The following is a 72,089-nucleotide window of genomic DNA, read 5'->3' as shown; positions in this document are numbered from 1 at the left end:
CTAACCTTCCAACATTCATATCTGACTTTCTTCTTGCAGATCTAACCTTCCAACACTCAGATCTAACTTTCTTCTTGCAGATATGACCTTCTAGTATAAACCTAACTTTCCAACACTTAGATATGAATTTCTTCTTGCTATTATAACTCCTCTAAGGAATATTTATAGCTAGGTCCTTTGGCCTCCCTCTCTACAGAAGTGAAAGTATTTCTCCACTTGTGTGCTTTACCTCTCCATAGGCTCTTCATTTATACTTTTGTGTGAGTGATCTTATGGGTTTTCATTATCCATCAAGAAACCCTTATTTAACACACAAGGGCTTCACTGGGGGACAAATATCATACCACGTGGGTTCATATTGGGGGTTATATATTGATGAAAAAATGACATAATATATTGGGGGATATATAGGGGGTTAAGGGTTTTTATATTGGAAAATATAAAAATGGACCTTAAAGTTAATGAAAAAATATAAAGGGGTATAAAAAATGTTAATGAAAAAAGGATACCTACAATATATAGTGACAATAGGGGTTTTATAAATTGGGAAGCCTTATTAGGTTCATATTGGTACGGGGTTAAATAATGTGATTTTTAGAGGTATTTTCCAGTATGTAGTCAAATTAAGGGTATTGTTTAATATGCCACGAATGCACGTGATATGTCAGAGGTTCACTGAGTGAATCCCCCATGATTTAACAAATAAACACAAATTAGAATAAACAATTAATTAACTTGGGTCTCAAGCCCACAACTTTGGGTGAAAACCTAAACCACTTGGGTAATTTTCCCAACCAACTATCTTTTGGTGGGTTTTCACTAGTTAGAAATACCTTCTGAGCTACGTAATTTCCGACACTCCCTCTTAGTGAGGAAAGTATTTCCTTCATACCTTGAAATCTCCAACTCCATGAATTTCATTGCATACCCATGACTGTCCTTACATGAGTCATTACTTTCCTTTTGTAACCATATCTATCCTCGCATGTGCCACATATTCTTTCATAACTGATCAAGATTTAAATTGCATGGTGCATGAATGTCCTCGCATGTAACATGAATTTTCCTTGCACCACCATGAGTTTCCTCACATGGTTCATGACTGTCCTTGCATGGGATGAAAACTCCACTCTCTCTCTTGAACCTAAAGATTCAAACTTCCACTAGGTAGTTGATGTTCCTTTGCAGTCTCCCTCTAAATCTATACTCCCCCTGAGCCTACACAACCTCCACTGTCTCATTTTTCTTTCTCTCTTGGAAAGTGCTTCCAATGAACTTGTGTCCTTCCAAATTTAGTCCTGAGTTGTTCTTGAACAATGGGTCTAATATGCTCTAGACCACTGCAACTCAACTCTGCAAATGTACTCACCCTCCTGGGTCAAATACCTCATTTGCACAAGGCTCCCCTTCTGGATGTGAAACTCCACAACCCTATGTATATACAAAATCACCATAATCCTGCCATCCACATGAACCTACCTTGTGACTCCAATAAAAAACACCTTCTTTGATGAATGTTCTGCTCCATGTCTTAGGCAATACTGATGTTTCCTAGGAACCCCTCTTAGACCGCTTCATGTGCACATTCTGATCCATGTGCTCTTCAAAGTATCCATAATACTATTCTGAAGTTTCCCATGCCCCCTATATCTAGTATGTTCCCTAGCTAGGAATAAAACACACTAGAGAAGCCCAACATAAAAGTACTATGGTGAAATCAATGACCCCTCAAAATTCCGATACAGCTAGTATACATAGTATACAATTAAGGCTTGAGATGTTCTCAACAAAATACAAAGACAAGTCTTGACTTAATTTCTGAAGGCAATCATTCGTCCTTAGTCCTTTCCCTCCAAGATCACACAAAGAAGAACTCCTTTTGTCGTCTGTCTACATGTTGCTACAAACTCTCGATCTACTATATGTGGTTCTTCATATCACACATTTGGCTTTCTTCTTGTAGATATGACCTTCCAACACTCAAATCTGACTTTATTCTTCTAAATATAACCTTCTAGCACTTGGATTTGACTTTCTTCTTGCTAATGTAGCTCCTCTAAGGAAGATCTACAACTAGATCCTTTAGTCTTTGTCTCTCCACAAGTGAAAGTCCTTCTCCATTTGTGTGCCTTGCCTCTCCATAGCCTCTCTATTTATACTTTTGTGTGAGTGATCTTGGGGTTTTTTTTTTTCCATCAAGAAATTGTCATTTAACAACTCAAACGAAAATTAGAATAAACAATTAATTAACTTGGGTCTCATGCCCACAAATTTGGGTCAAAACACTCACCACTTGGGTTATTTTCCCAACCAACTAAACTTTAGGGGTTTCCACCACTCATAAATACCTCCCGATCTACCCAATTTCCATTAGAGACCTCAATCTAAACTATCTAACCAAAAATCATTGAAGAAAAATTCATATTAGAAGTACAAACAATCTTTATAACGAATATTAAGCAGTTGCAAAATCAAGAAATTACAATGAACATCATCAAATGAAAAAACCAAAGAGTGGAGGAGATATCATAATAAGATAAGTTATTCTTTCATAAACACCCTCACGTAATCAAGTGTTGAGGAAAATATATGTTTGAAGAGAAGGGGCAAGCTAAGTGAAAAATTGTTTATTAAGCCCTATATATTGAGTTATTGCATTTCTATTACTATATTACAAGGTTGGTCAAAACCTTTCATTCTACCTTTTCATTATAATTCTACCCTTTATCTCTTGTATCATGACAAGATAATTTATTCTTGCATAAAAAACCTTACATAGTTAAGTGTTGAGGAAAACATATGTTTCAATGGGAGGCACAATCTAAGTGAAAAATTGCTTTTAAGCCCCAGATACTGAGTTATTGCATTTATATTGATATATTAGTAGGTTGGTCAGAATATTTCATTCTACCTTTTCATTATAATTCTGCCCTTTATCTCTTTTGTGTGTGTATATATATAGAGAGAGAAAGACCTAGTCTTAGGATCACATGATATTTTCTTGTGCATTGTATTTGTTCTAAAATGAGATTTCCTCTTTATTGTAATCAAATTTTAAATGTTTTAAAAGAACTTATGAATAAAATTTATGATTAAATTAAATTATAATGGATTAAAATTATTATAACCATTGATTATTAATATTAATGTGTGAGAGATATCTTATTTTAAACCCCAATAATCTTGGATAAAAATATAGGTTTGATCCTATTTTTTAAATCATAAGAATTAATGGCATGAAACAAAGGTAGTTGAATGCACCATGGTTGAATGATCATAGAGGTCTTGTTTCTACGGATTGAAAACAACTGATTCTTTCATAATAAGGAGTCCTCAATATTTAACTAATAAGTTTTATAATGGGACTACCAAAAATTGGAAATATGCTTGTTGATCATGATTAGATGGTGCAGATCAAACCTTGATCAATAATAAGGATTATCCCTAGGTCTTTGACGGGACTAAAATTCTTGAAAAGTGGAAACTAATTTGAGGACATGTGTCTTGATGTAGTCACTCTTAGACCAATTCAATCATCTTTGAAGCCTCCCAAAAAATTCCTAAAACCATTTTAGTTGGTAGGTCACATCGAAAATGTTGTCAATTGTAGTTGGTAAGGTTAATTAATACATACATGTTTATGGGTTTATTTCAAGGCCCAATGATAAAATGATGGTTGTATACGAGTGAATGGTTTTATGGTGGCTAAGTTCTAGTTTTCCAAAACAAATAATTTCACAATCTTACTAACCTATAATAGTTTATGGTAAGAATTCTATGAAACAAATTAGTGTCAAATTGTTCAGTTGCATTTTCATGGGGGAATATACTATTATTTCGTACATAAAATCAAGCATTCTCAAGAAATTCTAAAACCCAGATTCATAATTAAGTTAGTAAATAGGAGAAAAGAGATAGAATAATCAATATATGGCCCCTAGTAAGACGACCAAGCCCATCAAAGAACCCGCTAATAAAAAATTCTATATTGAAGGATTTTTATTGATAAAGATAGGGATATTTTCAAGCCTTTCTTAACTAGTAAATCATATAGTTACAAAATGGCTTCCTATTGCTGTTTAATGAAAACCTAGAGGAAATTCCCTTATGGACAAGTTGTTTTCTTGAATCTATCATTCCCAAGACTTACCTTTTCCTAGAGGTTTTCCAGATGTGTTGTAAATTATACAATTTTATTGAAAGAGTTGTAGGCGATGAAATAAGATAGAATTGTATTGTTCATAGTTAGGGAGGACAATATTGAAAATTTGTTGGCTATACTAAAATGGTTAGAAACAATAAATGAGGATGAGTTAGAAGATCATTTTGAACTATTACCTCAGAACCAAAAATAAATATTTTATTGAAACTTATGGAAGACATGGTTCTTATTCCTAAATAAAAGCCCATATTAATACTAATTTGTTAAAAAAATATGCTAAAGATGCTATAGTAATGATATTCATTGTTCCAAGGTATGATACTAAGTGGTTGGTTGGTATCCCTAAATTAGGTTTTATATACACAATATTTCATTATGTCAAATTCAATATTGTTGCATATCTAACTAGCGAAAAAATGAAAACCTTAGGAATAATAGTAAAACTATGTTCATCATGTAGATTATGACAGTAGAAAACACGCATAACTTTATCTTCACTATTGATGATAGATGTAGAGAAATTAGACAATCCGTTCAATATACTAGGAAAATGTTTTTAAAGGTGCTTGAATTTGGATTTCCCCCTCTATGGGGTAACCAAGGTAGTTTTTCCCGAAAGAAAATTATATAGAAACTCTATAAAAACACATAAAAAATAATGAACAATTTTAAGGCATTACAGTCGAGACTTGAGTATCATTAATTCATGAAAAAAAGATCATTGATTTATTGATATTTGTTACCATAACTAAAATCTAGAAGTCCCTTCCACCTATTAATTATAATATGTACATTGAACTAGAAATTTCAGTAAGAAGAATGCTAAAGTATAATATCATAGAATAAGCCAAGTGGTAGACAGTCATAAGGATTAAGAATAAAGGAGCGTTGTTAATTATATCTCATAGTGCAAGAACTTCCTCCATGGAAATATTTATGATAGTCACCACTAAATCAATCATGTTATCATTTTTGGTGGCTTTATCATGCCAATTCAACAATTAGGTAGATTAAGGCAATATCAAAGACAACTAGAAAATAAATATTTGTAAGGTGATAATTAATAATAACCTTAAATAATTAGTGATCATAACTACCTTGTAAATGCAATATTAACACAGAAAGAAGGAAGACATTAGGTATAATTTTTCGATGGAAGAATGGACCCTGCTTGACTTTGTCTTATGTCTATCATTATAAATATGAGGGATTGTCACTAGAAATCATTTCATTATATTTTGGAGGATTTATCCCCTATTCTAAAAGCTTTATGTATTTGTTTTCTTGTGTTCAAAACAATTCAACCTTTGAAATTTAAAAGTATTTCAAAAACCTAAGGTTGTAATTATTCAAAGATTGACTACATTTAAGTTCTTTTGTCTCCATGGAATTGATAAATATCTTCTCATCTTGGACATAACCATGATAGTATTTAGTATTAATAGTGATGGTATAAGTAATGGTAGTTGATGCCATTGGATATGTTTTAAGTGCTATCTCAATTTTAATCCATATATTTTCTCTTTTCAATATATATATTTGTTACGAACTCCACACCTTAAAAGTGATAATAAGTCAATGAATAAAATCCACTTCGAGGAAGGAACCTCCTTTTACAGTGAATATAATATAAGGAAATATATGTTAATCCTAATACTAGGTCTCCCTAGTACATATATACGATATAAAGGTTACAATTATAATGAAAGGGTACAATGAAAGTTTATGCCCTACATAAAAATATAACAATAGAAATGCAATAACTCAACATGTAGGGCTTAAGATAATGGTTTTAGGGTTAACATGGGGAGACTTTTCTAGGGATTAGAATGCCCCTCCCCTTCCAATAATCATTTTCTTCAACCCTTGAATAATTGTAGGTGTTTCTACATGAATAACTCATCTTCCCATATTTCCTCTTCCACTGGAAAGTTCTTCATTTTGACAAGGTACTTAGTGATTACTCAATGTATAAACTACTTAATCCTTGTTTCGAAGATTGTTTCTAGTTCTAGAATGATTTTCTATTCTTCATTAATCTCTAGTATAATAGTTTGGAATGGGATCTTATAACCAATTACCTTATTTTTACACATAATGATGGAGGAAACTCCAATTTGTAGGTCATTATACTCCCAATTCCCTACAACACCTCATTGAGACCATAATACCTCAATGTTATTTTATTTGGACAAATGCATCATGAAATATATATTTTTATAAACATTGTCATTGGTGAATAGAAAGAGCATTGGATATGTTTAATGATGCCTTCCTATAACAATTATTGAATCAAATGCTCAATCTCACTCTTCTGTGCATATGGATACCTATAAGGCCAAATTTTAGTCGTGGCTATGTTGAATGGTGTCTGCCTCTAACATTTCTTGAATAAAATGCTCAATCTCACTTTCTATGCATATGGATACCTATAAGGCCTGATTTTAGGTTGCAAACAAATATAACAATTATGATATTGAGTAGGTGGAAGACTCTTAAGCATATTTTCTAATACCTTGGAATGATGGAGATCCACCATAGTAGAGGATATAAATGTTTGAAAATATTATGAGAGTAATTCTGCAAGTATACCATGGTGTCCATTTTTTTGTTCTTTTGTCATACTATTAGAGATTATCACTTTAGAGGGTATGCATGGATACCACTAAGCTTAATTTATTTTCCTTATGATGAACATATTATAAAAGGATCTTGAAAATTAATGTACAATGCTCCCAATGATTGTAAACTATTGGACCCATAATACAACATTATCACCACCCATTTGGATTCCAATCAGGGTACTATCCAATAAATACTACCCAATATTTAACTTATTGCTATGATACTTCCCTGAACAATTTATAGTACGTCCATCTATAATCACTAATTGAAATTATGGTGTTGGAAATACAACATAATTGAGAGGTTTATGGGTAATTACTATAATCACTCAATAATATTACCTTCATTTTTTTTTATATATCCCTCTATCTTGAGGGATTTTGGAGTACTAACTATAGCTAAGGCATGACACGATATTCTTGGAGTAGTCTTTTCTATATCTAGATATTATGGCAACTCCAATTCATGATCTTCCTCTTCACAATCTATATAAAATAATTTATCCTCGTTTCATTTATGCCCCATTCTATACTTGATGTCACAATTGAAACATATCTTTTTCTACTCTTTCATCCATTTGTTGAGGTGTCAACATTGTCAATTAAGGGAGGTTAAGAGAGGGAGCATGATGTTCTCTATGGTTGTTAGTGACCACTTTTCTAGTAGTCATATTTTTACTCTCAACTTTCCTTGCTAGTATTCTCTAGTGATTTAGGTTCAAAATTATGCACCTCATGTTGTATGAATTCCATTAAAGTTTCCATAAATAAGTCTAACAAATTTTCCTCTGAAATATTCTATACCATGTTGGACATGTTGCGTGTGCTTTGTAATTGGAACTTTTTGTCGAAGATTTATCAATTTCCTAAAGAATATATTAATTTTAATATCTCCATAATTTGGTATCAATTCCTTTGTGAAAATGGACCAAGATATAATAGAATAACTTTTTCTTTCACAAATCCATTGATACCAAACAATTTGATCTTGTTCTAAATACAAGGATGCAATATTTACTTCTTGTAAGACTATTAATTGGGGCCGATCAAATAATTGCTCCATCTAGAATACCCATCTTGCTTCGTCAACTAATCTTTGAATTGAAGTAGTTCCTTGGTGCAACATTTAATCCCTAATGATGTAGATCTTGAGGTAATGAGAAATCATGATTTTGGGATTCAATACTTGTGCTCTCCATTCGTGTTAAATTACTTCTGGTATGTGATTGGTCCAATGCAATTATTCTCCTTCTTTTCTTGATTTCTCTTGAATCTCCATATCCTTTTAGGCATATTATGAACATGATAAATCCACCTATTTCAACATATTACTATTCATTACATCAACTTGGTTGTAAAACCATTTTCTATATGTGAAAATAATTTTACTCCTATTTATCACAAATTTTTGGTCACCCAAAAATATATCTTCCAAAACAATGCTATTGTTGAAAATAGCAACAAGAAATGCTAAAAATAGAAGTGCTAAAAATAGCACTGCTATAAATAGCAGTTGGGTACTAGTGCTGGATTGGGCAATAGGGAATGAAAAATGGAAGTGCTAAAAATAGCATTCTATTTTTAGCAGTTCAGGATGGATTCCTATTTTAGTCAGTCCCTGGACTAAAAATAGGAAGTAAGCTGTTTGAAAATAGATTAATTAATTCACCATGAGTTAATTAGTTATGAAAAATCAAACATGAAGTCTATGTGAGGACATGCAACAATTTCTCTATTAATTGAGGAATTTATCCATCAGTTAAAGAGATAAGGATGAGTTCTAATTTGAGTAGTAATTAGTTGGCTCAGTTAACTGAGTCAAGTCTAGTTATAATTGATTTAAATAGTTTGTTTAAATTAAGTAAGTTCAGTTAGTTAATGCATGCTTGCATATAACTACTGCACTTCAGATAAATGAAGATTCTCTCATGAATAACTCATGCATGTTAGTTCAGATAGAGACCCAGTTGAGATCAGAGAAGGGACAAGTACTATTAGTTGGATGAATATTTTTCCTATAAATGAAGCTCATCCATGATGAGGATTTATCTCCTTCAGGAATGCGTAGTTGGATCAGAGGTTAGTGAGTGTGTGAAGAGGCCAATTCATACAAGTGGCTGCACTGGACCCCAATCAAAATTGTGCAAAGAAATATGAGGCTTGGAGGGCAGACCAGAGGTTAGATAGAGGCCTTTGACTATCTATAAGCAGCAGAGGTGTTGCAAAGAGAGCAGGATAGCTTTTGAGCTGATTCTTTTTGTAGTACTGGCTATATTTCCACTTGTATGATAATAAAGAGTTGGGGTTTTAGGCTGAGGATTTACTCGGGTTATATCTTCTGTGTTATGTGTGATTGATTCCTTCTTATTAGTTATATGTGTTCTTATTGATGTTGCTCATGTTCGATTAAGCTTCTGCTAAATTGTTTGTAGAAGTAGATCAAGTGTTTTGCTTTAGTATATTGCATTATTAGGTGATCTATAGGTGGGTTTCTACAACTATTGCACTTGTAAGTTATGTACCTTAGAAAACCATAATTTGTAAATTATCTAGATTGCTAAAATCTTTCTTCATATATCATTGAAGTTTGAGCCCTTATGATTATAATATTTTGGCCTATAGTACTTTGATATGTCTTTTTGCAATTTCATTAGTCTAATAGAAATTCGACGTGCCAAGAGAAAATTATGGTGACATTCCAAAAACTTGTCAAGTTTTGGCCTTTTTGGAAGACAAAACTTGTATAGTGTGCCAGATATCTTACTTTTCAAATTTGATTATGAATTTTTTTCGAAAGTTACTATTGGAAACAATTTTAATACTAATAGGGTGGCGGGGGGGTGAATTAGTATTAAGACTAATTTAAACCTTTGTTCCAATTTATATACAACATTAAATCTTGGAAACAATCCATATAATCATCAACAACATATCGTGTGGAAATAATATAAAATCAACACATAAATACATGCACCATGAGTAGTGAGCACATTAGACACAAAGGTTTAACATGGATACCCTTATGGGAGAAAAAACACCAAAGTTTGTTTATTATTTGATGTAAATAAAAGCACCTACTCTATTGCATCAATGATTTTTTGTGAGCCACCACTCATAGGAAGCACCAACTCCCTTCTTCTGAAGACACCAAATAAACTTACTTGAAGCACTAAATTCAAGTATTTGTTGCAAGCAACAACTTACAACTTCTTGGATTCATGCAAGCACCAACTTGCAGGAGGCACCAACCTCCAAGATTTACTCAGAAATTCACTGAAATACTCCCTATATGTAGGTGATGAGCCCCATCAATAGGTATATTTTTAAGATCATCATGCCATCCTCCAACCTTAAAACTATCATTTTCTCAGATTAATTCACATTTTTTGTTATATTATGCTTAGTAAGAGGAGTAAAAGGTGTTTGTCATAGTATGTGGCCTAATGTGGTATAATTGTAGGAAAAAGAAGCATTTTTGAGCCAATTACTATGTAGGGGCTTGATGGAGGCAATCAAGAGAATTTAGGGGTTTGTCCACCTCCTTAACTCCCTAACCTGGCTTGGGATCACAACATCATCTCTTACTAGTTTGAATTCATTGACAACCTGGTAACTCCTAGTACAAGTGAAGCTCAAGAGTGACAAGATCCGCCATTTCCGAGATCAAGGAGGGAATCACTCCTATTTTCAAGGGAGCTTCTATCAGTTGCCCTTTTGTATAAATAAGAAAGATGAACTTCTCATTAAGATTCATAGTTTTGATTTAGCTAGGTGCAACTATTGAGCTTAGAGTTTGAGATTGTCATTTTGAACTTTTATGTGATGTATGAGACCTTTACTTTTTGATAATGATAAGTTGGTTATTAAGTTGCATCTGAGTTAGTTTCATAGGGTTGAGACCCTTGGGTTTGGGCCCAACCCAGAGGCTTTGGTCCCTCTTTTCTACTTGTATTTTGTTCTTGATTCCAAGAAGTTCATAGTTTCTTTCATTTCAGTAGAGGTTAATTTATAAAAACCTATGGTTGCAAGCTTCTACATCACCTCTATTACGGGAGAATGGGTGGAAGGATTCACAATCTTGGTCCAAAAATATTGTGTTTATGGTTTCTTGGAAATAGATGAATGTTATTTGTTCTGCTTTACATTTTCTTTATGTAGCTTAGAAGTTAGTTTACTGATTATAGTAGTGTTATGGCATAAAATTAATATTTTTTTTCAATTCAACTCATCTTTCCCATCATGGGTTATATCACTTTGTTAATGATCAATGGATGTATGCATGTGGCTAGTTGCAGGGTTGTGTTGATCTGCAGGGAAGGGCACCTCTTCCACTTCCATATTGGACTCCTCCATATTCTCTTTCCACCCCTCAATTTTGTCCCAAAACTCTATTTCCATAAGTCACTTTGCCTAGTAAACTTAGGACACCGTGAGCATTCATCCTAGTGCAAGACAAACCTCTGAGAGGTCTTGGGGTTGGCTAGGGGGCTAAACCCAATGTTCCTTTATTCTATTTAATCTCCATCCACCTCTCCATACACTCAAGGCATCATTTTCACCCTAAAAATCCTCTAAGAACCCCTCCTGTAGCATTACAGGACCTCCTGTAGCAATATAGGACCTCACGTAGCAACACCTGTAGCAAGCCTGCAACACCACTTTTCTTCACCAATTTTGATCCCCACTTCAACTTTAGCTCAGTCAAGATGAATAATGACCCCATGTTGTGATTAGATGATCAGGGGAAGTTCCCAGGCCACTCCAACCATTCTTTTTCTTCACTGCAAAACATTGTAGAATTGGTTTTTTAATCACAAGTATGATGAAAATTAGGTTTCTGATTTTCAAGAAAGTGTGAACTAGGTAGATGATACATGCAATTATGTTGGTAGTTTGATGAATTATGCAAGATAAAGTAGATTTCTTTCTGCAAGTAGATTAGCCCTTGTCCTTTCATGAATTGATTAATTAGCATCTACAAGTTGAGCAAATGGCATTTCCACTTTCATAGCTAGAATTAGCTTTCAATTGTACTATCATTATCAAGATTTCACTATATTTTAGTAGGAGGAATGATATATGAGCAATTTGATCTAATGTCATGACTGAGGGTGGCATGAGTATAATCCAATCCACTGTGCATATAGCACTATCACCTCTAAGTTTGTACAAACCTTGGGTTGATAATTTGAGTTGAGGAACTCTTGGGAGTTGCAACATTTTTGTTGCAATACCAGGGCTCACCACTTTTTGGAGCCATTGCCAGGGAGGTGTCTAAGTAGATGTTGTTTCTTATTGAGCATTGTTTTTTTTTTTCATATTGTTAAAAAAAAAATCTTTCATGCCTCGTAGGATTAGGGATAATCAAGGACAATTCTTACCAAAAACCCCCACACCCTCAAGCAGTTAACCTTCACTCTTCTTCAATGACAGGGATCTTCCCTCTCTTGCTATAGGGGAGTTAGAAGACCCTCAAGGCGAGCAACCTAAAATATTGAAGAACCTATTGGGGAAGAAAAATAACCCACTTCACCTAACCAAACTATGGTTGAAAATAGGGACAATGAGGTTTTCCCTATCAGAGAGACCAATGGAGAGACTAGAATGAAGAATATAAGCCATACTGCCCTTCCACACTTCCATGTCTTAAACTCTGAGGATCATGACACCTTAATGTTTGAATTTGATGTTGTTTGTATGGCCTATGACTATGCCTTTGATGAGCAAAAGTTGAAGTTATTCCCCTCTACCCTTAAAGATGCAATCTTGCGTTGGTTTATGGGTATGCCTAAGGGCAACATCAATACCTAGGCCCAAATGCAATAGGCCTTCAATAGAAAGTACAAGGACTACTGTAGGTCCAAACAAACCAAGGAAGAATCTTTAGGATGACTCTTGTTATCACCAAAAAATGATCACCTAGCCATTTCTAACTAGGCGGATCGAAATACACCATGTGGATTTAATTTTACGATAGTAAAATCACTTTCACTGTGGAAAATACTTTAGTAAACCACTTTTATTAAATTATTTTTTGATTTAAATTAAAAAAAACCCCATGAGAATAATTAGATAAATCATTATTTATTTAATTTCTCCAGGAATTATTTATTAAATCATTATTTAATAATTATTTCTCGTCCCATTTGACTAAATCCCTTAGGAATATTTAAATAAATCATTATTTATTTGAATTTCCTTATTTCTGTTATTAGAATAATTATTAAATCACTATTTAATAATTATTTTGATTTCACAACTTTCTTGTTTCTCGCAAAATAATTAATAAATCATTTTATTTGTTAATTATATCTAAATAAAGGAATTTAACCATTTTAAATTCATTTTCCCTATTCAATAAATATAATAAAGTATTCCAAGTAGTTAGATCTGAATTTGGTCAATAATATTTTATTATTCTCCATTTTCGAGATTAACTCCATATTTGCTATATAAAGGAGGGTTTTTCATTCATTCCTCACCATGATCATTATCATTGTCAACATTATCGTCATTTTCTTGAGCTCCCATTTGAGTTCTTCACTTTGTTTGGGTTTTTCACACGATTGAGAGAGGGAATTCTATTTCTGAAGCATCAAGGATATTAAAGGACCCATCCCATGGAGGGGGACTTAGAGACCAATCTGTAGATCTCGTTGACGAGTTGTTATCAATAAAGATTTATTCATTTAAAATTGTCTTTCCAATAGGGTTATTATTTTGGAGACATTATTTTGCTGCTACTTGTTTTGGATCTTGTTTTTTTACTGCAAATTTTCCATTTGTGTTGCAGATCTAGAATGACAGCAGCCATCAACTTGTCTGTTAGGGTCACTTTTCACCTAGTGGCTTAAGTGAGGGTTTTTGGTACATCTTCTGGGATTTTTCACACTAACAAATGGTGATTCCATTGGTTTAATAACCACGCTCTTCTGTGACTGAAGTTTTAGAAATTTCGGAGCTTCTTCAGCCATTTTTTAGGCCTCTCAATTTTTATTTCCATTTTTAAACCCTATTTGGAAAATTTTCAGATTCTATCGGGTTTTTGGTATTTTTCCACTAGTACAAAATGACCAATTAGTTACTAAAAAAACAACTAAAATTTGCATATAAACGACCATTTTTCAGTTGGTGACCAATAGTAGCTAATTTACAGTATCTTATAACACAACCAACTTTTATTCATTTTTAGCTTAGTCATTAATTAGTTTCCTCAATTTTAACATCTAGTAGTATATTTAGTCATAAATTTTTCATTGGTTTAGTCATTAATTGTCGCAATTAATGACCAAATATACAACAAAATATATTACTATATGAATCCTCGAGAAAATCAATTAATGACCAAATATATGACCAAAATGTTGGTCGTGTTATAAGATACTGTAAATTAGCTACTAATAGTCACATATATGCAAATTTTAGTCATCATTTAAAACCAATTAATGACCAAGAAATATGACTAAATTTTAGTTGTGTTATAAGATACTGTAAATTAGCTACTAATAGTCGTATATATGCAAAATTTAGTGATCATTTTAATAAAAAAATTATCATTTGCAGTAGTCATTTATCTTTTTTTGGTATTTTCATATTCATTATATAAACGACTAATTTAGTAGTTTCTATTCATTTCATTTAATTTCATTCATAATCATTATAAACGACTAATTCAACCATATATTCATTTTATTTTTGTTCATCATTAATTAATATAAACTACTAATTTAGTAGTTTTAGATTGATTTTATGATTTTATTATTAATCAACATAAATTAATTAGTATGATTTTGTGACTAATTTTTTAAAAAATGTCATACAATGTGCATGCTTATTTAATATGATAACGCAAAGTTACATATGTTAATTACGAGACTAAATAATATCAAGTGCAAATAAAAATAATTTCAACCATATAAATTTTATTATATAAAATATCAAGTATTACAATATGAGTTTCCAACTTAATATTAGTTGGACTATAATTTACACATGAAATATTGTTTTTTCATTTCAAAACATTATCACTGTGTTGCCAAAGCATTGCAAGTGAATTCACTAACTTTGAAGGCTTGACCATCAATATCTATGAGTGTGTCTTATGCAAGATATTGGCTCTAAGGGTATCACTAGACAAACTCTCTTCTCTCTCTCATTTTTCATTTGTTTCTCTAGTGTTATTGTTCTCTTCTTTCTTCAATTGTTGCTTCTTACCATCAATATTGAGTTCCTCTCCTGAAACTAAAAGAAGATACAATGCAGAGTATAAGACATGAAAGACGATTATACTTGAATATAAAATAAAGTATAATATAAAGAATTTATACAACATATACTTCAACATTCAATAGTGGCCACGATGCGGCTAGATGACTCGTATAAACAAAACAAATTAAACGTCATTATAGAAAATAAAACTTTAGGAACTTAGTATTCAACCTTCAACAAAACCTTAGGCACAATCATACCAACTAAGTTACATGTTAAAAATATCACACAATAGATAACTTGTGAAAACAAATGGAAAAAAAAGATCAATGTAAAAAATATCCTTATTGCTTATTCTAAAAGAGTCATGTTCCTTAAATTTGGATATTCTTTTGCCCACAATAAAAGTTCCTCGCTATTATGACCTATGTTTTTAGGATCATGAGATTGATCCAACATCATATTGGATTGTGGAGACAAAATGATTCAAATTTCCAAGATGAGTACCTCACTTGGTTGAATGAAGGTGCTAGCTGTGAGTAGTGTCAAAACCTTAGGGAAGCAGAACACTAAGGCCTAAGAAAATATATCACCACTTTTCCACTGAAAGAAAAAATTTCAATCCCACAATGGCCTCTGGGAGTACATTTCGTTGGATGGATATCACACTCTGAGAGATGATTTTCTAATACAATGAGAAGTGTACATATATTGTCACAATGCCCCTCACAGTCGGACCCTATAGTTTTGTCCAATAATATTAATCATATTATACTATTTGATTATAATTTATGACTATTAGATAATTATTAGTTTTAATAATTAGTTTGAAATTGCATTTTTAGTAATTATGTATACATGAAAATATTTGGAAAAAGGTACTTTTTGTGACCAGTTAATTTCGATTGAATCTAAATACATAAGAAATTATGGTGCCTTGGTGTTTCTCTAGTGTTTCTCTAGCGTTATCCACTCATTGTACCAATTGCCCCCATGTCCTCTACTTATTTTGGTGAATTCCTCTTTGATGATGTCCAATGCCAATGCAGTGGACATTTATCCTTGATGTTTTTCTGAGCCAAAGGGAAGCTCCACAAGTAACAACCAAAATGTAGCCTTAAATATATTATTGGGGGCAAAAATGCATTAATTATATGACAAGCGAAGAAACATTGCACATTAATCATCTTCCCTTTAATATTGATTAATAATTTCTTTGCATTATCATGTAATACCAAAGTTTCAAGTAGGGTCATTTAAAGTCAGTGCTCCATCAATATCACCTTTGAAAGTGTTTAGTATTTAATGCTTCCTATTACACACATAGTAGATCACCAACTTCAAGGATAGCAATATAAACACAACAAAAATGAAATTAAAAGAAATGCTAGGAACTCAATTGTGACTAATATTGAGTCAAGAAAATACCAAGCCATTCACATTGGCAAGGAATTCTTAGGCACTAAAATAGAAAATCCTTCCATTGCATCATTTTCACCTTTTCTTTAATTTCTTTAATTGATAACATAACTTTCAGAAGAAAAGAAATTCATTGAAAAAGGTCTCAAAATCCTAAAAAATTGTCGAGTGATTGTCGTATCAATTAAACATAAAGGTAATCATTCGATATGATTTTAACTTGCGAAATATATTGAAGAATATGAAGCTTTCTCATCCCTTACTCCTAATCAAATTGTAATTTGTGGGTTCCAGTCAAGTAATCAATTTCCTTCCAAGATATTTAAGAGATCACTTTGGAGAAGGACTTCTAGAATAATTGGGATAGTAGAAATGGGATTAACTAGGAGTAAATTGAAGCACTTTAGTGGGTGCTCCAAAATATTTGAATGCAACTGAAAATGATTTTATACTCCCTCCACACATTTTAAAACAGAAACCATTTAGTTGCATCTCATTTATTTTCCACCTTTCTGTAATATGTAATTCTTTGCGCAAGAATACATCATTCATAAATATTGTCATGAAAGACGACTCTTCATGATCCTAATAATTTGGGCCCTAAAAAATAAACAATTTCATGTAGTCATTAAATTTTACATGGTATATTTCAGTGATTAAAATGACAACTTTATTCTTAATTTGATTACAACAAAAATAAATTCAACCCTAACTAGTTGGGATCTAACAAATCAAGAATTCCATGTAGTAAAGTAAACTTACATGGTAGATCCCAATTATTTGCAATGACAACTTTATTCTTGATCTTATTACAACATAATTCAAGACTACATACATATTTCTGTATTGAACACATTATGAGATTTCATAGAAACTTATAAATCCCATGTCTGCACTCCTCATCCACGACATACCAATTATTTATAGTGGAGTACTTTATTGTGCTCCCTCGGTGCAATAGAGATCCACTACTGTGGTTGGAGATGATTGGTGTCATAAAATGGTGTAGCGCATGATTCAATATATGTACAGAACCCCTCTCACCTCTTAGAACTCCTCTCATCTACAACAATAAGAGTCCTATCAAACTGCCTAGTCTCCATCTCATTCATCCTAAAATAAGTGGATATTTCCATGGGTGACAAAGTGTGTTTGGGGATTTAATAGAAGTAACTATCACTTAAAAAATACAATGCAACATAATAGTTATCAGCAGGAGGAAAAAGCCTGCCAAGCTACTTCCTAACTACATAAAGGTACTCTCAAATTACGTCTTATAACAAACAAAAGTTAACACCAACTACCTATAGAGTCTACCTATGCACGGTAGCAATGAAAACACTGTCAAAAACAACATCTACAACAACTTTGGTCAATCTCTTCTTCTAGTCAATGGAATTCCCAACTTTTGAAAAGTATCAAGCAGGTCAGGGTCCACCTCATCCAGGCTCCTCTTATTCTTCTACTCTCTCTGTTTAGGTTCAAAATAATAGGAAAGATCTTGGAAATTGATGGGTGGGTAAAAGTTATCATACCATTTGGGTTCTTCCATTTTTAATCATTGTCTGTAAGCATTGAATCTAAATTGCAAAATCCATTCAAGTTCATTCTTTTTAGCTGAAATTAACCTAAGCTTTGGAGAGTTGTAAGGTTTAATGGATCTAAGTATATTCTACTTAAAATATATTAACATGGTTTATAACTGTAGGCATTGAGATCATAATCTAAGGATGAAACATAAAATATTTTATGTTCATGAATACAGGAAATCTTAATTTTATGTAAAAAAGTTTGAGGAAGGTCTAGCATTTGCATAAAATTCATGCATTTTGATCCTAGAAAAGTTAGGGACGAGCGAACTGATCTGTACAATAAGGAGGTGAAAAATGCTTACTTGTCCATTGTCCTTTGATGAATTGTTGGCCGCAATCAAGATCTATATTATCATAATAATTAAACCCTTTGTACAATAAGGACATGCAAAATGGTTACGTGTGCATTGTCTTTTGATGAATTGTTGGCCGCAGTCAAGATCTGCATTATCATAATCATTAAACCTTCAACTCTAGATAAAATTTATGCTTTAATCATATAAACTCTCAAAATTGTTTACCCATAAGAAAAAAAATCATCTTTAGTAAAAAGGAAGAACTCTCCATAGTCCATATTCATACCCATGTAAAGATTACCAAAATCTCAATAAGGACATGGAAAATGCTTACTTGTGCATTGTCTTTCCATGAATTCTTCAGTGCAATCAAGATTTTCTTTATCATAATCATTAAACCCTCAACTCTAGATAGAATTTATGCTTTGATCATATAAACCCTCTTGTTTATATCATCTTTATTAAAAAGGAAGAACTCTCCAGAGTCCAAATTCATACCCATGTAAAAATGACCAAAATCTTCAAGATCTGCATTATTATAATCATTAAACCCTCAACTCTAGATAAAATTTATGCTTTGATCATATAAACCCTCTTGTTTACCCATAAGAACAAAAATCACCTTTAGTAAAAAGGAAGAACTCTTCAGAGTCCAAATTCATACCCATCACCTTTAGTAAAAAGGAAGAACTCTTCAGAGTCCAAATTCATACCCATGTAAAAATTATCTAAATCTTCAAGATCTGCATTATGATAATCATTAAACCCTCAACTCTAGATAAAATTTATGCTTTGATGGTATAAACCCTATTGTTTACCCATAAGAACAAAAATCATCTTTATTAAAAAGGAAGAACTCTCCAAAGTCCAAATTCAAACCCATGTAAAAATTACCAAAATCTTCAAGATCTGCATTATCATAATCATTAAACCCTCAACTCTAGATAAAATTTATGCTTTGATCATATAAACCCTCGAAATTGTTTACCCATAAGAACAAAAATCATCTTTAGTAAAAAGGAAGAACTCTACAGAGTCCAAATTCATACCCATGTAAAAATTACCAAAATCTTCAAGATCTGCATTATCATAATTATTAAACCCATTATTAAACCCTCAACTCTAGATACAATTTATGCTTTAATCATATAAACCCTCGAAATTGTTTACCCATAAGAACAAAAATCATCTTTAGTAAAATGGAAGAACTCTCCAGAGTCCAAATTCATACCCATGTAAAAATTACCAAAATCTTCAAGATCCGCATTATCATAATCATTAAACCCTCAAATCTAGATACAATTTATGCTTTGATCATATAAACCCTAGAAATTGTTGTTTACCCATAAGAACAAAAATCATCTTTAGTAAAAAGGAAGAACTCTCACGAGTCCAAATTCATACCGATGTACAAATTACCGAAATTTTCAAGATCTGCATTATCATAATCATTAAACCCTCAACTCTACCTAAAATTTATGCTTTGATAATATAAAACATCGAAATTGTTTACTCATAAGAACAAAAATCATCTTTAGTAAAAAGGAAGAACTATCCAGAGTCCAAACTCATACCCATGTAAAAATTACCAAAATCTCCATGCCTAATGACCTTGCCCTTCCTCCATCTAATCGTTGATGCTCTCCTCAGGTGTCCCATGCATACTCCATCTCATACCCATGTAAAAATGACTAAAATCTCCATGCCAAATGACCATGCCCTTCCTCCATCTAATCGTTGATGCTCTCCTTAGGTGTTTCCCATGCAATGCCCTTCCTCCATCTAATCGTTGATGCTCTCCTTAGGTGTTTCCCATGAAGACTCCATCTAGGGTTCGAATCCCATGAAATCCATAAATCACGTTGATGATATTCCTTCTTCTAGCATTTCCACAGTGGACAAGGCAAAGAAAAATGCAGTGCTACACTGTGATGTTGTAATCTGTGAATATTTTATTTGAACCCAAAGCTAAACTGGAAATGAAAAAGAAAATAAATATTTATAATGGAAAAAATAAAAGAAATACCTATAATATAAAATAAAATATATAAATTGAAATTGGGTTAAATGATTTATTTTTGATAAGAATTTGTTATTTTTGTGTAACACGCTAAGTTAAAAAGAAGAAGAAGAAGTTAAAAATGATATTGGGATGAGTGTAAACATTTAAATATGACCTCAATTAATAATAAAAAGTTAAATTAATAAAAATAACACAATTCAATTTGTTATATTTTGATTTTGTTATTAACTTATGAATAGGCTTTGTTACAATACCATGATCCAATACCATGACTTATCAATATTACAAGTCCAAAAGCCATAACTTATTTCAGAACCAAAATATTTTATAACAATATGACAAGATTCTTAACCGTGGATATTCACCCCCACATTACGGTAGATATTATTAACTTGTAAAAACTAGCATTTGTTACAATGCCATGGGCGAATACCATGGATTATCAATACCACAGGCCCAAAAAACATAAATTATTTCACAATCAAAATAATTTATAACAATATTACAAGATTGTTAACCATGGATAATCACCCTCACTTTCCCATGGATACTAATTTGTAAATAGGCTTTGTTACTATACCATGGGGCAATACCATGGCTTATCAATACGACATGCCAAAAAACCATAAATTATTTCATAGTAAAAATATTTTATTTTAATTTAATTTTACAACATTTTTTTAATTGAATCTAAAAGGGAACAATATTACAAGATTGTTAACCATGGATATTCACCCTCACTTTATCATGGATATTAATTTGTAAATAGGCTTTGTTACAATACCATGGGCCAATACCATGGCTTATCAATACCACATTCCAAGAAACCATAAATTATTTCATAGTAAAAATATTTTATTTAAATTTAAATTTACAACATTTTTTTAATTGAATCTAAAAGTGAAAATGCTACAATTTGAGATATATCTAAACACTCTTTCCTATGACTACTAAAAATATTACCATAGAAATTAAATTAAGGTTTTAATAAAATTAAGCTAAGATGGATCTATGCGGGTTCCTTATATATAAAGAACCGGCATAGATCCATCTTAGCTAAGGATACAAGGGATGAGAGCAAGAAAATTGACTAATTATAATAGATTAAATATGGTGCATGACTTTTTAAAGTTTTTCATTATCCATCTTAGCTAAGGATACAAGGGATGAGAGCAAGCAAATTGACTAATTATAATAGATTAAATATGGTGCATGACTTTTTAAAGTTTTTCATTATTTTATTTTCTTTGACATGATTGATCCAAAATATAGGTTTAATATTTTACAACCAATTAAGTTTTTTTAATTTAGATAATTTCTTAAACACAATACAATGTGATCAAATTTAAGAGAGAGTTGGGGAGGGGGTGGAGAGAGGGAGGGAGATAGTGAAAAAGTTGGAGGACAGAGAGAGAGAGAAAGAGAGAGTGATGGGGGGGAGAGAGGGAGTGAGAGGAAAGAAGAGAGAGGAGAGAGAGAGAGAAATGGAGTTGGAGTGGGGGAGAGAGGGAGGAAAGAAAAAAGACATAGAGAGATAGAGGTGGAGAGAGAGAGGAGTGAGAAGGGAGAGATGGAGAGAGAGTGAGGGAGAGAGGAGAGGAGGGAAGAGAAAGAAGAGGATATAGATAGGGAGAGAATGAGAAGGGAGAGAGATGGAGACATAGAGATGGAGAAGGACAGGGAGGGGGGGAGATAGTGATAGAGTTGGAAGGAAGAGAGAGAGAGAGAGGGAGAGTGATTTGGGGGGAGAGATAGAGGGAGGTGAGAGATAAGGGATAGAGAGGAAGGAAGATAGAGATGAGGAGAGATAGATGGAATTAGAGGGGGTGGGAGAGGGAGGGAATAAGAAAAACATAGAGGGAGAAAGGTGGAGAGAGAGGGGGTGAAAAGGGAGTCATGAAGAGAGAGTGAGGGAGAGAGGAGAGCAGGAGGGAATAGAGACAAGGATATAGATAGAGAGGGAGAGAAGGGGAAGAGAGGGAGAGAGAATGTGTGTATGCTTGGGGGGTGAGATAGAAAGAGGGAATAACAAAGAGACACAAATACAAATATGGATATTATATAGTATTATATAACCAGCCTAGATCCATATTAACCCTATAACTATCAAGTGCCGAGAGAGATCCAATGTCTCGAGGTGCATACATTTCCTCAAGTTTTGCACAAAACAAAAAAGTTTGCACCTCGAGAGATTGGACCCCTCTCCGCACTTGATAGATCTGAGGTTAAGATGGATCTAAGTCGGTTAATATGAAAGTAAAGTAGTTTTTATTTGATATTATAGCCTTAAAAATTAAAATTTCCCTTCAAATTAATTTCAAATTGGAACTAGATCCAATTAGATTCAATGAATAGATTTTTAAAAAATACATAAAATATTTTTTTATTAAAAAATATATTTTTAAAATTACAAATTATTAGAGATAAATAATTCAAAGTTGGCTCACCTATACACCATGTGAGGATGAAGAAGTGTTTAAGGAAGGATAACCTTTCAACCAATCTTTAACAACCTTTCAATCCCCTATCACTTGTAAGTTTAGATTGCTTGACACAATTAATATGACTAACATAAAAAGCTGATTCATATTATTGTAGTACTTGTTAGGAAGTTGTATTTTTGTTCTTAGACTAAATTAGTCATTCATGCTAGTCTTTTTTAGTTGTATTACTTATTATTTAGTCACATATTTTAACCTGCGACTAAATTAGTGATTTATGTTAGTCATTTTTAGTTCAGTCACTTAAGATTGCTCATTTTTTGTAGCATTTCACTTGGAAAAGTTGTGGTGACTAACTTTCTTAGTCACCTAGTCACTAATTGCTCATTTTCTACTAGTGTTCGCATGTCACAAGTACTAGCTGAGCAGGAGATGGAAACATCTATTCGAGATCTATTGACCGAGACTCCCAGGAACAAAGCACACTTTTTATCCCCTTAAGTTCTTTCTAGAGCGCACTTTTTGGCTCCAAAACTATGTTTTCCTCAATTTCAGGTCAGTACATGCATTTTGGAATTTTTTTTTATTTTTTATTTTTTTTATTTTATTTTTATTTTTTTAATTTTGATACTCGGAGTGTTGTTTGTAGACTGGTTGTATTTCACTTATATTTTCAGTCTCCCTTAGGCCTGAATCCACTTGATTTTTCTCTTTGAGGAAGGAAATATCCCCCTAGGGTTTAGAGTTCTACTCCACATTGTTAGGAAGACATTTGCTAAGTGAGAAGTCTAGGGTTTTCAACATTTTTAGCCTTTGTTTTTCAGATCTGATCCATTAATTTTCAGATCCATTGGATAGGTTTATTTTACATTTTCTCACTTTATAGTTTGGGTTTTCCTTTTCCCCCTTAGGATCCCCTTGAGTATATTAGGTCTTAGAGCTTCATACCTGTCCTTTACAACAATTTTCATTTTTGATTTTGTTGTTTGTCTGCATCATTCCCAGCAGCTAAGGGCCTTTAGATCCTAGTCCCTTTACATTAGATCTCTTTGGCCTATTTATGTGTCTTTGAGTAGCTTGTTTTCCTTCTCTTGCTTAGCTGCTTAGTATCCCTTGTGGGTGTGGTTGTGTATTATTGATTGACTGTTTTATGTCATTTCAGATTCATTTACAATATTTTAGCAGCATATGGCATCATGAAACATGCTTAATTAACTCATCCACTTGACACATATTTTACACACACTCACACCTTAAGCAAATGAGAGCTTGGTTAACACCGCCAAGCCAAGACATTAAACACTACACCTTAATAAATCAACACACATAGATTAAGCCCACTTGGGCATTAAGGCCAAACAATATTTGTAGTGTAGGTGTAGGGTTGGTGGGATAGGATTCCAATAACACCCATCGGTCACTTTTCATTGAGACATAGAAGTTGTCATATTAGGGAGCTTAAAATCCTTCACCATCCCACAATCAAAGTTGAAGTGCATCAGAAACCTGATTCAGAGGGGGTTAGGTTAGGTCATCGTGCGAGTAGTTCTCCTCGGGGCTACCCAACCCATGGCAGGGAATTCCATGTAGTGGATGACTACCAAGAAGCCCAAGACTTGACCACACCCATGGGACTGAGGTAACCGTAGTGACCAATATTAGGAAAACACCTTATAGGACTGGCTGTGGGAAACAATTGGTCCTCTACCCCACCTTTCTCTGGACATCTCTTCTTGCGAGGATGACATTCTGTCAAATAAGAAGTTATTTGGAAGGCCATTTGAGACAGTAGATTTATGATTGTTTGAGGATTCATATCACCTATAGGGTAGAGGTATTTTTTATTTGATAGGACATGTTTTCTTGCATTAGAGTAACATCATTAAAATAGTTAGTTTACACTTGGCACCACTACACTAGGTGTTTGCTTGTTGTTTGTTTCTCTTTTCTTCCTATCATTATCACTTAGCCTAGACATCACAACGCCTCCAAGGTGTTTGTCACTTCAAATTCAAGGGATTCACCCTCAGTTCCTATTAGGCCATATCACTCCTCCCTGTCGGGAGTGATTTCAACCTCCCACTCCTCCATCGAGTCTTCATTCTGATTCTGATTCTGTTGATCCATCCTTTGATTTCGTGCCCCCTCATCCTCATATTGCCATCATGTCAGGCACCAATGGAGGTGTAGGAACCCAGGGAGGTAACCCAGATGCCAACTAGGGTACCCCCCTTAGCGGAACCTCAACCCGGTGTGGTCACTCCGACTCCTTTACTTCCTTTTGTCTCTAGTCTAGGTCTCCTAGATTTTAACCAACTTGTCAATGATCCCCTTCTCCACGATCCCACATGGCCAAAAATGCCTACAAAACTCCCCTCAAACATCCTGAAGTTTGAGGGTAATCCTATAGAAGACCCAACCAATCATGTTTGCTCCTTTCATATGTGGTGTTCATCCAATTCTATTACCGATGACTCCATTCATCTTTGGTTATTCCAACACACACTTACTAGAGCTGTTGCGAAGTGGTATGTAGACTAGCCCAAGGCAACCCATTCCACTTTAGTGACTCTTGCCACAACCTTTCTTTCATATTTCCAATTACCTCTCTATTATGATACTGGTACTGAACTTTTGACTTCATTCTGTCAAACTTTTGCCACTTGCCTTTCCGACCATGTTCAGGAATGGCGTAGAAGGAGGAGCGTCTGTCAAGCTCCTGACTTTGAAGACCGAGTCTATATGGATTGGTTTCTTAGATCACTGTTGGCCCCCATTGCAAAATATGTCGCTTCTCACTTTCCTCAATCTGAGGAAGAAGCTCTCCAGATAGCTCTTAAATTTGACCTGATTTACACCTAGTTAGGTTACGTTTACACTGTCATCCCCGATCTGCCTCGGCCTGGTGCTGCTAATGCGTCAGGGGCATCTCATGCCACGGATGGCATTGTTGGAACTCTTTCACACCCCCAACCATATGCTCCTCCTCAGATGAGTTATGGTCAACCTTAGGGAGGGACTAGTCCCATGTATAATTATCCCTCCCCCAATCCTTATCAGGGCACTCCTTATCTAGGTCCCAACACACCATATGCATATCCACGTCTACATCAATCAATTCCAGGGCCAGCTGTTGCACTGCCTACTTATACCAATGTTTCCCCATCACCATATTATTTGTACACGTAGCCTAGCGCTCCATCTCCTTCAACACCAATGCCCTAGCCCCCCATGCCTACTCCCCCTTAGCTACAACAAGCACCTCCTCCACAAGGATAAGTGTATGCTCATCAAAGTGATCCCAATCCCCTGAATCCCAAGAAAAGGAACAAGGGGAAGGGTAATAAGAACCAACAACCTCAAGGTAATTAAGAAAACTAGGGTGCTCCACCTAGTGCCCCTCAAGGTCCTCCACCTAAGCCCGCAACCTAGCAACAGGGCAGTCAGCCCAAGAAGAACAAGGGTCTTCATACAAACAAACCTTATGCTTGTTGTGGAGTTTATGGTCATTATAATCATGAGTTTATCATATTACCTCAGATGCGCTAAGCATGGGAAGCTCAAGCAACTTCTTGAGGATCGTAACCCTCCATTGCTCCTCCCCCTCCTACTTCACCTCAACCTGTTGTGCTTACCAACCCTTTTCCTCACCGAGTGTATATAGCTTCCCAACCTTTGGAAGGTTAGGCTACTCAACCAGCTCCTAAATATGGTCACCATAATTATTAGATTCTCATGATGATTTTTGATGAGGTAAACACCAAACAAGTCAATCTCTAGACTTGATCGCGTCAATATGACACGAAACCTGCTAAGTCTGTGACTGAGTCCCAACCCAAAGTGTCTACTAAGACTATATCGTCACCCAACGGTACCTTATAGATCCCTCAAACTAAGGTTGAGGTCATACCCAAGATCCCCAAAGGACCTTTATGTCAAAATGTTTCTTATGCCAAAGCCGCCAATACATATAACATAGTACATGACTTGGCGCAATCTCCTACTACCATGTCAATGCTGAAAGTCCTCCAGACATTCCCATCACAACGAAAAGCTCTACTATCTTCTCTAGGGGTCATAGATCCTCAAGATGATCAGATGATTGTTTTCCATGTTGACAAGTTAAATAACCCTCGTTTACCTTCATCCATTGCTTTCAAAATTCTCTTCTCCATTCGAAACACCACTGTCCAGCAATGTATCATTGTTGAAGGCACATCCACCTGTGTGATGGCCACCAGTGTTTGGAAACAATTTGGTTTCCCTGATCTATATCCATCCACCATCACTTTACATGCATGGGATGGTTACCCCTCATAGCTCCTTGGCTTATATCACAGCTTCCTAGTCACAGTTGCTGGCAAGAGAGTTTGTATTGACATAAATGTCATTGATGCTCCCCTTGACTATAATATCCTTTTGGGTTGTAGTTATACTTACTCCATGTCAGCTATCGCATCTGCGGTTCACCATAAGATGTGCTTTCCCCATAATGGAAAGATCGTCACTGTCAATCAGTTGACATATTACGATCCAAAAGCCCAAACTTTTCCTTAGACCAACATTTCTTTCATGGCTAACAATAACACTGTCTCATCTGTTTCTCCAGGAGTCTATAAATATTACTCTTTACTTTGCTTACTATGGACCACCACCTACTCCTTCTAAGCCTATCTCATTGAGTGTTTGCATGCTCCAAGCATTGGGGGATGCCCTCAAACGATCCGCTATGTTCGCACAACAATTTGTACCTTCTCAACTTGTTGTTCCCGACTCAACCACGTCTAATGGTACAACTCCACAAGGACCACCTCCTTTTGCTATTGTCTCCCCTAATCCTTTTCCACCCGATTCTATTCCTTCAGCCCTTAACCATGCGGGAGTTGTTCCTCTAGGTCATTACCCTTTTGGTCAGATACCATTCTTGTTTCCACTTCCAAGAGTTTATTCTACACATATCATGGCTACATTGAGTCTGCCTAATATCACCATAGGGATCCCAGTCTGGTACATTGATCCCCTTACAAACACTCCACCTCATCAGTTGAAACCTTACACTTCCTTGACCCCAGTCCAACCGGTCATTCCTACCCTTGCCTTTGCTTCAGTTCCAAAAAAATCTCAACAAGGGCCTACTAATATTACGAAAGAATCTCGCGAGGGGAAAAATATAGAAAAAAGGGATCTCAAGACAAGGCTCCCCCAGCAACTCTAGCCGCCCCTAAGCCCCCAAAGACTCTTCCTCCTTGCATTTTGTGTGATGTTGTCGGTCATGTCACCAATAACCATCCTGAACTCCCTCACATTAAAGAGGTTGTCACTCATACCTTTCCCAGTCCTAACATCCCCGAGGTCCAAGAAACCTTTTATGAATCGGCTAATAGAATCCAATCGTTACGCACAAACCACCCTTATGACTTGTGCGATAATGTTATGAAACCAGCTCAAGAAAAGATAGAAAAGATAGATCAACGCCTTAGAATTCAGCCTCTTTGAGGGGGCAACCTCCTTTACATTACATAAATGAACAATTCTTGGATGATTCAAATGACAAAACCTCCTTTCTATATATCGGAGTCTAAGGAGTCACAATATAATCCAACCGACCTAAAAATAATAATATAAAACCACAAAAATAACAATATAAAACCACAAAAATAACAATATAGGGATTCTATGGGCACATTAATAACAATATGGGGGCAATGGGGGCACAACAATATAAATAAGGGGTATAACTACAATAGTAATGGGGTAATCACTAGTATTATAGGGACCCAACATGCCCCTCTCCTTCAAAAAAGTGTTGTCCTCAACGCTTGAGTAGTTCTGGATACTTCTGCATAAAATTCTCATCCTCCCATGTGGAATCTTCAGCGGATAAGTTCTTCTACTTGATAAGGTACTCTGAAATTGATCGATTTCATAGCTGTCGAGTTCTTGTTTCTATAACTGCTTCCGGTTCCAATATAATTTTTCCTTCCTCGTCAAGTTCTGGCAATATTGTTTGAACTGGGAGCTTGTCGCCTATAACCTTCTTTAAGCATGAAACATGGAAAACTGGGTGCAATCGAGAAGCTGTAGGAAGCTCCAATTTGTATGCCATAGTACCAATCTTTTGCAACACCTTGTACGGACCATAATACTTTGGTGATAATTTATTATCCTTCTTAGCTTGCTTGAGGGACATTTGCTTATATGGTTGTAGCTGTAGGAATACCCAATCACCTACATCAAAACTTCTTTCACTGCGATGTTGATCTTCCTGTTGTTTCATTCTATTCTGTGCCAACATGAGGTTATCCTTTACGAGTTGGAGGACTTGTTGTTGATGTTCGATGTGATGTTCCACTGCCTGAACCTTAGAGTTTTCTCTTAAATATGATGTGATGGATGGTGGTTGATACCCATAAAGTGCCATAAATGGGGTCATTTTTGTTTCTGTATGAAAGGAAGTGTTATACCACCATTCAGCCAGAGGCAACCATTTGACCCATTGTGTCTGTTTATCAGATACAAAGCAACGAAGATATCCTTCCAAACATTTGTTTACTATCTCAGTTTGCCCATCAAATTGAGGATGATAAGATAAGCTATGAGCTAACTGAGTACCAAGACAAGAAAATAATTTTGTCCAAAAATTTCTAGTGAAAATGGGATCTCTGTCACTTACGATAATCTTTGGGTTTCCATGTAGCTTTTGAATTGTTTCCATAAATGCAGTAGAAACTGTATTGGCTTTAAATGGATGTGATAATGCACAAAAGTGTGCATACTTGGTAAGTCTTTCAACTACCACCATGATGACACTCTTTCCCTTAGACTTGGGTAAACATGTGATAAAATCCATTGATACCTCCTCCCAACGTTGGCTTGGAATGGATAAAGGTTGTAATAGACCCGGTGTCTTAATTGTTTCAACCTTATTTTGTTGGCAAACCAAACATTCTGCCACAAACTTTTGAATATCTGATTTAAGGCCATCCCAAAAAAATTCCTTCTTAACCCTGTGGTAAGTTTTTAAAAATCCAGAGTACCCTCCTAAGGGAGAAGTGTGCAATTCCATAAGAATCTTTTGTTTTAGCTGGGAATTCTTACAGAGGTATAAGCGATCTTTGTACCATAACGAATCATTTTTCCAGCTAAATGTATCAGACGTACTGGAATCTTGTTGTAGCTTTCGAATAAGTGCCCACACTTCTTCGTCATTCTTCCATTCCTCCCTTGCTTCATTTATCCAATCTGGTTGGATGATAGAAATAGCGCACAACAATGCTTCCACATCCTCATCCTTCCTTGAGAGTGCATCTGCCACCACATTTTTCTTCCCTTTTTTGTAGATGATTTCAAAGTCATAACCCAACATCTTTGTGACCCACTTTTGTTGCTCTTCAGAGGATAATCTTTGTTCTAAAAAGTATTTAAGGCTATCATGATCCATTTTTACCTTGATGTGTCTTCCCATTAGGTAGGGTCGCCATTTCTTAAGTGCATGGAGTATTGCCAACATTTCCTTCTCATAAATAGCTTTGCTTAGAAACTTTCCCTTGATTGGACGACTTTCAAAAGCAATGGGTCTTTCATATTGCATTAGAACAACACCAATTCCATTTCCTGAAGCATCACATTCCACAATAAAGGTTTTTGTGAAGTTCGGTGTAGCTAAGACCGGTGCTTGGCACATTGCATCTTTAAGATGTTCAAAGGCCTTTGTTGCTTCCGGAGTCCATGAAAATGCATCTTTCTTTAATAATGTCATTAGAGGTGCTGTTATTCTCCCATAATTCTTCACAAACTTGCGATAATACCCTGTCAACCCAAGAAATCCGCGCAAATGCTTTATGGATGTGGGGATTTTCCATTCCTTAATGGCTTTAATTTTGGTAGGGTCTACCTTAACTCCTTCATGAGATACAATATGACCCAAATATTCCACCTCCTGGACTCCAAAGAAACATTTGGATCTTTTGGCATATAATTGTTTCTCCTCCAATAGTTGTAGCACCCTGTCAACATGTTCAACATGATCCTTCCAAGACTTGCTGTAGATAAGTATATCATTAAAAAATACTAACAAAAATTTTCTAAGGAATGGTTTGAAAATTGAATTCATCAAACCTTGAAATGTTGAAGGTGCATTGGTAAGGCCAAAAGGCATGACCAAAAATTCATAATGACCCTCATGAGTTCTAAATGCCGTTTTCGGAATGTCTTCAATCTTCATTCTGATTTGACGATATCCTGAACGAAGATCCAACTTGGTGAAGTAAATTGATCCATGCAATTCATCCAGTAATTCATCAATGACAGGAATGGGGAACTTATCTTTAATAGTGAGCTTGTTGAGCTCCCTATAATTCGGACACATGCGCCATGATCCATCCTTCTTGTGCACCAATACTACTGGAGCAGAGAAAGAACTTTGACTCGGTTGAATTATACCAGCCTCTAGCATTTCTGCAACCATACGTTCAATTTCACTTTTTTGGACATAGGGATATCTGTATGGCCTAATATTTGGAGGAACACTTCCTGGAATCAGATGAATAGCATGATCATGATCACGCATAGGTGGGAGACCTTTGGGAGTCTCAAATACCTTGGAATGATTTTCCAAGACTTTTTGGAGATCTGGAGAAATAGATGATTCTAATGTGGAAACATCTAGCGAACATAATTGTGCAATTACACCCCTTTGCTCCTTTTTTAGAAGCTTTGTCATACCATTAGAGCTGATTATCTTTCCTGGTTTCCCTGCAATACCCCTTAATTCAACTTCCTTTCCTTCCGTATAAAATTTGATGAAAAGTTCTTGAAAATTAAAAGCTATTGTACCCAAGGATTGTAGCCATTGGACTCCTAGTACAACATCAGCACCTCCCATTGGAATGGAAAGCATTGGGCTAGTCAATACATATTCTCCCATGGATAGCTTGATATTATGGCACTTTCTAGAGCAATTTATTGTTCCTCCATTTGTAATCATCACTTGACACTCTGGTGCTGGATATAGGAAGCAATTCAATTCTTTTGCTACCCTACAATGAATAAAATTGTGGCTGCTTCCTGAATCAATCAACACTATCACCTTTTTCTTCTTGATTTGCCCTTCTATCTTGATGGTTTGAGGAGTGGTAATTCCCGCCAATGCATTACAAGATATGGTCGGATTTATTTGTTCTTCATCTAAGCTTTGTTCCTGGAGCATATCCTGTTCTTTTGACCTTTCTTGCTCCTTTTCTTCTTCCTCTTCACAATCTATGTAGAATAATTTCTTCTCAGCACACTTATGACCTTTAGTGTATTTGCTATCACAACTATAACAAAGCCTTTTCGCTCTTTTTTCTTCCAATTGTTGTGGTGTCAACCTTATAGGTTGTGGAAGACTAGGGGCAACTGCACTTCCGTCTTCATAGTTGTGAGTGGTATGCTTCCTGGTTGCCATAATTTTGCTTTCCATTTTTCTTGCTAACCTAAATGCCTTCTCTAATGAATCAGGTTCCCAAAGTCGAACATCTTGTTGGATATTATCCTTTAAAGATCCTATGAACACATCAATCCTATGCTGCTCTGGAATATCTTTTACCCTTATGTTCAATTTTTGGAACTCCTCAATGTGCTCCATTATTGAACCCTTTTGTTTGAGACTTATCAATTGGCTAAAAAAAGTGTTGCTTTTTGTATCCTCATAATGTGCTATCAATTCTTTCGTAAAAATTGCCCAAGTGATAAATTGTTTACGAGAGCAAAGCCATTGATACCATACAAACTGATTTGGTTCCAAATATAAAGTTGCCATACATACCTTTTGTGTGTTTTTCACATTATTGAGATCGAAGAACTGCTCCATCTGTAATATCCATGTGGCAGGATCTGGTGGGCTCCAGTATTGTAGCAATAATGCTACAACTCCTGGGACTCCCTTCTTTAATTTTATCAACCCGGTAGTTCGTAACAAACTTGGAAGCGACGGTGCTATATGCACAAGTACTAGCTCTTGCCGCAGCTGTCACTTGGTCAACTGGCACAAGTCTGCTAGGAGCTTAAGCCAACTTCTATGAGCTCTTAGAAGAAGCTTTTTAATTGATGGATGAAAGCTAACTCGAAGGAAGCTAATCTAATTGCAAAAAGAAACTGAAAGCCAAGAAGAAACACAAACCCTAGCAAACCCTAATTCTACCAGCTAGTCCTACTGACGCAAAGGAGAGCATGCAAACTATTGAAAGAGATGCCATTACTTCTATGAAGGTAAAATACATGTGTCTAGACTACCTCTATCTGAAGAAAACATCTTTTTGTATTTTTGATTAAGTTGTTGGAATTATCATGCATGTGCTTCTAACTATTTTTGACTGTGCAGAGGTGGATCAAGGAGGAGAAATGCTTGGAAGAGGTCGGGAAGGTTAGGTGAGGGCCTAAGGGGTCCCTAACACCTTTCTAGAGAGTTTCACAAAGTTTGGCTGCCAAGAAACCGCGTTTATGAGGTTCTACAGGAAGTCTGCAGGGGTTCTACAGGATGTTTCAGAATTTCTACAGGATGTTCAGAAATTTCTACAGGATGCTCTACAATTGGATTTTGGATGATGGGTGAGTGAAAGAGGATGCATGAATGGATAGGGAGGTAGGATAGGAGTTTATAATGACTTAGTGACAAAGAGATGAAGTGATGAGAGGGTGTGGAAAGCTAGCTTGTCTTAAAGAGGGCAGAGGAAATGGAAGGCCAAGAAGGTAGGGTGACGTGGGCAAAAGAGTAGTTGTGAGACAAGGGATCTAACTTGGAGATGAGCAGTTGGCCTGGACGAAGCTTAGATGGACGAGAGAGTGATGGAGATGCACCGCACAGTGTAAACTTAACCAAATCAACCACGTCCTGCACATAATCAAAATATTAACTAATCTATTCTAACTGTTAATGGAACCAATGAACAACACATTATTTCTAAAGAGAACCACGTACAGTACTGAAACAAAGAAACATCCCAAGAGGTCTGAACGCATGGATAACTCTTACAAATGAAAACATTGCACCAAAGATTGCATGAGTAAGCAAACTAGTGTTTTTGTTAGGTAGCACTGTCTACAATTCCAGCCCCTAGAAAGAGGTGAAAATGAGAGTGCAGGCAACCCTTTTCTGGAACTCTTATCAATTCTTATCTCATTACTCTATTCTAGACATCTGAAGCAACTCTATTTTTCAACAATGACCTACTTAACCACACAACGAAATCTAACTCAACAAACTGCGTTTCAAATGCATACAAGGAAAATCATAATGTTGAAAGGAAAGATATCAATACAAAGAAGGAGGCCCTAGGCTCTCAGGTTGGGCCCAACCCCGAGAGCTATGGCTCCTCTAGAAACTCAGAGCTGAAATCAAATCTGACTGCTTCCCATTAAAAAATAATGATCATAAGTCAAGAGTCATGCCAATAATGGCTACAAAAGAACAAAACAGAGCTGGCAGCTTATAGTGCAGAATGTGCAAAAGTTTTTCAAAAGTCCTTTTCGAAGGCTGAAGCCTTATCATTTATACACCACGAGGCCCAAGCTGGCCTCCTAAATCCATGGGACTTGTCTAACCAAACTAGGAGTGAACAACTGCTTCCACAAAATCTATTTGGCTGCCTTCTAGATCCGATTTTGGTGGCCTTTGGAGCTCGGAGTTGGGGGTGAAGATCCCGAGGGAGGCTATTTAATGCCATAGACAACCCCCCCTATGAGTCCTCAACCCAAGCTTGGCTGTCTCCTAGCCCTTGTCTGCTCGGTTTTGCTCCACCATGTGTCAAAAAATCCTGAAATGAGCACGTGTTAGCCACCTAGGAATAGTGACTACCCTTATTCGTACAAATGACATAAACATACTAAAAAAATGATGCATAAGTTATGGAAAATGAAGGATTGAGAAAGGGTAGTTAGGCCCAATGAGCCCAAAATGTTACCAAATTTGGGGCTCATCATCATCCCCCAGCTAAAATGATTGCTCATCCTTGAGCAACTAATCCAGCTCCTCGTCCTTCATTGCTTTCACCGCCACTCTCACATCCCAGGCTTCTGAAGTAGTATCCTCCTCACTGGCATGGAACCCAGCCTTCCTTTCCATCTCTTCCCACTGCTTATGCTCTTCTTTCTCTGTGCTGCCTTCCACCAATCCTAAAAGGAAAGGTGGGCTTAGCTTGAGGCCAATCCAGCTGGCTTGGAGGTTCTGTATGGACTTCTTGTAGAGGGGCACCCGTACTAGAGCTTCCCTCATCCGAGTTGGAGTGTGATATTCCCTAATTTTGAGGCTGTGGGACAAGGTGTTCCACCGGCGGGTGCAAGCATGAACACAATTGTCCCCTAATAATCGCTCCATGTCCTCGAAATGTGCTATGGCTTGAGCCTGCTGATCCATGTATTTCAATAAAGCCTGAGAGTCGGTTGCTAAGTGTTGGTGGGCTGATATCAATGCAGTGGGGTCCCCTGGCTCTGCTCTAATCAGCAGTGGTTCATGTAACTCTCGGTTCATGACCTCTTTGACCTCTGTTGCTCTCTTTTCTTCATGGTTCAACCATGAGGCAAATGCCATCAACTGCATATCTCCCACGACTGTGTTGGGATCCCATGAAGTCACATTAGGAAGTGCCAAATTATGGAGATGGAACTCCGATAGCTTGGCCTTGTCCTCTGATGAACTGCTATTGCATAACTCTGTGAACTGCTAGGGGTCTTGGATTTGGGAGATACACCTCTGTGCTAATGCATTAATTTGGAATTGCAGCCACTGTTCCCGTAGGTATAGGCCATAAGATTTGGCCGGTTGTCTACATTGTATAGCATCCATGGCCCAACTAGCCATGCAGGCCAGTTGTGCCTCTTTTTGTTGTAACTGCTGTTTGAGAGCTTGTATCTCGATTTGTTCTTGCAATTCCCTTTCTTGTAGGTGCTGGTTTAGCTCCCCAAGACCAACTTGCAGTCCTTCTTTGCCTTGAGGTTCTATTGTAGTGTCCCCTAATGCTGTGCCCCTTTCTTTTCTCTGTTCTTGTAGCTGCAGTTTGAGTTTCTCATTCTCTTCCTGTAGGAATACCTGCTGGTAGTTTCCCACGTGTTTGGCCATAGCTAGTTCTCTTCGTGCCTCCTTGAGTTGTTCGTCCAAGGGGCCTATATCTGCCACTCCTTTATATTTAGCTATCCTCATCCACGTGTGGGTTCTCACTCTTTCTTCCTCCAACGCAAAGAAAAGCGGCACTGTGAATTTCTGTGGAATAATTTTTCTAGTCTCCAAAAAGTTATAATATGAGCTCAAGCTTGGCTGGGGACTAGGTTCCGGAATATGCTCTACCTCTTCTTCCCTCGGTGGCTCTACTCCATCTTCCCTTGGTGGTGATGTGGCTGCCTCTCCCTCCATTCTTTCGGTCTCCTTGAGCCTGGCCAATGTTTCCTGTAGAATGGCCTCAGCATCCTGTAGAGGGGTTTTTGAAGCCAACCTTTCCATCCTCTCCTTCCAGGCAGTCGTCTTCGGGCTCCCCCGCTCATAAGTGACTGATATTTTTGAGGGGGACCTCTCCCTTGGCGAGGTAGGGGTGTCTTCTATGGTAATTGGGTCGCTAGATGGAGGTTGGGGCCTGCCTGTTTTGATTCTGACACTTCTCCTTGCTTTGAAATACAGAGGGGTCTCCCTCTTTCGTTTTTCCTTTGGCTTGGGAGGGGTACTTAGGGTGGCCAGCACAGCTACTGCCTCCCTAGCAAGGATTTCGACCGTCTTCCCCTTCTGCGTTCCTTTCTCAGGGCTTCCTGTAGAAAGCCTTGTAGCGGCGGATTTCTGGCTTCCTGTAGAAGCCGTTTTTGATTTTCCTGTAGAAACAGGTGGCACTATTTTAGCCTGCTTGGCTGAGGGTGCTTTGTCTTTTGACTTTGCTGAGGCTGCCTTAGAAGTGCCTTCACTGACGTGGACTTGTTCAGTCCTTCCCACCCTGCTCTGTAACCTTTTCTCCCTGGGTGTTAATGTGGGTTTGTCATCCTCTGTTTTGGCAGCCTGGTGTTTCTCTTGTTTCCCCTTGTGTTCTTTCTTTGGTGCTTTGGCCATGGTTTCTTGGCCTTTTCCTTTCTTCTTTGTTTGAATTGGCTCCTTCTCCTCGCTGCTGGAGGAGGTGAGCTCCTCAGCCAAAATTTTGATGTCATCATCCTTAGTCAAGTTTCGAAAGGCTTCCCACGAGAGAGGAACGATGTATGTGTGGAGTGCATCCTCCACGAGGAGCTTAATGAGCCCATGATGGGCTACCTGGTCTGGTGTTCCCTCTCGTAACTTGGTTGCACATTCAGTCATGGACTGCAGGAGGAAGTAAGGAATACTCAACTTGTTTTCTGAGGGTAGGTCCATTTGGTGCCTAAGTTCTGTGAGCAGCCGGAAATGGTATCCATACACGATGCTGAATCGCCCCTCGCACGTGATATACTTCATAATTTGGAGGCTGACCTCACTCCAGAGCGGCTGTAGGCTGGCTCTTCGAACTCTGTTCTTGTCCTCTGAGAATTGCTCCTCCGGCAGAAAGAACTCCTTCTTAGCCTTCTGGCCCAGTTTTCTTTCCTCCTTATCCCAAGGTACCCCCATCGGGAGATTAGTGACTCTGCTGATGAACTGCGGGGTGAGTCTGAGGTTCAAACCTATGAAATTGACAACGGCCAACATTTTTGATTTTGGCTTCAAAGCTCGTAGGAATTCCTCTGCCACCTCGTCATCGTAACCTTGAAGCTTGTCGTAGAACGACATCCACCGTGCACGAGAAAACAGGTCTACCACCTCAGGGTTTTCCCGTAGCTTCTTTGGGTCTGTCGGTTCTTTCCTAATGAACCCACCCGGCATGGTGAAAGCTTGCTGTGTTAGCCGGAGCTGGCTGGCGTGTATCAAAAGATGGACCTTTGGGATTTCCTTAGACAGAGCGCAGAATTACGCCTCTGTCAAGCACACAGTTTGTGAATTCACGACTATCTACAGGTGAGCCTTGACAGTGGCTCAATTATGAACCAAATCCTGTAGAAAACCCCGCATATACACTACGACGACAATTCTCATGCAGAAGTAAGACGGCGCTTGCAAATTCATGCGCAGACTGTAGTTCTACTTTCTTAGGACGTCGACTTTGCCACCCTTCGAACCAATTGCATGGGAGGACTAGGTTCAGGCTTACCTCATTTCAACTTGCCACCTTTGACGTGAATAGATTAATTTCCTCCATAGTGGTGAGCTTCCTGTAGAAGTCGTGCACGGGTTCTGGAGAGCGCGTCAGTGGTTCTGGGCCTTCTGTGCAACCACCGGATGTTTGAACAGGCCGAGGACTCGGAGTAACAGTCTTCAGGAAATTTCAGATGCTTACTCGACTGCAAAGCGGTTGAGGATAAATGAGTGGAGTGCCATACGCGATCTAGCCGGTGGATTTGAATCCCTGCGGAACTCGTGGCGCGGGGGTGAGCTGTCCCTGCCAGACCGTTGGACGATGTCACCTGTTATCATTCCACTGTAAGTCCGCCTGACCACCAAATCACTCCCTGCATATCTACCGCCGCCATTTCTGTTAGATCGCCGCTTCTCCCCCGACTGGACGCTTCCCACGTGTCCATTTCCTGTTTTTTTTGACACAACCAACGCTTTCCGAATCGGACGAGACCATCAGACTGGTCGTGGTGGCCAGTTGAATGGCTACCCGACTTGCTCAACCCATTCATTTGCATACTCGCACACATTTTAGAGCATTGTTCATGTAATTTGACGAAAAAGGGTGAGGCACTTACCTATGTGGCCGCGACGTTATTTTCATGCTTTAGGACGAGGGTGACGGATCCGCTTGCTATTGCTTCATGCACAGGCACGGGAGTTCCTTCTTGCCGACTGCTGCTGGTTACGAGACCGGTTACCTGGCTGCGGATGGTGCATGTGCCCGCTCTATGAGTTGTAGGTGCCTTCATGGTGTATGCTCTAGCCGGATCAACTGCTACAGGATTCCTGTAGGATATCCTGTAGCCGTTTCTCCTCCTCGGGTGCATGCCGAAACGGTGGAATCACGGTCACGATTGCAGGGTCCTCGAATTTCTTTGATAAGTAGCGCATTGGGCCTCTGCATACTTTATTCCATTTGAGAATTGTTCTTCTGAGAATCCAACGTTCTGATTTGACTGTGCAGGTATTTCCATTGCATGGCAGCAGGGGTGGTAGAAGGAGGTGACAACAGTGGGTGATGGAGAAAAACATTGGTTTGCATGCCTCCGTATTGGACTTCGGGCTTCAAATTCTTCCACACAGTCGGTCCTGGGCCATCCAAAGATTCTACAGGAAGTTTCCTGTAGAAATACAGAACTTCCTGTAGAAAGTCCTGTAGCTTCCTGTAGAAGGCTAAACTGTGATCAAATCGTGCCCAGACCTTGGAAGAGATGAGTGTTTCTGGAGGGAGTGCTAGTGAGGTCACCTGGTAGCATAGTAGGGACCCTTGTCCTTGAGTTGAGAGACCTCTTTTTCTGCATGGAATACCTGCAACCTGCATGAATTGTCAAATCTTGAGCCTGTTTTCCTGTTTCTTTGTTTGTTTTTTCTTTCTTCCTTTCCATTTTTTTTTTTTTTTGAAAGACAGCAGGGGCGCCTCCGTGAGGTTTTCACCCTTACCATCTGCCTTGAGCGCCTCAGAGAGGTTTTCACCCAAGGGTCTTTTTTTATTCAAAAATTTTCAGAAAGACAGCAGGGGTGCCTCAATGAGGTTTTCACCCCTACCATCTGCCTTGGGAGCCTCAAAAAGGTTTTCACCCAAGGATCTTTTTTTTTTTTTTTTGAGATGTTCAGGGTATGCCCAAAACAGAGGCAGAACCCTTCTCTATGACCAGCACTGATTTTTCCACAGTTTTGATGAATTCTTGCCTTGAAAGAGGTTTCCTATAGATCTTTAGTCGATGCCCATTGACGAGCATGGGGATGGCTTCCTCATCAATGGTCCGAACAAGAACGGACTCATTGTCATTACACTTCTCCACTGCATATGGTCCCAACCATCTTGTTCTCAGCTTCCCCTTAAAATCCTTATGTCTGGAATCGTACAATAGTGCCCAATCTCCCGGTTGGAATTGCTTGTCATTGAGGTGTCGGTCATGCCATACCTTCCTCTGAAGTTGAACCACCTCTGAGTGGAGAAGGGCCTGCATTCGGTGTTCATCCAGCCCATTCAGCTGCAATAACCTTTCTTGTTGGGCATGGCTGAGATCTAGGTCCAGCTGAGCTGCCATCCTCAAGGTGTTGTACTTGAACTCAATTGACAACAAGGCTCTCTTCCCATAGACCAGCTCATAAGGTGTGAAGCTGGTTGTGGTCTTCCAAGTGGTGTTGTAAGCCCAAGTGGCCTCAACCAGGCGATCTGCCCAATATTTTCTACTACTGCTCACCACCTTAGTCAAGATCCCTTCCAATGCTCTATTGGTGACTTCCACCTGCCCATTTGCTTGAGGATGATAGGGGGTGGAAGTCCTATGCTTGATTTTTTGATGAGCAAGTAGGTCTTCAATTAAGTTGGAGGTGAACTGGCTTCCTTGATCGGTGACTAGCTCTCTTGGGTAGCCAAATTTGTAGAAGATGTTTTCTCTTAAGAACTCGGCCACCTTTTCTTCTATCGCTACTTTGATTGCCTTGGTTTCTGCCCACTTTGTCAGGTAGTCTGTGCACACAATGATGTAAGACCTTTGCCTTGAAGGAGGATTGATTGGACCCACAAAATCCATACCCCACTTCTCAAATGGCTCAAGAGTCACTTGAGGTTGGAGAGGCATTTCGTCCCTTGGAGTCGGTTTCCCCATCCTTTGGCAGCGGTCACATTGGCTGATATATCTTCTGACATCTTGATGAAGCGTGGGCCAATAGTAGCCTGCCTGTAGGATTTTGAAGGCAGTTCTTTTGGCTGCAAAATGTCCTCCACAAGGCCCGTCATGACAGGTTAGGAGGATATCAAAGACTTCCTCCTCCCTTACACAACGCCTTAAGATCTGATCGGGGCCAAGCTTGAACAGGTTGCCCCCGATCCAAGTGAATGAGGCACTCTTCCTTACGATTCTGCTCTTCTCTCTTGAGGATAGGTGCGGAGGGAACTGTGCTGAGACAAGGTAGTTTGCTATATCATCAAACCATGGAGAGAGTACTGAGATAGAAAACAGATGTTCATCTGGCATCTGGTCATCCACTGTTCCTTCCTCACCTGCAGGTAAATCCAATCTAGATAAGAAGTCAGCAACAACATTTTCTTTACCTGGTTTGTCAACGATAGTCAAATCAAACTGCTGCAACAAAAGTAATCATCTAATAATACGAGCATTCACATATGGTTTATTCATTAAATATCTAATCGCAGCATGATCAATATGTACAAAGGTTTGATAGCCAGTGACATAATGTCGGAACTTGTTCAGTGCATGGACCACGGCCAAGAATTCTTTCTCAGTTACAGTATAATTCAGTTCTGCCTTGGATAAGTTTTTGCTGACAAAGTATATGGTGTATGGAAGTTTTTGTTCAACTTGTCCTAAGGCTGCCCCTATGGCTTTGTTTGAGGCATCAGTGTGGATGTGGAAAGGTAGGGCCAAATTTGGACCTCTCAAAATTGGGGCAGACACCAACTTATCCTTTAATTCATTCAGAGCCTTCTGACAATTGTCAGTCCATTTAAACTCAACATCTTTTGCCAAGAGGCCAAATAATGGCGAGGCTAGCTTACTGAAGTCTTTAATGAATATCCTATAATACCCTGCTAAACCTAAGAAACTTCGAACATCTCTTACCTTCTGAGGAGGTGGAACCTTTTTGATGAGAGCAATTTTGTTAGGATCCACCTGTAACCCTTGGCGAGAAATGGTATGTCCTAGCACGGTTCCTTCAGTCATCAAGAACTCACATTTTTTAGGACTAAGGGACAGGTTCATCTCAATGCACTTGGTTAGGACTTTTCCCAGATTGGACAATGCTTCCTGGAAGTTGGACCCATAAGGAGTGAAGTCATCCATATAGATTTCCACCGAGTCATGGACCAGCTCAGAAAAGATGCTCAAGACGACTCTCTGGAAGGTGGCAGGAGCGTTGCATAGTCCAAAGGGAAGAACTCGGTAAGCAAAGGTACCCCAAGGACAAGTGAAGGTGGTCTTATCTTGGTCTTCCGGGCTGATTTGGATTTGATTATACCCGCTAAACCCATCTAGGAAAGAGAAAAACTTCTTTCCCGCCAGTCCATCCAACACTTGATCTATGAAGGGTAGAGGAAAGTGGTCTTTCTTGGTGGCTTTGTTTAGTTCTCGATAGTTCTCCCCTTCCCATTTTTCTTGGGAACCAACACCAAAGGGGACACCCACTCGCTATCCGAGATGGGGTAAATGAATCCTGCATCCAACAGTTTTTGCAATTCTTCCTTGACAATGTCCTTAAGGGCTGGATTCATTCTCCTTTGGGGTTGCCTGACCGGTTTACAATATTCTTTGATGTAGATGTGATGGGTACAGACCGAAGGATGGACTCCTTTCATCTCCTTATAGCTCCAAGCAAAAGCATCTAGATGACTGGCCAACAGACTACACAGCTCCTTTTCCTGGGAAGGAGATAGGGAGGAACAGATATTTAACGTTCTCTCGGGGCCAAACTCCACATTTTTGACTCTGGGAGTGGTTGGATTGGTCACAAAAAGGTCCTCTAAGGTGCTGGCTCAGGTATCCTTCACCAATTTCTCTAAGGACGATGCACTGGGAGGTGGATTCTGAATCAAGGTCTCAATCAAATCATCCTTGGTTTGAGGACCTCCCCTGGTGGTTTCTAAGGTGCACAAGGGTGCAGATTACACCTCATCCTCTTCCCCTTCTTCCAACCAAAGTGGCAAGTCATGCTCTAATAGAGGTTAGGCAGGAGGATATAGGACTAGCTTCTTGGACATAGGACCATTTTTGATGGTCATGTTTCTTGCACGGCAGCTTATGTAAGCATCCGCAGTGGCTAACCAAGGCCTTCCCAAAATAAGGGGGTATCCAGTAAGCTTTGCCTTTGGTTGAAGAACCAAGAAGTCTGCAGGGTACTCCCAAGAGTCAACAGAGACCAAGACATCCTCTACAATCCCTTCGGGAGTCACGGTGGAGCGATCTGCTAGTTGCAGGACTGTCGAGGTCTTTCTCAAGGAACCCTGAAGGTTGAGTTTGAGCATGGTATCTCTGGTCATCACATTAATGGCAGCCCCTAGATCAATCAACGTGTGGGGTATGATGGTGCCATTGATGTGGACATCAACTACAGGACTCCCAAGATCCAAATACTTTGGGCAGATTACTTGCCCCAACATAAGATCAGACAATTGTCCTATGATGTTGATGGTTGAGGCTTCTCTTTTTCGCCTGCCTGGGTGTCTGAAACACTTTTCCTTAACCAGCTTGTTGTATATCGGTACATCTTTGATGGCTTGGAGAAGTGGTATTCTCACACACAACTGTTTGAGTTCTCCCAGAAGCTCATCCTCCTCTGGGTTGGGTTGTGTGGTTGCTGTTAGTCTCTCAGGAAAGGGTGGAATGGCTTTTGGTTCACTTTCTTGTTTATCTTCCTCGTCCTCTGGGGGAGGAGGTTGGCGATCCAGAAGAGTCTTTCTAGATCGCAGGTTGATCTCCTGGATCTCCACAGCCTAGGTAGGGCATGATGTTTCCCCAGTATATACCTGCTGGGCCTGTCGTTTGTTGGGGTTCGGGTTCAGTTGAGCAGGCATTTGGGGTTGTCTTGGAGGAGCAGGAGGTAATGGTTGTGGTTGAGCTGGTGGTGGAGGCAAAATGGCAGGAGGAGTGTTGTACTAGGGCCTCCACCCCGGTTGAGGTGCATTCCACTGAGGCTGTGGCTGGACATGTGAGTGAAATGAATGAGTAGTGGGCTGAGTATGGTATTGAGGTGGGTAAGACCATGGAGGAGGCACAGACCAGGAAGGATGAGCAGGGGGACCCCAGGAAGGCATAGGAGCAGATTGGTTGGGGCTATAATAAGCTTGGGATGTCCCTTGCATCCCCTGTTGGTAAGGTCTAGGTCCATGTGGCCTCCTTTGGTTGAGGAAGTAGAGAGGTTCAGTGGGTGCCTACGTTCCTTGGTACATGGCTTTAAGCCCAGGTAAGGTTGGGCATTGGTTTATGGGGTGGTCCTCCTCACAAACGAAACATACCTCAACTAAATGTAATGGGCACTCGTTCTTAGGGTGCTTCCTTGTACACCTAGGGCAGAAGATAGCCAAGGCCCTCTTAGCTTCCTCTTTCTTCTGCTGGATTTGGAATGTATCAAGTTGCATGGCAATGGTCTATCTCACCTCACTCTTGAGGTCCTCTAATTGATTTGCAAACTCATGTTTGGAGAAAGGAATACTAGCTGAGAGGGGGTTTCCTCTACCTCTTTTCCGGGCTGCCCTAGAGTGGTTTCTAAACACAGTCTTTATATCCTCATAAGGTAGTTGGTAAATATCTCCTCCAGCTAGCATGTGAAGGGTATCTAAAAGGTCTTCAGGGACTCCTCGGAGCAGGACCAACTTGAGAGATTCAGGGTCAAGTGTGCACCTGGCCCGTTTATAGCTAAGTTGGAACCTTTCCTCGTAATCTTCTAAAGACTCATCATTTCCCATGGTCATCCGAAAGATTTCTCCCTTGGCCTCCTTGGACCTACAGTAGTCCCGGTATTTGGTATTGAAAGCTTGCTGCATCTGAGCCCAAGTGGTGATACTGTTCCCAGGTAAACCCATGAACTAGCGTAATGCTGCATCCTTGAGGGTAGAGGGAAAGAGTTTTAGTTTTTTCTCATCTTCGATGTAGTCATAGGTTCGACAAAGGACAACAAACTCAAATAGGAAGGTATCAGGGTCTTCAGTAGTCAGTCCATGGAAGTGAGGTAAAGCGGAGGGGCTTATGTTTTTCATTTTCATGTCTCCATTGGTCTCTCAGATGGGAAAGGCACCTTCTATTCTCTCATCTTCTCTTCTATTGTCAGCTATGGCTTCAGATGGAGTGTTCTCTAACTCTTCTTCTGTTATAGGATCTTCGTATATCTCAGGAGGCTCGCCTATAGGTTCTTCTGGATCACTGTCACCAAAGAAGAGAGAAGGGTGACTCAGTGACGTGGTGGGGGTGTTGGGTAAGAATTTGCCTGTTTTATCTCGATTTCTACGAGGCATGAAATGGAAAGACTTTTGATTGCTTTTGTTATTTTTTCTGGTACCTGCAAAACTAAAATAGATTGAACTGCAACTAACTATCTTGCTGAAATGGAAATGCGGAATTGAAATGAAAGCATGAAAGAACTAATCTATTTTGCTCAAATGAAATTGCAGGAATGAAATGCTAGGCTATGCTTGCGGAATTGAAATGCTAATCTACACTTGTAGAAATGAAACTGCGGAATTGAAATTCTAATCTATGAAAGCAGGAAATGTCTATGCTACTTTTTGCGGAAAGAAAATTGCAGAATGGAAATGAAATAAACTACTTAGCATAAGGCGAGAGTAGGAAAATAGAAGAAAAGCAATAATCACCAATACTTTGACGCTTTCCCGGAAATGGCGACAAAAAGATGGTGGGCTCCAGTATTGTAGAAATAATGCTACAACTCCTGGGACTCCCTTCTTTAATTTTATCAACCCAGTAGTTCGTAACAAACTTGGAAGCGACGGTGTTGTATGCACAAGCACTAGCTCTTGCCGCAGTTGTCACTTGGTCAACTGGCACAAGTCTGCTAGGAGCTTAAGAAAACTTCTATGAGCTCTTAGAAGAAGCTTTTTAATTTATGGATGAAAGCTAACTCGAAGGAAGCTAATCTAATTGCAAAAAGAAACTGAAAGCCAAGAAGAAACGCAAACCCTAGCAAACCCTAATTCTACCAGCTAGTCCTACTGACGCAAAAGAGAGCATGCAAAATACTGAAAGAGATGCCATTACTTCTATGAAGGTAAAATGCATGTGTTTAGACTACCTCTATCTGAAGAAAAAATCTTTTTGTATTTTTGATTAAGTTGTTGGAATTATCATGCATGTGCTTCTAACTATTTTTGACTGTGCAGAGGTGGATCAAGGAGGAGAAATGCTTGGAAGAGGTCGGGAAGGTTCAGAGAGGGCCTAAGGGGTCCCTAACACCCTTCTAGAGAGTTTCACAAAGTTTGGCTTCCAAGAAACCCCGTTTATGAGCTTCTATAGGAAGTCTGCAGGGGTTCTACAGGATTTTTCAGAATTTCTACAGGATGTTCAGAAATTTCTACAGGATGCTCTACAATTGGATTTTGGATGATGGGTGAGTGAAAGAGGATGCATGAATGGATAGGGAGGTAGGATAGGAGTTTATAATGGCTTAGTGACAAAGAGATGAAGTGATGAGAGGGTGTGGAAAGCTAGCTTGTCTTAAAGAGGGCAGAGGAAATGGAAGGCCAAGAAGGTAGGGTGACGTGGGCAAAAGAGTAGTTGTGAGACAAGGGATCTAACTTGGAGATGAGCAATTGGCCTGGACAAAGCTTAGATGGATGAGAGAGTGATGGAGATGCACCGCATAGTGTAAACTTAACCAAATCAACCACGTCCTGCACATAATCAAAATATTAACTAATCTATTCTAACTGTTAATGGAACCAATGAACAACACATTATTTCTAAAGAGAACCACGTACAGTACTGAAACAAAGAAACATCCCAAGAGGTCTGAACGCATGGATAACTCTTACAAATGAAAACATTGCACCAAAGATTTCATGAGTAAGCAAACTAGTGTTTTTGTTAGGTAGCACTGTCTGCAATTCCAACCCCTAGAAAGAGGTGAAAATGAGAGTGCAGGCAACCCTTTTCTGGAACTCTTATCAATTCTTATCTCATTACTCTATTCTAGACATCTGAAGCAACTCTATTTTTCAACAATGACCTACTTAACCACACAACGAAATCTAACTCAACAAACTGCGTTTCAAATGCATACAAGGAAAATCATAATGCTGAAAGGAAAGATATCAATACAAAGAAGGAGGCCCTAGGCTCTCAGGTTGGGCCCAACCCCGAGAGCTATGGCTCCTCTAGAAACTCAGAGCTAAAATCAAATCTGACTACTTCCCATTAAAAAATAATGATCATAAGTCAAGAGTCATGCCAATAATGGCTACAAAAGAACAAAACAGAGCTGGCAGCTTATAGTGCAGAATGTACAAAAGTTTTTCAAAAGTCCCTTTTGAAGTCTGAAGCCTTATCATTTATACACCACGAGGCCCAAGCTAGCCTCCTAAATCCATGGGACTTGGCTGACCAAACTAGGAGTGAACAGCTGCTTCCACAAAATCTATTTGGCTGCCTTCTAGATCCGGTTTTGGTGGCCTTTGGAGCTCGGAGTTGGGGGTGAAGATCCCGAGGGAGGCTATTTAATGCCATAGACAACCCCCCCTACGAGTCCTCAACCCAAGCTTGGCTGTCTCCTAACCCTTGTCTGCTCGGTTTTGGTCCACCATGTGTCAAAAAATCCTGAAATGAGCACGTGTTAGCCACCTAGGAATAGTGACTACCCTTATTCGTACAAATGACATAAACATACTAAAAAAATGATGCATAAGTTATGAAAAATGAAGGATTGAGCGAGGGTAGTTAGGCCCAATGAGCCCAAAATGTTACCAAATTTGGGGCTCATCAGAATCCTTGCCATCAAACTTCCTCATATCGATTTTTGGAATATGGTGGGTCTTCGATCCAACATTAGAGTCTATGGAATCGTGATTAACACTTCTTTTGTTCACATCATGAGTTTCCTTTACAACCTTTTCACCATTAGTAAGTATTTCTTGTAGAAAATTTGTCAAATCTGTCTTCAAATCTGCCATGTCTGTCTTCAAATCTGTCCTCAAATCTGTCTTCAGATCATCCATCTTAGCTTCCATGCCCTTTATCTTAGATTCCACGCCATTTATCTTAGCATCTGTTAGCTTTTGTGAGCGTGACATTTGTTGCACTTGTTCTTGTAATTTTGATATATCATGTAGCATTTCTTCCTCTTCTTCATGAGTCATGCTAGAGCTTTCAGGTTCCATACTAGGTGTTTTCATTTTCTTTCCTCGGGGCATCAGTTACCGATAATAATGCTTTACTATGCCCTTTGAATTCCTTCAAACCAAGCTTATGCAAAAATTAAAAAAAAACTACACACCTTTTTTTACTTTGTAGAAGCCTGATATTGAATCTGATGTATCTCTATAATTTCGAATCATCCAGTTCTGAAATTGTGACCTGTAGTAGCCTTCTATGTCCTCTTTCCAGTGCCACTAGTCTGATCCAAATTGGATTCTCCAAGAAAGAGTTATGCACAATCTCCCGCAGTGACTTGATTATAGACTAGTTCAGTAGAGCGAACTTGTATGAAGTGCCACGTGTCACTGTTTCAACCTTTGACTCTGAAAAATGATATACAAGAAACTACAGTCCGTCCTCTTTCGGTACCTTCTTATGAAATTTCAATCTGATTCCCAGAGAGAAGGTTATGACAATTTTCCCTAGGTCACCTGTTTTGAATGTAATTCAGGAGTCTGTTTGGAGCAGCGAAACCCTAGAATCCAAAGCTCTGATACCAAATGTTATGAAACCAGCTCAAGAAAAGATGGAAAAGATAGATCAACGCCTTAGAATTCATCCTCTTCGAGGGGGCAACCTCCTTTACATTACATAAATGAACAATTCTTGGATGATTCAAATGACAAAACCTCCTTTCTATATATAGGAGTCTAAGGAGTCAAAATATAATCCAGCCGACCTAACAATAATAATATAAAACCAAAAAAATAACAATAGAGGGATTCTATGGGCACATTAATAACAATATGGGGGCAATGGGGGCACAACAATATAAATAAGGGGTATAACTACAATAGTAATGGGGTAATCACTAGTATTATAGGGACCCAACAGATAACTATGACCATTATTCCCATCGCTGTCCCCGTCTCAAAGATTTTCATGATACACTTCAAGTACTTCGCGAAATAGAGGCCGCTCGTACTAAGTACCCTTATCCTTTACCTGTGGAGTCTGGTCCTACCCCTACTCTAGAATAGGAGGTCTCTAAACTACCTATCGTGATCCCTTCCCCTGATGTCGAGATGACGAACAATTATGCCCGCATCCTCTACCAATGATCATTCATGAGATCGCTCCCTGAGAACTCCCTAGATATCTCCTCTCGTGATTCTGTTGAACCTCCTTCAGTGGACACATCGGTCTTAACATTGGTAGATGTCCCCTCTACTAGTCATATGTCTCCCAGTCATGACGTTGCATATGTGATCCTCATTTTTCATGAATATGCTTTAGGTAGTTCTTCCTTGTCATGTGGTCTTACTTCCTCCGGTCCGCCCATCTTCCACTCTGATCAAGACATCATGGAATCCATGATCACTCCCGATTACCCTTGGGATGATATGCACCATTGTGCATACTTCCTTCCGCAACAGACCCATGACCAATATGTTGTGGAATCCAAAGACGTCATCCTAGTGAGGTTGATTGGTTTAACTACCCCTTACTTTGAACCCATGAATTCAAACCACATCCACCTTGTGGCCATTACATTGCTACCCTATGTTTGGGTAATAGGGCATCCATTTTTGAGAGTCTAGGACAAGAAATTATCCCCAACCCTCCTAGTGCATCTAATAGTGTCGACTCTAGTACCATAACTCTTACCCATTTAGAAGAACCTCTACTGTCTCATATCACTTCAAATCACTCTTGCGATGATACACTTACTCATCCCTCCATATTAACTCAACAACCCAGTCCCTTAGACAGTGTTTTTGTTCAACCACCATGTTTCTAGGTGAGCATCAGTTCCTTATATATGAAGCCACTCTTTGGTATAGTGACACCATGTATGCAAACCCAAAAATTTAGTCCATTTTATTCATATATGTAGTGCCAAAGGAGATTGGTAATCCACCATTCCCTTTCTCTAACTGTATATATCCATTCTTCCCATAAGAATCCATCCATAAACAAATGGCAAACCACATCATCAAAATGTGTTTGGAGTCCATTACTATAAATACATATGGTATGCCCATATCATGCTCCATCTATTCATACAAAATGGGGGGCACACATGCCCCTCCAACTCCTCATCATACTTTGGAGGATATTGTGCTAGTATGAGATGCTTGATTCCTTTATTCAAACACTTAGAACACAATGGCACTCCATAAACTCCTCTTGCTAGGGGTCATCATTCCCACCTTTGCATACCAGATCAGTCCCCCCCCATCATGTATGCTCGGGGGTAGTATCCCATGCTTGGGGGCATGATGACCCCCCTAGCCACCTTCTCAATTTTTCCACATAAGTCTCAGCCTAGAGCCCAACAATCTAGGAATGGTGGATTATCCTTTCATTCCTTGGATAGTTTGTCCTATTGGCCTCTCCGGCGAGCCATATTCACATCATATATTGTAAATGTTTGATAACATATATTCAAATCTTCTACTCTATGTCATACCACATTTACCATCTGGTCCCCATGATTGACTTGGTGGGCATGGATGATCCTAGAACTTCTCTAATAGTTCATTCATGTTTTCCTTTATTCTTGATTCTTCATCAGGAACCATTCTTCCAAGAAGCATTAAGGCCATCCTTAGACAAGTAAGGTCATCTACCTGAAAGTCACAGATCCTGATTCCTATGGTCGATTTTCTTGTTATGATCTCCACAAGATTTAGGCCCTTATCCTACTCTCCAAATTATCCACCACTCACTATGTAAATGAATTGGATTTGGAGGCCAAAAGCTGTTTTATAGGAAAAACCGTAGTTTTTTCAGCCACCCACTATGACCAAACCGTAGCTCCATTTGACGTACCATCAACACCGTTGGAAAGCTCTCACCGAGTTCTATAATGGGTCTCTCTCTTATTTTGGTAATTTTACATATCATCCAAAAGCCATTTTTCCATGAATTTTCACTTTGTCGCCCTTTAAAATCAAATCTCTTCATTTGAGCCACCCGTTCTTTGGTACCACTTTACCTTTGCACTGGTTGACTCTCATGTTTATTTTCATAATGAGTAACCATCATTTACTCATGTTTTTATGGTCCCCAATGTTCCTTCCCCAGGTGGCAGCATCATTGATGATCCAGGGGGACATTGGTGGCCACCCACCTATCCCACTTGGACACCCACAACTGTCTCTTTCAGTTTTTCAATTTCTGTAATTGTAGCACAATTTACTATTTTTAGCAGTTTTTCGGGTCCTGAACTTCCGAAGCCGTTTTGAGGCCCTAAATGACGTTTTTTTGGGAAATCTGGGAGAAACATGGGTCCATGGACCAATTTTGCTCTTCCCAAAGTGATAGTTCTCGGATAGATATTTCTAACGAGCTATTGTACATGTCAAACGGAGATCGTATGCCAAAGTTATGACCCCGAGAAATTGATGTACCAATTTACCCAAAATGGGCCCACAATTTGGCGTTTCATCTTCTAGGGTTAGGTTTTGGGATGTTAAGGGTTTTCCATTATTTCTCAACAATAAATAGGCCTTCAAGCCTCATTGTAACATTGTTTAGAGGCATGTAGCTGCCACATCTCTTCTCAAAGATAAGCTACCATCGCCCTAGATGGTTTCTTTCCATTTATGTTTGTAAGCATATTTCAGTATTTTACAGTAATGAAATGAAGTATTATTTCCATTGCATATCTGTATTTATGGTTATCTTTGTAATTTTTTGCGTTCCTGTTTAAATCCGGATCAGTGGTATTAGAGTGGTCTGCTTTTTCTCTGTTTTTCTTTGCATGTCCCCAATGAGGTTGGGACATAAGGAGTTAGGGCTTGAACTAGTCAAACCTTTGCAAGACCAGCCCCGCAAACCCTGATGGCCTCCCATGGCGGATGAGAAGAAAGACGAGGGGGCAGGAGATCCTATCAAAATCTTGCTTGAAGAAGCCCTCGAGCAGCAAAGGAACACGATGATGGATAGCTTTACGCAGATCCTTCAGCAGCTACCCAGAGGCAACGCATTGGCTTCCAACAGCTACTCTGGAAATGACACACCGTTTAAGGTACAACTTAATTTTGAAATCCCCATATTCCAGGGTCAAATAGATGTAGATGTCGTAGATAAATGGTTAAATCTGCTAGATGGGTATTTTTCTGTTCATGAATTTTCGAGTCGGGAAAAGATTGTTTTCGCTCTTCTCAAAGTAGCCCCCCACGTCAAGGACTAGTGGGAAACCTACTGTGAGAAGAAGAATGAAAGTACGGGTTCACTATTTTCAGCTGCACCCACTTGGGATTCATTCCGAGATGCCGTTAAGGAGCAGTACTACCCTGTCAAAAGCTATGAGGACAAATACATCAAATGGACCACACTGCGATAGGGAAGGGACCAAGATGTGCCAGAGTTCACAAACATTTCTCATACCCTTTGCACAGAGCTGTGTATCAAGGACTCTGAGCTGCATTTGGTACTCAAATACCTCGGTTGCCTACATAGATACATCCAGGAAGAGATGGAGTTCCTAAACATCTCCTTGCTCGGCACGGTGTACTGATACACTGTCAAAATTGAATAAAAGTTCAAACAGAAGAAGCGAGACTTTGAATCTGCAAATATGAAGACCAAAGGACAAAGCTAAGGTGGGGTGACCCAAGATAGCTTGGCAAAGCTGTAAGAAAAGATAACACCACGAAGTCAAAGAAGGACACAGGAAAGTGGTGTGAGTTCCAAAAGAGTCCCACTCATAACACAAGTGAGTGTCGGACCAAGAAATCGTTGGTGGCTGAGTTGAAGGCTTCAGAATCAGGTGCATGCTCCGATCCTGAGTCAGAACCCGACAAGGGAAATGGCAAAGGGAAGTAGATCATTGATGCGGAGCCCAGTGTCACTGTTGCCACCATTAAGATCCAGAAGAATGAGCCTGAAGACCCAGAGGAGGGGGATCGTCTTTTCCACTCACAAATGTCGGTGAAGGGTTTGCCGTTGAAATTCATTGTTGACAATGGCAGCCAAAAGAACCTCATTTCAGCAGAGGTCGTGAAGCGATTGGGCCTACTGAATACACCACACCCGTAGCTGTACAGTATCGGGTGGCTTCATGAAGGACGAGATCTCAAAGTTTGCCAGCAGTGCCGCCTTCCCTACATCATCAAGCCTTTCACAAACGAGGTATTGTGTGGTTACACCTTTGGATGTTTGTTATGTACTATTGGGCTAGCCATACTTGTGGAGGCGACATGCTGTGTATGAGTCAAGACCTCGCACTGTCATTATTTCTTTGAATAATTCATTATACAGGATACCAGAGGTAGCCCCACCTACTGCCACCTCTTTGATCGCTGCTAAGAAAGGCAACAAGCTCATCTCATAGACTAGGAAATTTATTTTTTGTCTGGTTCGCTCCCAAAGTAAGGGGAAGATCGTTGCCACATCCATGACCCCTGCGAAGGGTTTCTCCACGCAGCAACAACAACAAAGGGATACGGTCATGATAGAACACAGGAACATCTTCTCCTCACCCACAAGGACACCGTTGCACTATCAAGTACCATGCAAGTTTCAAGTGGGCAACAAAGTCTGGTTGCATTTGCAGAAAGAATGCCTTACAAGAGCCCATCAGAAGCTCAGACCACTTCGACATGGTCCTTACAGCATTACCAAGGCTGTGGGAAACAATGCTTTGGAGCACAACATTCCTCCATTCCTTCGCTTGCACCGAGTGTTCAATGTGGAGTGTCATCGACCATGCTTCCCACCATTACTGGACACATCAGAGATTGCAGAGCAGCTCACCAGAGACCCAGTTCAGTAGAAGCTTCCTCATCTCAGGGAGGAACTCAACGCAATGGAGACCATTGCTTCCTAAGGGGGGAGGAATGATCCAGGTGGATGTTGGTGGCCACCCACCTATCCCACTTGGACACCCACAACTGTCTCTTTTAGTTTTTCAATTTCTGTAATTGTAGCACAATTTACTATGTTTAGCAGTTTTTAGGGTCCTGAACTTCTGGAGCCGTTTTGAGGTCCCAAACGACGTTTTTTAGGAAATTTGGGAGCAACATGGGTCCATGGACCGATGTTTCTCTTCCCCAAGTGATAGTTCTCGGATAGATATTTCTAACAAGCTATTGTACGCATCAAACGAAGATCGTATGCCAAAGTTGCGACCTTGGGAAATTGATGTACTAATTTACCCAAACAGGGCCCACAATTTGGCGTTTCATCTTCTAGGGTTAGGTTTTGGGATGTTAAGGGTTTTCCATTGTTTCTAAATAATAAATAGGCCTTAGAGCCTCATTGTAACATAGTTCAGAGGCATGTAGCCGCCACATCTCTTCTCAGAGATAAGCTACCATCGCCCTAGCTGGTTTCTTTCCATTTCTATTTGTAAGCATATTTTAGTATTTTACAGTAATGAAATGAAGTATTATTTTCGCTGCATATCTGTATTTATGGTTATCTTTGTAATTTTTTGCATTCCTGTTTAAATCCAGATCAGTGGTATCAGAGCGGTCTGCTTTTTCTCTGTTTTTCTTTGCATGTCCCCAATGAGGTTAGGATATAAGGAGTTAGGGCTTGAACTGGTCGAACCTTTGCAATACCAGCCTCGCAAACCTTGATGGCCTCCCATGGTCGATGAGAAGAAAGACGAGGGGGCAGGAAATCGTATTAAAATCTTACTTGAAGAAGCCCTCGAGCGGCAAAGGAACACGATGATGGATAGATTTGCACAGATCCTTCAGTGACTACCCAGAGGCGATGCATCAGATTCCAACAGCTATTCTGGAAATGCCACACCGTTTAAGGTACAAGTTAATTTTGAAATCCACATCTTTGAGGGTCAAATAAACGTATATGTCATAGATAAATGGTTAAATCTGCTAGATGGGTATTTTTTTGTTCATGAATTTTCGAGTCGGGAAAAGATTGTTTTCACTCTTCTCAAAGCAGCCCCCCATGTCAAGGACTGGTGGGAAACCTACTACGAGTAGAAGAATGAAAGTATGGGCTCACTATTTTTAGCTGCACCCACTTGGGATTCATTCTGGGATGTCGTCAAGGAGCAGTACTACCCTGTCAAAAGCTATGAGGACAAATACATGAAATGGACCACATTGCGGCAGGGAAGGAACAAGATGTGCCAGAGTTCACAAAGATTTTTCATACCCTTCGCACACAGTTGGGTATCAAGGACTCTGAGCTGCGTTTGGTACTCAAATACCTTGGCTGCCTACATAGATACATCTAGGAAGAGATGGAGTTCCTGAACATCTCCTCGCTTGGCACGACATATCGATACGTTGTCAAAATTGAGCAAAAGTTCAAACAGAAGAAGCGAGACTCTGGATTTGCAAATCTAAAGACCAAAGGACAAAGCTAAGGCGGGGTGACCCAAGATAGCTCGTCGAAGCCGCAAGAAAAGAAAAACGCTGTGAAGTCAAAGAAGGACATAGGTAAGTGGTGTGAGTTCCACAAGAGTCCCACTCATAACACAAGTGAGTGTCGGACCAAGCAATCGCTGGTGGCCGAGTTGAAGGCTTCAAAATTAGGTGCATGTTCTGACCCTGAATCAAAACCCAACAAGAGGAATGGCAAAGGGAAGCAGATCAATGATGCAGAGCCCATCGTCACTATTGCCACTGCCAAGATCTAGAAGAATGAGCTAGAAGACCCAGAGGAGGGGGAGCATCTTTTCCACTCACAGATGTGGGTGAAGGGTTCGCCACTACAATTCATTGTTGACAATGGCAGCCAAAAGAACCTCATTTCAGCAGAGGTCGTGAAGCGGTTGGGCCTACCGATTACACCACACCTGCAACCATACAGTATTATGTGGCTTCATGAAGGATGAGATCTCAAAGTTTTCCAACAGTGTCGCCTTCCCTACAACATCAAGCCTTTCACAGACGAGGTATTGTGTGATGTTACACCTCTGGATGTTTGTGATGTACTATTAGGCCAGCCATACTTGTGGAGACAACATGCTGTGTATGAATCAAGGTATCACGCTGTCATTATTTCTTTGAATAATTCATTATACAGGATACCGGAGGTAGCCCCACGTACCACCACCTCTTTGATCGCTGCTAAGAAAGGCAGCAAACTCATCTCACAGACTAGGAAATTTATTTTTTGTCTGGTTCACTCCCAAAGTAAGGGGAAGATCATTGCCACATCCATGACCCCCACGAAGGGTTCCTCCACGCAGTAGCAACAACAAAGGGATACGGTCATGACAGAACACAGGAACATCTTCTCCTCACCCACAGGGACACTGTTGCACTATCAGGTACCATGCAAGTTTCAAGTGGGCAACAAAGTCTGGTTGCATTTGTGGCAAGAACACCTTATAAGAGCCCATCAGAAGCTCAGACCACTCTGACATGGTCTTTACAGCATTACCAAGGCTCTGGGAAACAATGCTTTGGAGCACAACATTCCTCCATTCCTTCTCTTGCATCGAGTGTTCAATGTGGAGCATCGTCAACCATGCTTCCCACCATTACTAGACACATCAGAGATTGCAGAATAGCTCACCAGAGACCCAGTTCAGCAGAAGCTTCCTCATCTCAGGGAGGAACTCAACCCAATGGGGACCATTGCTTCCTAAGGGGGGAGGAATGATCCAGGTGGATGTTGGTGGCCACCCACCTATCCCATTTGGACACCCACAACTGTGTCTTTCAGTGTTTCAATTTCGTAATTGTAGCACAATTTACTATTTTTAGTAGTTTTTCGGGTCGTGAACTTCCGGAGCCGTTTTGAGGTCCTGAACGATGTTTTTTTGGAAATCTAGGAGCAACATCGGTCCAAGGAACGATTTTTCTCTTCCTCAAGTGATAGTTCTTGGATAGATCTTTCTAACGATCTATTGTACGCGTCAAACGAAGATCGTATGCCAAAGTTACGACCTCGGGAAATTGATGTACCAATTTACCCAAACGGGGCCGCAATTTGGCGTTTCATCTTCTAGGGTTAGGTTTTGGGATGTTAAGGGTTTTCCATTGTTTCTCAACAATAAATAGGCCTTCGAACCTCATTGTAACACAGTTCAGAGGCATGTATCCGCCACATCTCTTCTCAAAGATAAGCTACCATCACCCTAGCTGGTTTCTTTCCCTTTCTGTTTGTAAGCATATTTCAGTATTTTATAGTAATGAAATGAAGTATTATTTCCAATGTATATCTTTATTTATGGTTATCTCTGTAATTGGTTGCATTCCTATTTAAATCTTGATCAATTGAGTCACCCTTGTTCAGAGCATCTGAGATGTGTCACCCTTGTACTTATGGAGTATGTTTTGAGTCCACATTGTGTCCCGTTACAGTGTTTCATTTGTCGTCATGCCACATTTCTTCCATTATACTTATATTTGGCCTCCAGTCCTTGTACTTTGTCTTTGTCGAATCCCCGTTTGAGTCATTGACCATCCCCTCTAGATTCGAGTCAGTCGCTGCCAAGTCAACCATTTTTATTATGCTCTGACAAGGGAAGTCATTAGTCTGCCATCCATCATGTTTCCTTCCATCATCATCCCTGGTGTTAGTCCATCAGTCACTCTACGAAGTTCCCTCGTGCCTTTATTGAGGATTCCTCATTGCCATTACTCTCGCAGGCTGTCTTCTGTCGACCTCAACACATTTATTCTAGAAGAGTAGTCTAGAGGGAGATGTACCTTGGTTCCAGCTTCCATATTTTTTCGGTGCCTTGGTTCAAGCAAAGGGACTCATTATTTCCTTTTGACTTGGTTGTTTCTCACGTGTTTGACGTCAACTCCTTATTGCATAATTGATATTCATACGCTTGACGGTTTGTTGATCCAGACAATTGTCCCAATGATTCTCGAGTGGGTGTGAGATGTTTCAAACCTCATGAGGGGGTAGCCCTTTAGGTAGCCCCCACATGCCCGGATTACCACAGATGTTGATCCGGCCTCCGATGTAGTTCCATAGATTTGATGGGTTTGGTTTCCACTGCTTGTAGCACCCATAGCATGCATGTCTCCTCCAGATGATCCACTCAGATTTTCAGAGCCCTTTCCTGATTTAGCAGGGCTTCCTTGGTTGTGATCTCCCCTCCCCATGTCAAGGGCATTGTATCTCATGTACTCAGATATTATTATATTCAGTCCTGGCCTATGTTTTTTCCAGGCACATTATGTATATGGGATCCACTGTATTATTTTATGGCCCATTGATGCTAGTGTATCATGTATCATGTACTTTATATCTCATTCCCACATTACCAGGCTCACCATTATTCTTTTTACTCAGTTATCTCAGCTGGTATGGTTATGCCTCCCCCACCTCATTTGAGATCATATAATAGCACATAAAAGGAGACTTCTATCAATATTGTAGGTCTCATCTCCTCCGTTATTTGTCCATCCTTGACTTGCTTCATATCTCTCTCTCTCTCTGACTCCCCTTTTGGTGTCTTGTGGAAGTGTAATCTACAACATATTTCAATCATATGGTTTGTTCCTAACACTCATGCATGTGGGGGAAATCTATTATCACCAAAAAATGATCACCTAGCCATTTCTAACTTGGTGGATCGAAATACACCATGTGGATTTAATTTTACCATAGTAAAATCACTTTCACTGTGGAAAATACTTTAGTAAACCACTTTTATTAAATTATTTTCTAATTTAAATTAAAAAACCCCATGAGAATAATAAGATAAATAATTATTTATTTAATTTTCTCTATGAATTATTATTAAATCATTATTTAATAATTATTCCTTGTCCCATTTGACTAAATCCCTTAGGAATATTTAAACTAGCATTTGCACTAGATGTTGCAAAAGAAACACTGTAAGGTATAAATTGAAGAATGCAAATAAGATAGATCTATCTTAACTTTCAATTTATGAAATATATAGGAAAAAACTTTAAAAAATATTTACAAGGTGAAAAAAACATGATCTATCTTAACTTTCAATTTATGAAACATCTAGAGAAAAACCTTAAAAAATATTTATAAGGTGAAAAAAAGATTTCATCCCTCTACGTATTTCACAGACCCAAAATTAAGATTAATCCAAACTAATCTATACATAAAATTGATTTAAAATTAATAAAAATTAAATTAAAATATTTCTTTTATTATTAATTAATAAATAAATAAAAGAACTAACATTTTTATATATTTTTAATTATTATTATTATTTATAAAACAAAGAACGTGTGATAATGTGCATTTGTGATTTGATTGGCAATTCGACAGGAAAATATGGGAAGTGTTCTGATGACGGATTTGAGCCCCTCAATATTTTCAACAGAACAGACACTCCAGTTGCTAATCGGTGAGGAGCTGTTTGCTCGGGTGGGGCCGCAGTTCATTATGGCAGCTTTGTTCAAGAACCTGGTGGTCATAACAATTTTTAAAATTAGGGTCCTGGCTTTTGAAATGAGAGTGAACCCTGATACAATATATATCGCATGTTAAACAGTATATAAACAGATGCGCTGATTGTGGATGGACCCTTCAAATCATGAAATTAATAGCAGAAGCCTAAGACTGAAAACGAGAGTGGAATCAGATATATAAAACTAGATTCATCCCTACGTAAAGCAATGCATTCTTTTTTAGATGTCAATGTACAAGACAAATGACCTCCATATGAAATAGAAAAGCTGTTGGATCCTCATCCTAGTCGGTCCATCAATCTACATCTATAGAGAGAGGTTCTTGAATCCTCATTCTAGTGACTCGATCCGTGAATATATCAATCAATTACGAATACAACAGATTGGAGGGGTACCAATTCCTGATACAGTTGCAGAGAAGAAATCAAGTGATGCAGTCATAATTTTACAAATTTACATATCAATTCTTAGAGAGGCAAACTCTATTTATGCATCTGTATCGATTATGGTTGAATAGAAATTCAGTGGTTTAAGGCTTTTCTGGACCATATTTATAAGATATATACCGTTCTCTCAATAATACTGTGTACTTATTTCATATAAGATCTCGTAGAACCAGAATGAGAATCCTCGATTTGACAATTATGTACTGTAATGTGGATTTCTTACTTATCATAAGAGACCATAGAATCAGACAGAGTAGGAACGTAGAGCAAGCCGGCGACCTTCATAATTTGATATGGCAGGAGGAGAGTTCATTAGTTTATCATTAATTATGATAAAAATTAATGTAGATAGGAGTAGTTTAAATTATAGTTACCAAATTTAAATTTGAATTTATTGAATTTCAATTTTTAGATATGTAAGAAATTAGAGAGTATACCTATTAAAAAGATTAATTAACATTTATAATAATACAAATTTCAATTTTTTTTTTATATTAAAAACTGTTTTCAATTATTAATAATTACAAATAAAATTATATATTAAATAAAAATATTTAATTTTACATTTGAAATAACAAATTATAATTTTTTGGTCTATATATTCATCTGAACTATAAATATATATTTTGCTCAATATAAACTGAATCAAAGAAGCATACATTTGAATATTTTGTTCAATATAAACTGAATCAAAGAGGCATACATTTGAATTAGCTATGTATAATCATAAATAATAAATTTCTATATATATTTCATTAAAAACCCGCCATTACCGTTATTATTAATAGTAACTAGTAACAGTAGCCATCTCATGGATCTAGACAGGTTTTTAAAAATGAGTAGTTTTGTGTCTGGAATAGCTGAACAACACTCCTAAATAGCCCTTATCAAGAATCTGAACATGTTTCTAAATATGAATAGTTCTGTGTCTGGGAACAGCTGAAAAACGCTCCTAAATAGCCCTTACCAAGAATCTAAACAGGTTTCTAAATATGAATAGTTCCATTTGGGAACAACTGAACAACACTCCTAAATAGCCCTTATCAAGAATATGAACTGGATTTTCTTATGTTAAAACCCCACCTCTTTTGTTTTCTTTGACCTGACATGGCCTGTGAAGTAGCTCTGCAACCATATTTTCTCCCTCTTTCCACCCTGATCGAACTGATCCGCCCCGAAGGCCATGGTAGACAACTTTGTCCCAGTAGAACTGTTATAGACATTTTTGTGCCTTACAGCATGAAGCATGAAATGTCCATAATCTAAGGGATCCAAAGTCCCTAAACATGTTGTTCCTACCCCTAGGGGAACAAGGTCAGCAAACCACAGCACTTAATAAAAGTTCTCCACCTGAAAACACTCAAAAACAAGGAAATTCTGGATCATGTCAACTGCTCCACTGAGCATCTGCGCTGAATGTCAACTACTCCACTGTCTACCTGCGTTGAATGTCAACTGCAAAGAAGGCTACCTGCGCTGGGCAAGTTTGGACATGTGGCACAGTCATTCCTCAAGGTGTCAATGCCCAGGAAGCTTCCAAAATGACACTTGGATCAGGGAATTCTACTGGTGATGAGTAAGAGGTTCCAAATCTCCAAGTGGAAGAAAGAACCTCCAAGTGGACTTAAGAACTGAAGTGGGAAAGGACACTAGTAAGCTTCATGCCATCCTCAAGCTGACTCATCCTTTCTCCAAAACTCCTATATATAGATCTCTCTCATGAGGTCTATGGAGGCTGTAATCTTGTGAATGTAAAGAATTGCTGTTGGTTTGAGTTTAGAACTATTGGGTGATTTGCTTTGAAGGAGGTGAAGAGGAGATTTCTTTCTGCTGGGAAGGTGATGCTGGATTGGGCCTCTTATGGTTGTATCACTTCCTAAACCTTACTTCTTCCATTAATAAAGCATTTGAGGTTCTTCTATATGCATGTGTTTCAATGGTGTATTGTTATACTTGTGTATTTGATTTATTCTAATCCTTGAATCAATTATGAATGTATGCTTCTTGTAGTTTCCCTCTCTTGCTATTTTGCAGGATCTTGGTGTAGCTGGGTCAGTGAAAGAGCAAGGAGCTGGGGGCAAGCAGCAAAGAGAGAAGATTGGATCAATCATTAGCGAAAGACATTGGTTAGTGGATCTCTTTCTCCCCTCTTTTACATCTCATAAAGAAGTAATCTCAGATAGCTTTGCTTTGATTGTTGCTAAGGAACTATCACCCTTAGAGTGGGATAGGGTCATTCCGTATTGGATACTTTTCCCAACAACAAATTGGCGACTCCTCTGGGGATCGTATCTTGTTGGTTGTTTGTGTTTTTGCTATTCATTTCCTAAACGCAGGGAGTACCGAATCAAACGGCATTTGGATCTTTCAAATGCAAAGTAGAGGGCAGCTACTCTAGCTCAGTTTCTGGGCATGTTTATGATTTGAAGAGCTGATCCACAAGGACTCTGAACAGCTCTTAGTGATAGCTTTTCATCCTCCTTTGAATCATCCTTTAGTGTGTACTTGATTGGTAGCTTTGATTTGGCCAAAAACTGTTGATTTTTGAACAATCTGTGACCCAGAACCCAAGAGAAACGAGAGTTTCTCTCTTCATTGCAGGCACTGTGAAGGCAGTCTGCATTTCATCGCAGGTCCCGAAGGGGCTACCTGCGCTGAATGTCAAACTGACAGTGTTGTACCTGCGCTGAACCAGTTAGGCCTTGTGCAACTGGGGTTCTCTGCTTTCTGTTGCCCTGTTTTCATCCCTATTTTTGCAGCCTGTTATCAATCAATGTACCTATCTGAAACCACCTTTCTTTGCCACTATTCTGCCCCGGTTGTATAAAGAAACTGTATTTGTTCTTTGTGTATTTCTTACATCATTTGCAGTTTCCCATAACGAAAGTGAACTAGTCTTGCTCTGGCCTCTTAGATCTAGACCTGTGATAAGTGTCGTTCTGATCTTAAGAGTTAGTTTGTTTGCTGTTCATAGCTGATTGAGCTTTTTCTTTCATCATATGGTTTGAATTTATGTATTTCTAGTGTTGAAACAAGTAAATCTTAAGGTGTCTTTTGATTTTGGACAAAAGCTTGTTTGCTTTCACTTGAAATTGAATTCAAAGTTATACAACAGCTTTCTTTTTGTAGTACACCAATAAGAAAGAGAAAAGAAATACTTGCATTGTGCATGTGCATTTTGACAGCTTGCATGTTGATTTAGGAAAAAGTGCATTAGTGTGTGCTCTATGATCTGTGTGAAAAGATGATGTCTTTCTTTTCCCTCAAGTAGTTAAGATTTTCATAAGTTGAAAAGATTGAAAAAGCTTGCTTCTCATCTTTAGACTGCATTTAGGAGTTGTACCATACATCTCGTGGTGATCCATAAAGGCAAACTGCTAAACAAGATCAACCTAAAATAAATTGAATTTACATAACAACGCTTTGAAACATAACGCAAACACATAGAGGTCTAAGCTAGAGACATGTTCCGGCGTCGTTAAACGTGATATCTTAGCGTTGAGTGGTTGGGTGATTCCTCCATGGTGAAGCGATAAGTATCAATACGGACTTGTGCTCCCACGTACCATCGCGTATATATTGGGAGACCCCTATAGGAACAAAGCCTTTATCCATAGGAAGCCATGTCGGCCGCCCTACTGATCGCAATGCAGTGAACACAACATTCACGAAGATCGACCACCCGTACCGTGAAACGTATTCTGTGGTTTTGCGAAAAGTTTGGCACACCCTCTGCCTAGAACTCCAGAGTAGTTTCTTTTGGCCTTTTTCAAACTCTATAACTGAAAAAGTCCATCCGAGCATTTGTCACTTCGGGCTCGTTAAAACATCGAAGGAGACTAGAGTCATCTTTAGCTTTTTCTCGACTCTTTAAAAGTGAAAAAGAAAGTTGTGTCTAAGCGTCGTTAAAATTTATTTTAAATGGGATAATCATCACCATTCCCTCGTTGATCTTCGAAGTTAGTCTTTTGGCATCGTAAGTTCTTGTAGAATCGCTAAGAAATCTTTTGGATAGACTAGATATGTCTGAACAACCGTCGACATCTAGGACTGTGTCGTCCGACACAGCAGCAGCAGAGCCTCCTGCTGCTACTCCAACGATGTTCGCTGGTATACCATCTGTCCTGGCAAATTGTCAACAACAAGCCGGAGTCCAATCAGAGACTGTTTCGACGACATGGTTAGTTCCTATTTCTTCATCCGGATTATCATCTGGTATTTCTTATGTTGAAACTCAACAAATTGATCCAATGTGTCTTCAAAGGCCAATTTACCCTTTAAGTACTGGATTTCCACCATATGGAGGGCAGTATGCTCTTTCATTGTTCCCTCCCAGAGAACAACCATATGGGAGTTTACAACAAAGTTCAGGTCAAACTGGAATTACATCCAGCGGTTGGGTACCAATACTGCCTCAACAACCAGGGGTTGTATATTCAATGCAACCAGTACACCCTGTGTCGAATATTCCCACCATACCTGCTATAGTGAATGTGTCGCAAGTACAAGCTCCACCTGTTGTATGTCAACCCCAAGTTTCTCAGGTTGCAATACAACAACCTCTTGTCTCAACGACTCAATCACAATCTTAGGGTAGTGCCTCCTTATCTGGAAAGACTCAGGCTCAAACAAGTACTGTGACTCCTCATCCTGGTCAATCATCCAGTATTGGTCAACAGCAAATGGTCCAACAACCAGAGCTGGTTCAATCTCAACAACCGCCATTCCAGCAATCATATCAAGGACCTGAGCAACAAGTCTTTGTAAGTAATGGGCAACCATACTATAATGGTTGTGCCCATCAACCTTGTCAAAGTTGCCAGCATTATGCTGGTTTGCAAAGACCCATTGCTTAGGCGATCCCATCTTATCCTGGGTATGCTTCGCCTAACCTGAATCAACAGTTGCCCTTTGTAGCAACTCTAGAATTACCAGATCTAAACCGGCTGACGAATGATCCAATTGCTTATGCCCCTTGGTGGCCAGCGATTCCACATAAACTTCCGTCAGATATTCCTAAATTTAATGGAAATCCGGGTGAAGACCCGTCGAATCATGTGATGACATTCCATCTATGGTGTTCATCGAACACCCTGAATGATGATTCGATAAGACTTCGCCTCTTTCAGAGGACGTTAATGGGTCTAGTGGCAAAATGGTACATTGAATTGCCTAGAGCTTCGTTCGATAACTTCAGTACCTTAGCCACAACCTTTTTAACCCATTTTCAATTACCAATAAGGTATGAAACGGGAACAGAACTCCTTACCAACTTCAAACAGACGACTGCCACCCACATATCTGATCATATACATGAATGGCGACGTCGTCGTAGGATGGTAAAAACGTACGTTCCCGATCAGCTATTAGCTGAATGGTTTATCAAGTCATTACTTCCTGCCATCACGGAAGATGTGGCAAAGGGGGGAGTCGTAACGGAAGAGCAGGTTATCGCTCGTGCGCAATATCTGGACTTGGTTTATACTCAGTCCGGCACGCTCTACGACAAAATACCTGACGCCCCTAGACCGGAATTCTCAATTCCTCCTCCTCCTAAATCAAACAATGACTCTCACGCCGGCGATAGCGTGATTAGAAAACACAAAATTTCTAGTCAAAATGCAAATGAAGAACTTCTTGCCTCAAAAGTAAATGCCATGTCGACCGACAAGGGCAAACAACTGAAGCAACCAGGGGGCAAGAAGAAAAAGAAAGGGAGAAAAAGGAAACCCCCAGCAGGGTGTCATATATGCGATGAGGATCATTGGACGAAAGATTGTCCACATATAGCTGAAGTTAAGAAACTCTTTAAGAGTTCAAAAACCCTAGCAGTATTGAATGATCCGTTTCCCAACCCAGGTCAAAATCTGGTTGCTAATCAAAATGCTTCCCGATCCCAAGTGCTTATGTTGTCTGTCTCGAAGCAGCAAAATGATGCTTTGACAAGGAATAAAGATTACGGGAATCCACGGCTGTCGAATAACAAGGCTAATGAACAACCTAGTAGTTCGACGACAACTTTAACCAAAGTTGTGCCACCCAACATTCCTGAACCAATGATAAAGTCGCCAAAGGGAGTAGTACACAAATCGACATTTAATCCTCGTGCCAAAATAGCACAGAATTATAATATAATAGAGGACCTGGCTCAATCGTCGTCCGCTATGTCGACACTTGAGGTACAGCAAAATTGCCCCTCCCAAGAGTAAACTTTATTATCAGCAATAGGTGGGATTGGCCCAATGGATTCCAATCTTGTGGCCTTTGATCATAAAGGATATGACCCTCAGTTACCAGCTCAACTAGCTTTCCTTATTCAAGTGAAAGCCCTCAACAAAACTGTTCATCGAACAATTATTGATGAGGGGGCATCTACATGTCTTATGTCAATGAGTTGCTGGAAAAATTTAGGCTCACCACCCTTGTCGAAATCATCAACTACGTTAAAAGCATTTGATGGACGATCATACACTCCGTACAGGATTTTAAGTAACTTGCAAGTTGAACTGGGGGGCAAAACAATAGGAATTGATGTTGAAGTAATTGATGGAAACCTCGATTACAACATCCTACTGGGAAGGCCCTGGATATATGCCATGGCCGCAGTTGTGTCGACCTACTTTCGGAAGATTGCATTTCCCTTTCAAGGAAGAATTACAGTCGTCGACCAACAAACTTTCCTCCCCGACAGTTCACAAGTTACGGGAAGCATTCCAATGATCCATGGAAGCGATCATTCGCTTCAAAATATTGGGGTAGGCCTCCTAAAAGACCCTGCCTTAATGGGTACTTTCGCCCTACCGCCTCCAAGTAATCTGGCGGGAGTGGCCACGGTGGAAACCTACAAAATGAAATCTTCTGTATCTAATGGATTCGGAAGATTCCTAAATATTTTGTCAGCATGGATCATCGCCCTAATAGAAATACTGTAAATACAGTGGGCTCCGAGGACGGTTCTTATCTCGTGTCAACCTCGTTAAAAAATGAAACAAGGAGTCATGAGGATAGTTCTTTTACTGTGTCAACCTCATTAAAAAATGAAACAAACCCCCTTTCCAAATCTCAAAGGTAAACCTTCATTCCAACCACCGAGTTGAATGCAATGAAGCTTGGGGGGCATGCACCTCGATTTGCGTTATTATGCTGGGGGCATGCAAACTTATCAACGAGCAGTTTTAGCAAAGTTCATGCTCGTTAAAAAATAAACGCACAATCGAGCAGTTTTAGCATAAAGTTCATGCTCGTTAAAAAATAAACGCAAGATCCGAGCAGTTTTAACGCGGTCTTCATGCTCGTTAAAAAATAAATATAAGCAGTGAGCAATGTTCCCTCCAGAGTTTAAGCTCATTTTTAAATAAAAAATGAACCTATCCCAGTAAATAACCACTGTGATCGTAAACTTATCAGCCATAAAAAGCCTTGGTCGTGTTTGCACCTGCCACCTCCACTTTCATTTGGCTGATCGTTCACCTCCATATGATTGTTTACCCATTTTGAGGAACAGCTGCGAAGAGTGATTTCACCTAGCCATCCTTGTGACACTGCCGTGATTGGAAAATTCCAACCTGTGCCTAGAATCAGTTGCTATCCCTGTTTATCACTCGTTCCTCAAAAGACAAGTCTTCTTTAAGCTCTTTTCAACTGACTCGTAAAATATGAAAAGATTGCCGAGTTTTGGCCTTCCAGCTCGTTAAAGGACCGGAAGAGCTATCCCTCCTCTAGATTTTAATTTTTTTGGACCTGAGGGATTATTGCACAAAAAGATCGAGCGCTTGTCTGGTTCGGCTCGCTAAAACTATCGAACATTCATCCCTTCTGTAATGTTTTATACTTTTTCGGACTTAAGGGATTAGATGACGAAAAAGAACCTTTGGAGTTAACTTTATGTACCTTTTCAGACTCTCTAAAAATGAAAAGGACCGAGTTGTCTTTGTCGCTAGACTCGTTAAAATGCATTAAATAGCGACAAACTTGTCTTTAGACGAGAACGAGTTTCCCTATCGCTAGGCTCGTTAAAACATAGCGATGGGCTTGCCCGAAGGGCAGGTTATAGAACAAGCATATGTTATCCTCCTCAAGCTTGACAAAAATAAAGAGGTACTGGTCAGAAATGACTGGGGAAAAATTGGGAGAACCTCAAAGCTTTAATGGTAGCAAGTCGCTCTTGAACATGACACTTTTCCTCCGTACCACATCGGGTTGGGTTGTTTCATTCACCAGTCTCATCACCATGGTCTCGCCAAACCATCCACATTTGGGGTAATGCTACCGATCCATCGCATCAGTGTCGTTATATGTTCAAGAGATGTTCTTCAGAAAGAGTCAACCGTGTCCCATCCACTACCATACATCATCTTTCATCCTTTCATGACCGCCACCCTGAATCATATTTCACAGATCGTTTTCACCTCCATCACAATCATTAGCTCCGTTCCGCATCACTGATGTGGGATTCATTAAGGCCCTCCTTTGACGGATCGCTTCTTGTCGACTTCAGCTCATTATCCAAGAAGTTGATCTAGGAACAACCTCCTCAGTACTTTGAAGCTTGCATGCCTCAATGGCAAGTTTCTCACTTCCGGCGACAGGTATACATCAATGACCTTCGACCGAAAGATTTTGCGTGGTGTTCGACGCCAAGTCCTTTATTCACACCACGTGGATTGTACTGCCGTACCTTGAGGGTCATCATCATTATCGGTGATTCCTCTCGCGCTTGTTAACAGTTTACATCATTGACTGGTAATCAAGCGATGTCTTTCCATGTTCGACTCCAAGAAATTCTCACATGGATCGACTTGTACTTAGAGTGAAGATCGGACGAGTTTGAAGACCCGGATGTAGTTTCATCCATCCGGGCTGCGATATATATTCAGGAAATAAAGACATTGACATGTACAACATATGATCACCCTACTCAAAGGATGATAATTTCAGCAGAGAATTATCAGTCTACCATCAGACGATTGTCTGTTCTATGTACAGAAAAATGTATTTATAAAGCTGAGCATGGGAATGCCCACCTCAGCTAGATCATGAAAGCAGCATGAAAAATAATGTATTGTATTGTATCTTATTACAGGTCACCTCTCAGCGATTGAATTAACTTCGGATCCTCCTGATAAAGCATTTCACCTGATAAACGACCTCATACTTTAGGGGGCAACTGTTATAGACATTTTTGTGCCTTACAGCATGAAGCATGAAATGTCCATAATCTAAGGGATCAAAAGTCCCTAAACATGTTGTTCCTACCCCTAGGGGAACAAGGTTAGCAAACCACAACACTTAATAAAAGTTCTCCACCTGAAAACACTCAAAAACAAGGCAATTCTGGATCATGTCAACTGCTCCACTGAGCATCTGCGCTGAATGTCAACTGCTCCACTGTCTACCTGCGTTGAATGTCAACTGCAAAGAAGGCTACCTGCACTGGGCGAGTTTGGACATGTGGCACAGTCATTCCTCAAGGTGTCAATGCCCAGGAAGCTTCCAAAATGACACTTGGATCAGGGAATTCGACTGGTGATGAGTAAGAGGTTCCAAATCTCCAAGTGGAAGCAAGAACCTCCAAGTGGACTTAAGAACTGAAGTGGGAAAGGACACTAGTCAGCTTCATGCCAGCCTCAAGCTGACTCATCCTTTCTCCAAAAATCCTATATATAGATCTCTCTCACGAGGTCTATGGAGGCTGGAATCTTGTGAATGTAAAGAATTGCTGTTGGTTTGAGTTTAGAACTATTGGGTGATTTGCTTTGAAGGAGGTGAAGAGGAGATTTCTTTCTGCTGGGAAGGTGATGCTGGATTGGGCCTCTTATGGTTGTATCACTTCCTGAACCTTACTTCTTCCATTAATAAAGCATTTGAGGTTCTTCTATATGCATGTGTCTCAATGGTGTATTGTTATACTTGTGTATTTGATTTATTCTAATCCTTGAATCAATTATGAATGTATGCTTCTTGTAGTTTCCCTCTCTTGCTATTTTGCAGGATCTTGGTGTAGCTGGGTCAGTGAAAGAGCAAGGAGTTGGGGGCAAGCAGCAAAGAGAGAAGATTGGATCAATCATTAGCGAAAGACATTGGTTAGTGGATCTCTTTCTCCCCTCTTTTACATCTCATAAAGAAGTAATCTCAGATAGCTTTGCTTTGATTGTTGCTAAGGAACTATCACCCTTAGAGTGGGATAGGGTCATTCCGTATTGGATACTTTTCCCAACAACAAGAACCACCCACCATGACTGTGAATTAGAAAATCAGAAGCGCAAAATTGCCCCCACCAAAGCCCTCTTGTATTTGTTCAACTTCTTATCTGTTGTGTTGCACAAAGACATCAAGAGTCCCAGGATTACAGCCATGAGCATGAGAATAAACATTCACTACAGATCGAATTATAATAAAAACACAGGCAATATTTTTCCTGATCTTGTCGATTAAGAAAAAATTTTGCTGCATTTAATTGAAGGCTGAAACATGGAGGAACTATTAACATGATGGAGCGGTGTATGATGAATTCATGATACCGCATAGTAATTGGTTGCCGACTAGTACGCAAACCGTTTTTGCAACGATTTTGTAACCATTTTGATCGCAACAAATTTGTAACCATTTTGATCTAACAGCTAATCCTTTTGCAGACAATTTTGTAACCATTTTGATCTAACGACTGATCCTTTTGCAGTCGTCTAACATATAATAGTATGGCGTACAACGATGACAGGTGGGCAGAGAGGGGAGTTGATTTCAGAGGGAAACACCTTATGGTGTAATAAATCATTATTTATTTGAATTTCATTATTTTTGTTATTAAAATAATTATTAAATCACTATTTAATAATTATTTTGATTTCACACCTTTCTTGTTTCTCGCAAAATAGTTAATAAATCATTTTATTTGTTAATTAATTCTAAATAAAGTAATTTAACCATTTTAAATTCCTTTTCCCTCTCCAATAAATATAATAAAGTATTCCAAGTAGTTATTATGAATTTGGTCAATAATATTTTATTATTCTCCATTTTCGAGATTAACCCCATACTTTGCTAAATAAAGGAGGGTTTTTCATTCATTCCTCACCATGATCATTATCATCGTCAACATTATCATCATTTTCTTGAGCTCCCATTTGAGTTCTTCACTTTGTTTGGGCTTTTCACACGATTGAGAGAGAGAATTTTATTTCTGAAGCATCAAGGATATCAAAGGACCCATCCCTCGGCGGGGGAATTATAGACCAATTTGTAGATCTCCTTCACCAGATGTTATCAATAAAGATTTATTGATTTAAAATTGTCTTTCCAATTGGGTTATTATTTTGGATACATTATTTCTCTGTTATTTGTTTTGGATCTTGTTTTCTTTTACTACATTTTTTTCATTGGTGTTGCAGATCTAGAACAACAACAACCATCAAATTGTTGTTAGGGTCACTTGTCACCTAGTGACTTAAGTGAGGGATTTTGATACATCTTCCAGGAATTTTCATACTAACAACTCTTGGACCTGATGAATCCCTAGAGGACTATGAGGAGAGATTTCAACTCATTTATAGGAGAGCTAACTGTACCCTTGATCTTGAGTCACTCAAGCTAGTTCTTATATGAAGGATCAAGGAGGATATGTTAGAAATCCTCAACATGCTATCTAGAGGATATATCTATCAATTATCTTGTGATGACATCAAAACTATATTCAATAATCACTCTAGGGTTTCCAGGAAGAAGGGTAGGGCTAGTCAAGTCTTGGTCAGTTCCTCTCCCTCCACAATATCCATCAAGAATGAGATAGGGAACATGTTGGAGAATTTCAAGAGTGAAATGCTGCATACCTTTGCGTTGCAAATGGATACCATGAAAATCAAAATAAATCAGGAGGAAGCATAAAGGGCACTAACTATTTTCTGCCCTAGAAGCACCAAAATAGATACTAGGAATGAATGCCCATTGAATGTCATAGAAGTCTGCTTAATCTGTGAATAAAATCATGCAACAGATAAATTCCCCTCTTTACTAGGACTAAAAGATCTATACCAAGGGGCAGAAGTTGGGTCATAGCAACTTTGCTTCATTTATTAAAGAAGACCTCAAGGACCTCGTCCATATCAAGAAGGCATGCAAGGTGCACACTACTCTTATTACAATCCAAATCAGAATGCACCTTTGCAACCCTGGTACTATTCCACTCATACATCATGGTCCACACCTCCTTCTTTGCCTTATGCTCCTCCATATCCTCCTCAACATGTCAACCATCCTTTTCAACCATATCCATCCCAATCTTCTCAATGGGGCAATCCATCACAAGGGTGGAGGCCTCAAGTCAACTAGCCTCCTAATTTACTACCTCGGCCCCAACCTCAACCACAAATCACTCATACTACTCCACCTAAGAAACCTCAAATTCCTACTCAACCCAATCTGAACCCGAATAGCAAGAAAGCATAACAAGTCTACAGTGGAGAGATGTCCTATCCTGCTTATGTTGTGGAAATCTAGGAGATCAACCTTCGGTTT

The sequence above is a fragment of the Pinus tabuliformis genome, chromosome J (assembly GCF_031772625.1).
Source record: "Pinus tabuliformis cultivar Carrire ecotype Pingquan chromosome J, CPIR1, whole genome shotgun sequence".
NCBI classification, from domain to species: domain Eukaryota; kingdom Viridiplantae; phylum Streptophyta; class Pinopsida; order Pinales; family Pinaceae; genus Pinus; species Pinus tabuliformis.
Note: the sequence above shows the minus strand (reverse complement) of the source record.